This window comes from Phascolarctos cinereus, unplaced genomic scaffold (assembly GCF_003287225.1).
Source record: "Phascolarctos cinereus isolate Bilbo 61053 unplaced genomic scaffold, phaCin_HiC Scaffold_3;HRSCAF=262, whole genome shotgun sequence".
NCBI lineage: Eukaryota > Metazoa > Chordata > Mammalia > Diprotodontia > Phascolarctidae > Phascolarctos > Phascolarctos cinereus.
The window spans coordinates 46644978-46709274 of NW_027555736.1; the positions used below are offsets into that span (position 1 = coordinate 46644978).

The 64297-nt window shown below is 43.9% G+C and overlaps 1 protein-coding gene across 1 annotated transcript; it reads left to right on the plus strand.

Annotated features, from left to right (window-relative positions):
• The first annotated feature begins 8668 nt into the window (after positions 1 to 8668).
• On the plus strand, positions 8669 to 55922 carry LOXL1 (lysyl oxidase like 1). The gene is made up of 7 exons (XM_020994612.2): positions 8669 to 10503; positions 39211 to 39319; positions 46867 to 47004; positions 48077 to 48233; positions 49271 to 49366; positions 51799 to 51914; positions 55596 to 55922. The coding sequence occupies exons 1-7, from the start codon at positions 9261 to 9263 to the stop codon at positions 55600 to 55602; spliced, it is 1866 nt and encodes a 621-aa protein (XP_020850271.1). The 5' UTR covers positions 8669 to 9260; the 3' UTR covers positions 55603 to 55922.
• Positions 55923 to 64297: the final 8375 nt, after the last annotated feature.

A 64297-nucleotide genomic window follows, 5' to 3' on the forward strand; every position in this document is an offset into this window, starting at 1 on the left:
TTCCAACCAAAGCAACCCCACACTGCAAACAAACTGGCCCTGGTGGTGACTCAGGGCAGCAGGAGACATTGGCCTCTGGCCTGTGGTCCATCTATGGGGTCAGGCAAAGACTATGCCTCACCCAGATGTGGAAAGAGGCAGAAAAGGCTGGTCTCTTAACCAGCCAGAAGGAGTGGAAGAGAGAAGGAGAGAGAGAGGAAGGAGATAGCCTCAAACTGAAAGAAGAAAAAAGGAGGGGAAGGGGAAGGGGAAAGAGGAGAGGAAAACTCAGAGGAGAAGAGAAGAAAAGAGGGGAAAGAAGATGAGGTGAAGAAAGGAGACCAGGCAAGAGGAGAGAAGAGAGGAGAGGAGGGGAGGGAAGAAAAAGGAAGGGAGAGAGGGAGGGAGGAAAGGAAAAGAAAGGGAAGAGAAGGGAAAGGGAGAGGAGGGGAAAGAAGAGGAGGGGAGGGGAGGGGAAAAGAGAGGAGGGGAGAGGAAACCCTCAAGAGGTTCAAGTCTGATGAGAGGACACAGTCCTGTCCTTGTGGAGTCCATAATCTGATAACCAAGAAACATGTCACCAAGTGCAACATGAATTAAAACTACATGTAGGCAAATGCATACATGGTCATATATGGGCATCTAGGTTGGTGCAGTTGATAGAGCACCAGGCCTGGAGTCAGGAATACTCATCTTCCCAATTCATCCAGCCTCACACATTTGTTAGCTGTGTGACCCTGGACAAATCACTTAACTCTGTTTGCCTCAGTTTCCTCATCTGTAAAATGAGCTGGAGAAGTTAATGGCAAGTCACTCCAATATCTCTGCCAAGAAAAGCCCAATGGGGTCACAGAGTCAGACACAACCGAAACAACTACAAGTATGTACATGCACACACTCATATACCCATGCATGCACATACACTCACACGCACATGCACTTCCACAGGCACACACACACACTAATGCACACTGGTAAGAGGCCAGGATGGAGTAACATTATGAGAGAAGAGTCTTCCTCAAAGAAGGCTTTTGTTTTTTGGTGAGGCAATCGGGGTTAAGTGAGTTGCCCAGGGTCACACAGCCAGTAAGTGATGTGTCTGAGGTCAAATTTGAACTCAGGTCCTCCTGACTCCAAGGCCAGAGCTCTAGCCACTGTGCCACCTAGCTGCCCCTAAAGAGGGCATTTTTTGAGGAGAAAATGGGCTGTTTTAGTAGAGACACCCTTGACTCCTTGACTTTAGAGTCCAAAGGACTAAGGTTTGAGCCCTTGTTCCATTACTTATATTACCTGTGTGACCTTGGAACAGTCACTCATCTTTCTGGGTAGCCTTAATTCCTCAGTTGTAAAATAAGGTGAAGACAAATCCCTTCAGCTCCAAATCAATTCAATTTTAACAAATGTTTCTGAGACATTTCCCGTATGACAAGCATTGTCCTAGGCTCAAAGAAACAAGTCTGTGCCCTCAAACAGCTTACATTTTATCACGGGGATGTGGCATGTCCACAGAAAAATGCACATTTGGGCATGATAGGGGCAAAGGAGAGGCCCAAAGGGCTTTAGGAAAATTTGAAGAAGAGAATACTTTGCCCGGAGATAAGGGTTTGTGCATGTGGTGGCATTGGACCTGAGTCTTAAGGGAAGAGAAAGATTCTGCAAGGCAGATGAGAAGATGGATTCTCCTACTGGGTGACAGCCTATGTGAATTCATGAAGACAGGCAATGGCACATTGTATTTGTGGATCAGTCCATTGTCCAAAGTGGTCAGAACTGAAAGCACATGAACAAGAATCATGTGAAGTAAAGCTGGAAAGGCCAGTTGGAGTCAGCTGAAGTCAGCCTTAAAAGTCAAGAATTTGCAGTTCACCCTTAAGGCAATAGGTAGTCACTGTGCTTAGGAAGCCAAGGATTTTAAGTGTCCTCAATTTAGACTCTGATGAAGGAGAGAGGATAGAGTAAATGAAAGATACCATAAAATGGCTTGCAAGTTGAGTACCGGATTAGCTGACTGGAGCAGAAAGGTTTGATGGTTCCAAGTGAAGTCCGTTTTCATTTGGGTAGGCAGGGAGTGGGCCCCCACAGCCCATAAGCTGAAGGCCATATAGACAAAAGAAGGAATATTGGGAAATGATTGTTTCTCCTGGCCCTTGGCCAGGTTGCCAAAGGTTCCAACCACAGCCAGTGCCCCAGGGAAAGCGACAGCATCATATCTAACAAAGTCTGACTTCACTCTGGAGGAGTGGATCAAGAAGGAAGAAAAGGAATGGGCAAAAGGAGGGAAAACTGGAGGCCAGGTCTGTTACTAACTAGTGGTACATGTGGGGGCAAGTCACTTGATACCTCACTGGGTCTCCTGTGTAAAACAAGGGACTTGCTCCCCAAAGAACTTCTTCCTTCCCATTCTACAATCAATAGCTACAAGGCCAAGTATCTAGTCTTACCCTTAGGCTCAAAAATCCATTTCCCCAGCACAGGACTTCTGCACATGTTGGGAGAGGGGAGGGGGGTTTCAAGACAGCAGTCCCAATCAAAAAGATCGCGTAATTAATGGGTGGCAAGATGGGGAGGGAGTCAGATTTTGGTGATCTTCCTGTAGCTGAAGGCGTATCATGTTAGGGATTCGATTTCTTGGGAGGACAGAAGGAGGAGCAACAGTAGAGTATGTGAAGAAGCAATTTAATCTTGGAAAAAAGTGGGGGGACTTACTAAAAATTAAAGCTGTCCAGAAGTAGAATGGGCCAATTTGGGAGATGGAAGAGTTGCCCTTCATTGACATTCTTCCAGCAAAGTCTGGGTGATTATTTCTCAGTAATGTACTCCATCAATGACTATCATTTATTAAGGACTTAATTGGTGCCGGGCACAGGGCTGTGGGGGAGACTTTTGTTCAAAGATGGATCGAACCACGTAATCTCTTTGGTCCCTCCCTTCCAACCCTGAGAGAAGCACAGGGAGGAAATGCTGAGAGAGACAGAGAGACAGACACAGAGACACAGACTGAGACAGTGACACAGAGAGACAGACAGACAGACAAAGAGACAGAGACAGACAGCGATAGAGAGAAGGGAGGGAGAGGGAGTAGGAGTCAGCATTCTGTAGAATGTTAGGGCTAGAAAGATTCCAAGTTAGATCCAGTCCACTCATCACATTGTAGACCATAGGAAACATAGGTCACAAAACATAGTAAGAGGCTTCTGGCTACTTCTCTCCAAGGTGAGAGGATGAGTAAAGATGAAGGTATTCGTGAAGGTCTGCCCTCAATTCTCAGGGGATGACTAGGACTGAGAGGGAAGCCTGACCAAGCCTAAGGTGCCTCTCCTAAGATCAAAGAAAGTTAACACTGGGTCTTTAGAGAGTATCTTGCCCAATCCCCTCATTTTACACAGTAGGAAACTGAGGCTTAGAGAGTTCACCAAATTTTACCACATTAATAACAGCTAAGCTGGGGCTAGACCTCAGATCTTTGACTCCCAGGCCAGCATACCAGCTTCCTAATTAAATCCAGAGCAGAGTTTATATAATCAGGGTAATAGCTAACATTTATGTGGGGCTTTAAGGTTTTTAAAGTGCTTTACATATATTATTACATTTGATCCTCAAAACAACCCTGGGGGCTAGGTACCAAGATTACCCTCATTTTAAAAATGAGAAAACTGAGGCAGACAAAGGTTAAGTGACTTGCCCAGGGTCAGGAAAATAGTCTGAGGCTGGATCTGAACTCGGGTCTTCTTGACTCCAGGTCCAGCACTCTATCCACTTGAACAACCTAATTGTCTCTAGGTGTAGAATGCAGAAAACTCAGCTTTAAGACTCACTTTCATTCAGACTGCTTTTTAAACCCTTTAGGAGAAAAGGCCGACAGCACTGTTGGGTTATTTCGGATTAAATACTGTGCTGACTCTTAATCCAGATGTAGGGAGCTGGCCAGTGCCCCTCTCTGGGCAGACATTTCCCATCACAGATCCCCACGTCCTGGGTTTCCATTTGCCTTAGTGCCCAAAGTGGGATTCATGTCTTCCCCTGCTCTCTGGCCCATGATCCCCACACTGACAAGTATATCTCTCACCAATCACCCTTTAGTCTCATCTTTCAGCCACCACAAACATCCACCCTCCTCTTCCCCACAGCAGAAACAGCTGTGGACCTCTATTGTTCCCTTCTCTGGTCCTTTCTCTCAGGCCCTCCTCTTCCTCCTCCTCCTCTTTTCCCTCTCCTGTGTGTAACCTATCTGGCTCTAAAGAACCAAAAGAGACTGCCCCTTCTTGGAGGGTTCAAGGCCATGCCTTGAGGGTGTTGTGTTCAGCAATGCCAGATCCTCAAAGGAGAAAATAAAAGTTTGACTCTCACAATCCCAACTCCAAATAAACCTCAGTAATCTTCACAGTCAATCCTCAACTCCTCTGTGCCCTAGGCTATACCAATCCTCTCCCTGCTTCCTCAGAGTTCTGCTGTGAGGAGGGGCAGTATGAGAGAGAGAGAGAGAGAGAGAGAGAGAGAGAGAGAGAGAGAGAGAGAGAGAGAGAGAGGATGTGGCCATGTAATTTGGCATCAAAAGAATTTCACTAATGGCCAATGGAATGAGAATACTTTGTCATCTCTTTCCATCTCCCCCCTTCCAATTAAAAACTCAAGGAAAGAACAAATGAAACATCCATGCAGACATTTCATGCTACGTCCAAAGTGAGAATGAAACCCAATTAGAACAGTGGGCTGAAACCGTGGGATTGTAAAAATAACTCTTGGACCTTGGATTCTCCCAAGGCCTGCCCACTCTGACTGACTGCCCTAAGGAAATATCTCAATGACTATGGCAGCAGCTGACAAGCACTCGGAGAAGTCTGTGTACTGGACATGAAGCTGAGGAGCCAGCACTGAAAGAATTTCCCTAAATGTTGGCTGTGCTCCCCCTGCCTTAGCCCCCCGGGGAGGGGAGGATGGAAGGTGAGAAGAGGGCTGAGGAGCTCCAGCCATGTCCCTCCTGGAAGCTCTGGGCAGGAAAACCAAGCACTCCCCTGGAGAGAGCTTGAGCTCCAGGGCTGGCGTGCAGAACTAACCTCCTCTGTCTCCCTCAGGGAGAGTCGGGCATGGTTCTGAGCATCCCAGGGACAGCCCAAACTTTGGACTTATTTGAGAGGCAAAGGGAGGAGTCCCAGGGGCCTACCACCCCCTGGAAACTTGGCTTAGTGGGCTGGCATGTCTGGTTCCCTTGACTGAACAGGAGATCAAATTCGCCCCTAGTGGCAGAGCAATGTAGTTTAGGAGTACAGTCAACTGGCCAAGGGCCCCGAGGAAGCCTCCTTCCTCCAGTTTTCAGGACTGCCCCTGCCTTCAAGGTTTCCAGAAGACATTTCAGATCCATAATGTACTTTTGTACCTCGAAGTTTTTGCCTGAAGGTCATCCCATATGTGACAGAATCTAGGAACAACAGTGGCTGCAACCACAACAATATGGTAGAGGCCATTTCAGAACTCACCTAGGTTGGGGCAGCTAGGTGGTGCGGTAGCTAGAGCAGCGGCCTGGAAGTCAGGAGGACCTGAGTTCAAATCCGGCCTCAGACACATAGCACTCATTATCCGTGTGACTCTGGGCAAGTCGCGTAACCCCAATCACCTCACTTTAAAAAAAAAGTTGCTAAAGAAGTTACCTAAGTCATATCAAAAGCCCTCCTGAGACTTTACAGCAATTCATGACAGAAGGGTTTTTGTCCCTCTGACAAGGCAGGTTGCAACCTCTCTATAATTTCACAGGATTGGAGCCTGAGAACTAGAAGGACTTCAAAGGTCCCTAAGTCCACCCCCTCATTTTACTGATGAAGATCTGAGGCCCAGAGAGTAACCTGTCTAAAATCACACAGGGAATAACAAGAAGAAGAGTCAACATCTGAATCCAGGACTTCTGACTACTGAGCAGTGTTCTTTACTACCCTTTCTTTCCAATATGTAGTCTCAGAGGGTTGCCTGAGGCTCAGAGAGAGATCAGATGACCTGACCCATGGTTAGACCGCTAATAAGTATCAAAGGTGGGATCTGAACACAGGTTTCCCTGACTCCAAGTCCATCATTCTACCTAGTAAGCATTCTGCCTCCCTTTTAGAGTCTACATTCTTGATTCTTAAAGGGATAATTAAAAATCCAAGCTTTTAGTTTCCCTTCCTTCTCCTTCCATTTCCCTATTGTTGTTCAGTCCTGGCCAATCCTTTGTGACCTCACTTTATGATTTTCTTGACAAAGATACTGGATTTGCTATTTCCTTCTCCAGCTCATTTTACAGTTGAAGAAACTGAGGCAAACAGTGTTAAGTGACTTGCTCAAGGTCACACAACTAGTAAGGATTTGAACTCAGGTCTTCTAACTCCAGGCCAGTGATCCATCCACTGTGCTGCCTAGCTGCCCGCCCCCCACCCCAGTTTCCTATGCTTTCCACTATTTTCTTATCTAGAGGATAGAGTGGAGGAATAATTCTCAGAATCCCAGGTTATCTGGGCTGGAAGGGACCATAACCCAACGTTCTAACTTTACAGAAGAAGAAAATGAATGAGAGAGAGAGAGAGAGAGAGAGAGAGAGAGAGAGAGAGAGAGAGAGAGAGAGAGAGAGAGAGAGAGAGAGAGAGAGAGAGAGAGAGAGAATGACCTGCCCATGACCACATAGCAAATTAGGGTCAGAATCTTGTCTAGCGCTGCAACCTTCTGACTCCTGGTCTAACAATGAACACGTTCCTGGCTCTAACCCTGCCCCTTTCTCACCACCTAGAATACCACACCTCTCCTTCCACCCTCCCACTGCCCAGAGTGAAAGACTGGAGGTGAAATGACCAAGATGAGGTTTGGAGATGACTTTTAGGTCTCAAAGGGAATGGAATCTATTCTGGGCAAGGCACAGATCTCCCTTGGAGACCCCTGGGGCAGACAGTAAAGAGAGAGACATCTTCCCAGTGCTGTTCTCTAGCAAAGGTACCAGGCTACTATGTGGCTAATGTGCTTCTACAGGCCAGATGTCTGAGTATCCAGGGCAAAGGTTATCACAGCAAAGAGGAGGAGGTGATAAAGAATACTGGATTGGGGATCAGGAGATATGGACTCCCAGCTCTACTACACATTTGATGAGTGAGCTTGGGCCTTGAAAATTGTCTGGGCCTCAGTTTCCTTCTCTGTAAAAGGAAAGTTTTGAACTAGATGATCTTTGAAAGGAAGGAGAAAAGGAAAGAGGGAGGGGAGAAGAGAAGAGAAGAGAAGAGAAGAGAAGAGAAGAGAAGAGAAGAGAAGAGAAGAGAAGAGAAGAGAAGAGAAGAGAAGAGAAGAGAAGAGAGAAAGAGAAGAGAAAGAGGAGAAGAGAAGAGAAGAAGAAGAGAAGGAAGAGAAAGAAGGGAAGGGAAGAGAAGGGAAGAGAAGGGAAGGGAAGGGAAGGGAAGGGAAGGGAAGGGAAGGGAAGGGAAGGGAAGGGAAGGGAAGGGAAGGGAAGGGAAGGGAAGGGAAGGGAAGGGAAGGAAGGGAAGGGAAGGGAAGGGAAGGGAAGGGAAAAGAAGTGAAGGAAAGAAAAAAGCAAAGATGCTGGGGGTGCTGCCTGGAGCATCAAGGAATAGAATATTTGGCTTAAAGTCCAGAAAAGGTGGGTTCATATTCCACCTCTGACACTTTCCAGCTGTTCAAGCACTTAACTTTTCTGAGTTTAGGTTTTCTTTTTGCAAAATGAGGGGGCTGGGCTAGATGACCTCTGAGGTTCCCTCCAGCTTGGAATGGAGGATTGCTTGTTTGCTGCTGAAATCATTGGGTGGGGCCAGAAAGAGTGGGAAACCAGAGTCTGGAGTCAGGGATTCTAGGACCCTAGCTTAAATGGTGGAGAGCTCCTCAGGATCTGGTAGCAGGGATTACAGAAGGAAGCCTGAGATGATTCATCCAGACCAATCCCTTCATTTTCAAAGAAGGAAAGGGAGATGCAGAAAGGGAGATGACTTTCCCAAGGCCACACAGCTAGTAAGAAGCAAAACAGGACTTCCAGTCCAAGTCTTCTTATTTGAAATCTGGTGACCTTTCCAACAAACCAAGTTACTCAAGCTCCCACAGCTCTACAATGCAAATAAGGACTGAAAAACACCTTCCTGGAATTGGAGTAAGGAGACCTGAGTTCCAATCTCAACTAAGCACAGTGCTTGGGACCTGGTGAGTGCTTAATAAATGTGTTTTCATTCATTTAGTCATTCAGCCCTTCCACTAGCTATTTGTGTGCAACCTGCAACATGTAACACCCCCTCTCCAGGGCTCGTTTCTTCCTCCGTGCAAAGAACTTGGACTGCATGCCCCAAAGGTCCTTTCCAGGCCTCAGTCAATGATCCTAGCCTTCTGCCTTTTAAAGCCAATGTTCTTTTAACTATGGGGTACAGGGTAAAGTCCCCTCAGGCTGGAAAACAAGCGAAGGGGCCAAGCAGCCCATCTGCCTTTGGGGGGCAGTTGCCCTAGAGAATCCTCTTGGCTGGGACCGAGCTGAACAAGAGATTCGCTCCTTTCCTCTCATTCCCAGGTTCCCTCCCTTGTCCTCAGTTTTCACTGGGACTGCTTCCTTCTTTCTTCATCAAAGAGGAAGGCGGCCCCCCAGCTTGGCTTGCACAGCGGAGAGCAAGGGCCAGGCGCCTCGGGGGCTGGCCGCATAGCTGAAACCCGACGGGCAATAGGGCCCAGCGGTGGAGCCTCGAAAAGGAGCAAGCTGCTCTGAAACTTCCAAACTTTTCACAGCTTGTTGCTTATTCATTCAGAGTGGGAAAGAGCCAGCCCGGCTGGCCCCAGACCCAAGGAGAGAGAGAGTGAGGGAAGGCGGGAGAGAGAGAAGGAGGGAGGAGGGAGTCGGCCAGTCCCCCCCCCCCAATCCCGCACGGGAGCCATGTAAAGCCCCTCCCGGTGGTGGTCCTGTCCTTGGGGCCAGACCTGTAGGGAGTGACTCCAACTCCAGCACAGCTCCGCACGGTGCCCTGTCCTGCCTTGCCCCAGACGGAGCCCCTGGGCTCGGCCAGCGTCGCCTCCAGCCGCCCACCGCTGCCTCTCCGCTCCCGGTCTCGCCTCGCCTGGCCTCACCATGCTGCTGTCCGGGGAACCCTCCCGCTCTGAACTGGCCTGGGATAGACAGCGCTAGAACCTCGAGGAGGAAAGAAGCTGCCCACAGCGCCTCGGGGAAGGGAGGGATAGACACGTCGGGAGGTTGGGGCCTGGGGAGAAGGGGCGTCTCTACTGTTTGTGACCCGTGCTGCTAGTCCAGTCCCCGGGGAGGCAGAAGACGAGGAGGCGCAGAGACCATGGCCCGCGTCTCCTGGGAGCTCTGGGCGCTCCTGGGCTGCGGGGTCTTCCTCCTGACCCGCGGACAGCAGCAGCCTCAGCAGCAGAGCTCCGACGCCGGGCCCTGGAGGCAGATGATCCGGTGGGAAAACAACGGACGGGTGTACAGCCTCCTGAACTCGGGCTCCGAGTACCTGCCCGCGGGCTCTGTGGACAACGACGGCAGCGCCCAGGTGCTTCTGGCCGGAGCCCAGCAGACGACCAGCCGGAGAAGCCCGGGACGCCCCATCCGCAGGCAGGCCCCTTCACTGCCCGTGAGGGTTGGCTCGGACACCATCCGAGGGCAGGCCCGGCACCCTTTCGGCTTCGGCCAGGTGCCAGAAAACTGGAGGGAAGTGGCCGTCGGGGACAGCACGGGGATGGCCAGAGCCCGCACCTCCGTCTCCCGGCAACGACAGGCGAGCTCCGCCTCCTCCTCCGTCTCGTCGGGCTCAGTCTCAGCCTCAGCCTCTGCCTTCGCCCAGACCACCTACCGGCAGCCATCTTATCCGGCGCAGTTCCCCTACCCCCAGCCCCCTTTTGTCAGTCAGTACGAGACGTACGAGCATGCACCCAGGGTCTATGATGAGAGCTACGTGTATTACCGGAGCGCCGGAGGCGGGCCTGGAGCCGGGGCAGCTGCAGTGGCCTCGGCTGGAGTCATCTACCCCTTCCAGCCCCGGCTGAGGTATGAGGAATACGGGGAGGAGCAGACCCCGTATCAGCCTCAGGGCTTCTATCCAGCCCAGGAGATGCCCCTCATGCCAATGCCCCAGCCCCAGCCCCAGCCTTCCGACGGGCTGGACAGGAGGTATTCCCACAGTCTGTATCATGAGGGGACCACAAACTTTGATCAAGCTTACCAAGACACTTACAACTCGGTCCCAGGCCAGGTGGTGCCGGGCCAAGTGGCAGCTGCTCCTGACACCCCGCAGGTGAACGGGGGCTCCTCCCCAGGCTTGGGACCAGGCTATGTGACTGATCCCCGCCTGGGTTGGCAATCACCCTATGCCAATGTGCCCCCAGAAACTTACATCCCACCGAGAGTGGTGGAACCTCAGCCTCCATTCCGGGTCCTGGAGCCTTATGGGAGTGCCCCGAGGCCTGAATCCTACTTGCCCATCAGGAGCTCCGAAGCTCCCCCATTAGGTGGGGACAGACAGGGCACTCAGCAAGGCCGGGTCAGCGTGGGCAGTGTGTATAGGCCCAACCAGAATGGACGAGGTGAGTACTGAGCACCTCCTGAAGGGACCATGGTTTAAAGGAATGGACTGGGAGTTCCTTTTAATGGCGTCCTGTATGACACTGCCAAGAACGCAGTCCTGAAGGCAGAAAAGCTGGGTCCAAATCTTGATTATTACCATGTAGTAGACAGAGGTACTTGGCCAAGTCAATATATCTTAGTTTCCTGATCTGTAAAATGGGGATATCACTTGCCTTGCCTACTTCATAAGTTTCAAACTAGATAGCCCATATAAAGTGTTATCTAAATATAAGTTATTGTCTACCAACTCTAACCAATCACAAGCATTTATTGAGCACCTACTGTGTACCAGACACTGTTAGGAGCTTGAGAGACAGACAAACCTGAAACAGTTCCTGCCCCCAAGAACCTTACATTCCACCTGGGGAAACAATGGGTAGATATGCAATACACACACACACACACACAAGCATATATGCAAGTATTCTTTAAATATATGTAACTATATATATATATATATATATAAAACTACATATATTTAAAGAATCCTAGGGGGATCAGGAAAAGTCTCATACAATCACTAATCACTGGTTCTCACTCTATTCTGCTTGATTCTCCTTGGACTCCCCTCCCCTCCCCAAGTCCCTCTCTTTTGGTCATCTTTAATCCATGTTGTCCTCGTGTCCCCACTCCACTACCTGACCTCTTCTGTGCTCAAATCCAAGCCCAGGGAAGGGAGAGGGAAAGGAAATGGAAAGAACATTGCTTCTGGAATCAGAGGACCTGGGTTCTAATTCTGTCTCTGACGCTTACTGCTTGTGCGACCTGGGAATTATCATTTGCTATCCTTGTCCTTTATCTACAAAATGAGGGGGTTGGGCCAGACGGCCTCTGAGGTCCCTTCTACCTCTAAAACTGTGAAAGTATTATAAGGGTTCACCTCCACCCCCAGCACAAAGCTTGGTAGTAAAGGCAAGCAAAGATGCAAGGCCATCTTGACAACTCCCTCCCCCCCACCCACACACACACACATAGGGAGATGGGGGAAGCTTTTCAAAAAATGTGACCTCACTTTTCAGGACTATTGCATTAATTCAGCAAGCACTTATTAGGCTCATATCATATTTTCCTGAATCTCAGTTTCCTCCTCTGTAAGAAGGAGTGAGGGGGATAGCTAGGTGGTGCAGTGGATAGAGCACTGGTCTTGGAATCAGGAGGACCTGAGTTGAAATCCGGCCTCAGAACAAATGCTTGACACTTACTTAGCTGTGTGACCCTGGGCAAGTCACTTAACCCCAATTACCTAAAGAAAAATTTTTTAAAAATGTAAAAAGGAGTTATACAATCCCTCTAGTGCCAATGACCCTTTGTACCAGGTGCTATGATAGACACTGGGGCACAAATACAAAACAATATCACTTGCTCTTGGGCTGACATTATATATTGGGGGCTGGGTGTGTTTAACACATACACAGATAAGAAAATACAAGGTCTAGATAACATGATTTTGGGACTGGCAAGCACTAACAAAAGGAAGGTCAGAAGGGGGCTCATGTAGAAAATAGTTCCTAAGTAGAACTTTGAAGAGATCTGGAGATTCTGAGAGGAGATGAAAGTTCTGTTTGCACCCTAGGAAAACTGGGGACAAGATGAGCAGCTAGTCAGTTATGGAAGTCCCTGAAGGCTTAAAGTCTATCAGTCTACTTTCCAGTGCCCATCTGTCCCTTCAGTCCTTTGATGATTGCACCTGTGGCCACTGCTCCTAGGGGTGTGGGAGCTGCCCATCTCTATTCAGTCAGAACCCTCTATTCAGGCAGTCCCACGTCTTTTAAGGTAATTGGTCAGTACCTTTAACCAATATACACAAACCTCTTCTCTAACCACTTATCCAATCCAATTGAATATGGTTGCCATGGAAACAGCTACGATGATGGGTCTCCTAGGTAACAGCAGACCTTGATAAGCCTCAAGGTCTCCCTTGGTAGGCAGATCCCTGAGGGATTTGTCCCATAAATCCCTGCTTCTATGTAATTTTAACTAACCAAACCATTCACCCTAGTTCTTGTTGTATTCTAATGGAGATCTCTCCTATGTTCCTCCTTCCATGGAGCTGAAGTCACTTCATGGCTCATTGTGCAGGTAAGGTATAGAGGTGCTGTCTTGATCAGCGGTTACCAACTCTGCTGCCAGCACAAGGCAGCCTGAATCTTGAAAGTTGGCTATGAGTCATAGATTGTATACCTTTTCAAATGCATGGAAGGAGCTTAGCAGAGGAACCATGTAGTGACTCCTTCCGTAAAGTGAAGAATTACTCTGTAAAGTATTTAATTCTCCTTCCCTTCCCACTAATTCTTTCGTTTGGTCAATTCAGAGTCTTTTATATTTTTTTGTATTTCATCACCTATATTTCCCACTATAGCCCTCCCTCCTTCCAAAGGGCCATATAACAAAGCCTTCTCTCCATTTTCCAGAACCATCCTTCATAACAAAGAAAAAAGAAGAAGGGGGAAAATTCAGCCAAACTAGCCAACACATAAAAAAGTCTGACACTACACGAAGTGTTCTATACCCACAGTCCCTGAGGACCTTTGCAAAGAAAATGTTCCTCATATATCTTCTTTGGGGCCAAGTTTGAGCATGATAATTTCACAACATTCAGTTTCAATCACTTTGTTCTGAAAAGAACTTGTGTTCTTACAGTTATTGTAAGTGTCATTTTCCTGATTCTTCTTACTTCATTTTGGATCAGTTCAGATGAGTCTTCAATACTTTTCCACATTCATCATTTCTTACCATGCAGTAATATTTCATTATATTCATGTACTACAACCTGTTTAATCACATCTCAATTGAGGGAGATCTACTTTGTTTCCAGATGTTTTTTAGTTGGTTGGTTTTTGCTACTACCAAAGGTGCTGCTACAAATATTTTGGTGGACAGGGGGCCTTTCTTTTTGTTAGTGACCTCCTTGGTATATATTCCTAGTAGTGAGCTCCATATCAAAGGGAAAGGACATTTTAGCCACATTTTTTGCACAATTCCAAACTGCTTTCCAGAATGATTGGATGAATTTGTAATTCTACACCATTAGGTATTGGTAGCGTCTATAGGTTTTTCTTAAAGCAAGTCTTACCTATCTATCAGGTTTTTCTAAAGTAAGTCTAACCTATAATCAAATAAGAGTAATAATAATAGTTGGCATTTATATAATGCTTTAAAGTTTGCAGAATGTTTAATATTTTATCTCATTTGGTCCTTCAACAACCCTGTGAGGCAGTTGCTATTATTATTGCCATTTTACAGAGAAGTAAATAGAAGCTAAGCTAATTAAGTGACTTGTCTAGGGTCACACAGCTACTAAGTGTCTGAGGCAGAATTTGAACTCAGCTCATCCTGACTCCAGGACCATTCCTCTATGAACTATGCCACCTAGTTGCCTGGGTATTCAATTTGTAATTCTAAAGCTGTGGGTCCTTGGGTATATGTCAACTTTAGTTTCTTCAGTTGTAAAATGGGGATGTTAGTCACATTATCTGCTTCGTAAAGTTGTTGAATCAAGCCAGAGGACCCATGTAGAGTACTACATAAATGCAAGCTAAAATATGCAAAACCTAAGCAACGCAAGGTTGTGTTGCATGTGAGGGACATAATGAATGTTCTTAATTTCATAGATTCCTCCATTGTCCCCCTCTCCCATTCTTTCCTCTTCATAAGGCTTTCCCTCTATCTCTGTGCACAGTTTTGCCCTTGGGCAGTCAGGAATCTCCCCTGGGTCATGGACTAAAGGACCCCATGGAAGCAGACAGTTTATTTAATGGGACTGAACAGGGAGATATGAGAGGGAGCAGCCCATATTGTTGTCCCTCTGCTACCTGCTCCCTCCTCACCCCATCCCCACTCCCAGAGATGCTGTGATAATGGAAAATTCCAGCCTTGGTGAGGGCATACCAGGTCTTGTATTGAAGCTTATACCGAAGAGCAGACACCACCTCCCTTTCCCCCCAACACACACACACACACACACACACACACACACACACACACACACACACAGAGTTTTATGCAAGCAGTTCTGGACAGAAATGTGGATTTTAAGAACTTCATTTCTTTCTAGCCCATTATCCAGGGTTCAAAGGCTAAGCTGAGCAATACACATACATGTATGGATATGTGCTTATATGTATTACCAGTTCACAAAATTAATATTCATGAATATTGCCCCACACCCTACACAACAAGGACTCATCTGCACCTGTTTGGTTTCATAGGATCCAGTACCAACTTTTCTCTTTTCCTTTGGGTTCTCTGTCTTTCACTCTCTTCTCTTCATCTCATTTCTCTTTGTTTTTATGTGGCTGTGATTCATCCCTCACTCTCTCTAAATTGCTACTGATTTCTTTCCTCCCCTTCTGGACTACTTGTCACCTAGGAGGTAGATTCAGCTAGATAGAGAGTAATTTCTACCACAGAGTACTTTACTTTGACTTTGATGAGAAGCCACCACTATAACTCACAGAACAAAAGGGATTTTAACAGCAACCAATTAAAGAGCTTTCTCCTGCATAATCTTCAGTGACACTTTGTCAACATTAGTCCAAATATGCTATTATCATTCTTCTTGCATAGATGGAGAAACTGAGGCCTAGAGAAAGAAAGTGATTGGACTTTTGCCACATATAAGGAAAGGGAGGCAAGGAGGAAGAAAGGGCTAATAAGTATTTATTAAGCACCTACTATGTGCCAAGCATCATGCTAAGAACTTTACAAATATTATGTCATTTTATCCTTATAACAACCCTGTAATGGTTATTATCCTTATTTTACAGATGAAGAAACTGAGGCAGGCAAAGATTAAGTGACTTGGCCAGGGTCATATAGCTACTAAATGAATGAGGCTAGATCTGAAATCAGGTCATCCTGACTCCAGGACCAGGTCTCCATTCACTATATCACTTAGTTTATAGCACTAACTCGTAGAATCCCATTTGGCCATACATCCAATTCATCACTTAGAGAGTAGTCTTCCTCACATGCAGCTCTGATTTGTCACTCCCAAGTTTAAAATCCTCCCATGGTGATGGGAAAATCATCTGTATAAACATTACTATATTAGGTCTCCACCCCCTTGGACTGAGGGAAAGGTCAGTAATCCAAGCAAACAGACAATAGGAATCTCATGGGGTTATGTAGGCAGAGTACCAAAGCTCAACCAAGTGGCAGTGACCCTTCATCCCTGATTGGCTGAGGGTATGACACATAATTAAACACACCAATCTGCTAAAGGCTAAGGTCCAGAAGCAAGATAAAGGCAGGGTTAGCCAAGAGTTCTGGAAACAGAGAGGGAAATGATTTTCCCTTCTCCAAGATGGCACCACACCTTTTAGAAAGGCACAGTAGATTAGATAAGCAACATTAAAGCTAGCCAATGGGTCTGCTGCTCAGAGTGCTTTTATACACTCTAGATCAGGGGTGGGGAACCCACAGCCTCAAGGCCACATGTGGGCTTCTAGGTCCTTCCCCACCCCTGCTCTAGATATTTTGAACATTTTATATATTATATTGATTATATCATAAATAAATATCATTGTTCTCTAAAACTTGTCAGTGGATAAAAGGCAACCACTTTGAGGGGTGGAGGATTTATGACCAGAATGCAGAGCCAACATTGGCCTTATGACTTTCCAAGGTTCAGTAACAGCAGGCATGATGTAATGAATGAGGTACCATAACTTAAAGACAGGATTTCTTCTTTTGGATTGGGTCAAAAGGAAATCCACTTCTACATACATCCATACACCCACCCCCAGAATGAAGAATTATAGCAGAGTTTTAGCCCATGTCTTCATAGGCTTCTTACTGCCTACTTGGGAAAAGTCTAAATTTCTTCCCCATCTCACCACTTTGTGTTCATACCATTTATTGGGTCCTAATCTCATACTGCAACATGACAGAGACCTTGCTCTTTGGGGAAGGATTGTGTCTTTGCTTTCTCTTGTGTCTTCCACAGCCTCTTAGATATAGTTGGTACCCAATAAATACCTCAATATGTGAATGAATGAGTATATGAGAGAGTGAGTGAATGTATGAAGTGAATGAATGAAAAAGTAGAGCTGAAAAAAAAGAGCCTATTAAATCACTGGACTCTCCATTGGGTTCTCCAGACCAGCAAATTCATTAGCTTTGGGAGATTGACCTGACTTCTCCATTGAGAGCATCATGAGTGGGAAATGCTTTATTGTCTCTCTTTGGTGGAGGCTTCATTACTGACATTCTCTACCCCCAGCAAGAAGGAACCTTTGGCTAGGCACCTTGATAATGCAGAGGATTTATATAGCCACCTCTATGGGCTCAGAGCACCACAAACTTCCCCAGCATTTCACTGAACCAAAGCCCCTTAGAGCTGGAAGGACCCTTAGAGATTAGGCCAATTTGATGGAGGATAGGAGACAGACCTGAAGTGATTTGGCCAAGGTCACCATGAGTTGGTGGCAAAGCCAGGACAAAGGAAGATCTCAGGAACTTTGTCTCCCATTCCCACTCTTCATCATTATAATCAACTGCTTTCCCTTTGAGAAGGGACAGGGGTTGGCCCCCTTCTCAATGTCCACTCTCATTTAATAGGAGAATCTCAGCTGCAGAAAGGGAAGGCAGTGTACCCAAGGTCACACAGATTGCCAACAGAGGTAGAGTCAGAACTCACCTTTCTTGAACTGAAAGATTGAGGTATTTTATTAAAAAAAAACAAAAATCTCATGCCTCCACCCTTTGAATATTAGAGCTCTAAAAACCATATCCTTCCCACCACTTCCCTTGGTCCGGAAACTGCACCTGGAAGTTCTCAAGCCCCAAACCTCAGCAAAGGTGGGCAGAGCTAATTCCCACTGTGTTGTGCATACCCTCCCTCCTCTCCAACTCCCCCACCCACACACAGACAACCATAGCATCATGGGGGTATCTTGTGTTCTGCCTCCTCTCCAGACCCCACAGCTTTGATCTGGAGGGACCAAGGCGCAAGGCTGAATGTCCATTCCTGAGCCCACCCGCTAGTGGGGCCACTTCCCCATGCCTCCTACCTCCACATGTCTCTGATTAGATTTATTTTCCCTTTATGTGCTTGAGTCACCTAGCAACTGCTCAGCCCAGCATTTTTGTCTTCGTCTCCCAGAGGGATTGCTCAGCTCAGCGTGGGCGGTGTGGGGCTTAAGCTGTTTCTCCAGAACTGTTCTCTGCATACCAAAGGTTCACACTGAAATGAGGGGACTGGGGGGGGGGGTGCAGATCCCAGAATACCTACCCACTCCCCCATTGTCCAGGAGTGGGGCTGCCACTCCAAGCATCCTAGCATCATAGAAAGGACCTTGGGGACTGGCCTGTGGAGGTTGCAATTTGCCTAAGGTCACCCAGATAATAAGCATCAGAGGTGGAATCTGAACCCACATCCTCTTACTCTAGAAACAAGGGTCTTTGTTCTCTGCCTTACTCCCCCTCCCATAAAGGATCTGAGGGGCACTTCATTTCAAAGCAGCTTCCAGATTCAATGAGACTGTTCTGACCCCTCCCCCATACCCCTCACCACCCCCTTGCTGGTAGCACCTTTCCTCTGATGTTGCTCCCCACTTACTCTGTATCTATCTTATGCACCTAGTTGTTTGTATAATGTCTCCCCAATTATAATGGAGGCTCCTTAAGGGGGAAGATCCTGGTTATGCCTTTTTCTGTATCCTCAGCACTTAGCACAGTGTCTCACACATAGTAAGTGTTCAATAAATGTTTGTTGACTGACTGAATGTTACCTCTCCGAGCCTCCGTTTGCTCTTCCGAAAAGTGGAGATGATAATACTAGTTCTTCTGCCTACCTCACAAGGGAAACAATTTGTTAAAAACTTCAAAGTGAATCTCAGTTGTCAGTATTAGTCCTTTTCAGCCAGGGCAACTGAGATGAACAAGAATGACAAGGCAATGTGGCTGAATGAGAAGGACTTGGCTGGAAGGTCAGCACCCTGGCCAGCCACTAGGTAATGGGACTTCAAATTCATTTAGCTTTGACTTCATTTAATCTTTCTGGCCTTTAGTTTTTCCATGTGGAACACCAAAATAACATTCACTATTCTACCGACCTCACTGAGCCATTGGTCAAGGGAGATAGATAATGAACAGGAAAGTGCTTTGAAAAGTTCAAAGTGCCATATTACTATAAAGGATTATCATCATTCATTATCTACTTCTAAGGGTTATTATTCTTATTAATTAATTGTCTAGTGATTGTAAGGAAAGTGCTTTATCACTGACAATGCTGATTCTGCCCTTCAAGGCTCTCCACAATCTGATTTCAACCTACCTTTCCAGTCTTATCTCATAATACCTCCCTTCCTATAAATTCAACTTTACCAAGCATTTATTAAACACCTACTATGTGCAAGAGATCTTGCTGGACACTGAAAAGGCAAAGACAAAAATGAAGCAGTACTTACCCTCGAGGAGTTTTGGTTACAGTTGGGGGAGGAGAATGAGCTACACCTTGGGTAAAGATAAGTACTTGGAGTTCATTTGAGAAGGTAGAGAATAGTCAAGAGGGCTCAGGGAAGGTTCTCAGAGGAGGTGATCCCTGAGAATTTCTCCTGGCCAACTGCATTCACCTCTGCCCCTCAGACCCATTCCTATTTATAGCCTCCCTCCCCCAGTTCTGGCTTTTGAAGTCAACCTCTTCATAAAATTAATGCCCACTCTACTCTCACCTCTTTCATTAAGTCTTTCATGATCCTCCCTACAGAAAGGGTCTCCTTCCTTTCACTTATTGGAGCACTGCAACTGGTCTTCTTCTTTCCACTTAGCTCAGTTTTACTTGGGTCATAGTTATTTGTATAGCTGTCCTTTCTGCCACTACCTTCTCCTCCTCTTACCATTACTACTACTACTACTACTACTACTACTACTACTACTACTACTACTACTACTACTACTACTGCTACTACTGCTACTACTACTACTACTACTGCTACTACTACTACTACTACTACTACTACTACTACTACTATTACTGCTACTACTGCTACTACTGCTACTACTACTACTACTACTGCTACTACTACTACTACTACTACTACTACTACTACTACTACTACTGCTACTATTACTGCTGCTGCTGCTGCTGCATTGTTATATTGTAATATTCTTGAGGGCAAAGTTATGTCTATCTTTGTATCTTCCCATGCCAAGCACAGAGAATTGGATTCATGCAAATACATTTTGGTTGGTATTGAAAACTTTCCTCACACCAACACTTGAGTCTGTGTCTTAGAGAACTTAGGTGACTTGCCTAGGGTCACACAGCTGATAAGTGTCCAAGATTGGGTGTTATTTATTTTTTTACAAACCAAGGTCCTTCTGGACATTTTTTTTACTCTTTTCCTACCAAACTCCCCTTAAAAGTGCGTTCAAAAGGGCCTCTTTTATGCTCAAGCCACCTATGCCACCCCTCCCCCCCTCTCTCAGTAAAGGACCTCACTTTCCACTTTATGGAGAAAATTGAAGCCATCTGTCAGCACTACCTTTTCTCCTCACTTCTGCAGCTGAAAGCTCTTCAGCTCTTGTCCTATTCTCTTCTCTTGGCTCTAGTCTCAGAGCACACATGTATATATGTACACACACATATATGGACACAGTCAAGGGAAGGGGTGATCAGTCTCCTTGCCAATGTGAGACCTTCTACCTGAGCTCTTGATTCCAACCCTACATATCTCCTCCAGAAACACATCTCTTTGATTATCCCCTTCCCTCTTTATAGTCCATGATCTCTATCCACTAGTTCCTTCCGGATTGCTTACAGATATTCCCACATATCTCCATTCTTAAAAACCCTCCATTTGGCCCTGCCATCTCCTCAAGCTTTACCCTTTACGTGTACCCCCTTTACCTGTCAGTACTCTTGCCTCCACATCCCACCTTCTACTTATTTTAATTAGTTCTTTATAATCTGGATTTCATCTCCACCTCTTAATTAAAACTGTTCTAAGGTTACTAGTGGCCTCCTGACGCTTCAACCTGGTGGCATTTTTTTTCAGTCCTCATCCTTTTTGACCTCTCTTTTTGCCACCACTGACCACTCCCTCCTCTAAAACACTCTTTCTTGATTTTTGTGACCCTACCCTCTCTTGGTTCTCCTCCTAAACTGTGCAACCATTTCTTCTCAGTCCTCTCTGCTGGTGGATCACTTCTCTGCCTCCTTTGTGTGAATGTAACCCAGGGCTCAAGATTGAGCCCTCTTCTCTTCTCCTTTGCCTATGGTCATTTATCTAATAAGTGTCTTGAGGATGGTAATACCTACTATGCAGATATCTCCTTAAATTCCATATCCAGCCTTCATCTGTCTCCTGAGCTGAAATGGTGTGGTCTCCATACTAACTGAACATGTCTACACAGATAACTCATAGGCACCTCAAAATCAACACATCCAAAACAGAACTCATTACCCACTCTGCCTCTAAAGAAAAACCACCTGAATTTCCCATTTCTCTCAAGGATACCCCCATTTTTCTATTCACCCCAGTTTGAAGATTCAGAGTCATCTTCACCTTTTCATTTCCCCTTATCCAGTTAGTTGTCAAGTACTGTAGATTTACCCTCCACAGCCTCTCTCATATCCATCCCCTTCTATCCACATGTGCAGCCACCTCCTATTTATTCCTTTGGGAATACAACTTGAGAAGGCCACTCAGTCCCTAGGTCTCTGCTGATGTCAGCTATGTGGCCAGCCCTATGCTAGCCCAGAGAGGGAGACAGAGAAGGATGTCAAACATCAGAAAACCCTCCATAACTGGGTGATCACATGAGATGATAATTGACCCCATGAGAGTGTATGAGATCACCAAGCAACCTCTCTGGGCCTCAAACTCTCCATCTTTAAAATGGAGATCAAATAATTGGAGATGGTGGCTGTTAGCCTAGACAATCTAGGTGAGCAAATTACACTCCAGCCTGCTACTTGTATTTATATGGCCCAAGCTAAGAATGTTTTTTCCCCCACATTTTTAAACAATAAAATTTCATTTCAAAATGTAAAAAACATTATTAGCTCACAGCCCCCAACTATCATAGTTGGATGACCCTTGCACTAGATTACTCCTTCTCAAGTAACCTCTACTTCACAGAATGTTAAAACTAGAAAAGGTGGAGGATGTGTTTTCACCTAGTTCAGCTCTCTTATTTTAAGAGAGAAAGAAAACAGAGACTTTCCAAAGTGGAATAGATTGCCAAGGTCATTCAGCTATTAAAGTAGTAGAGCCTAAGTCTTCTGATGTCTTTTTCAAATAAGCAGCATGGCATAAGCATGGCATAATGGGTAGAGTGAGGAACCTGGACTCAGGAAGACCTGGGTTCAAATTCTGCTGCAGACAGCTATGGGACTCTGGACAAGTCACTTAATTTGGTTAAGTATAGCAAGGTATTATGGTGGATAGATTGTTCTTGTGGTCGGGAAGACCTGAGTTCACTTTCTTTTTTTTTTTTAATTTTTAGGCAATTGGGGTTAAGTGACTTGCCCAAGGTCACACAGCTGGTGTCAAGTGTTTGGTCTGAGGCAAGATTTGAACTCAAGTCCTCTTGACTTCAGGGCTAGTGCTCTATCCATTGCGCCACCTAGCTGCCCCTGGGAAGACCTGAGTTCAAAACCTACCTCAGATACTTACTTAGTTGTGTGACCCCCGGCAAGCCATTAACTGAGTTTCCTCATTAGTAAAATGAGGATAATAATAGCACCCTACCTCACAGCATTAATGTGAGGACCAAATGAGGTAATATATGTTGAGAGCTTTGCAAACCTTAAAGCGCCATATACATGCTAACTATTATTATTGTTATTAAGGGTTAGTAAGTAATAATAATATGTAGATATTATTGTTATTTATTCCTTCATTTCTTAGTGTGTAAAATGAGATGTGATAATCTCTGGGGCTCCTTCCAAATCCAACCCATGATCTTTACTATGTCCAGGGCCCTTCCCAGAAGAACGTGATTCCCAGTATGTCTTATGTTAAAGCTAAAGACAGTGAGAGCCCTTTGCTGTCTGGGACAGGTCCAAATGTCCCACTCCCCTCCTCCTCCCCCAAGCCCTGAGAGCCAGGCTCTTTGAAGCCTCAGCCTTCCTCAGTCTGCTTTTGAATTTGCCTCTTCAGCCTGACCACTCGCTGGCTCAGCACTTCCTCCCCCCGTCCCACAAAGCGAGTGCCAGAAACCAAAGAGGCCTGGAGTAGCTTCCAGGAGGAGGCTGCATACTGGTGATCACTTTGAGCTGGGCTAAGTCTCTGCCCAGGTTCCAAGTTTCCTCAAGCTAATGAACATCTGGGGAAGTCTGGTCCCCCACCCCCAGCCCTCTTCTCCATTCTTCCCGCCTCTTGGTGATCACTCACCATATGGCCCTGGGTGACATGAGCTCTTGTCTCTGGTTGTCTTTTTTCCCCTAAAACACTCCCTTCTGACCAAATCTCTGTGTACTCTAGTACTTTGTGGACACTGTTCATAGCTCTACCTGAGCCAAGAATGAGTAGGAAAATCCTCTGGGAGCAGCAGGCAAGGGAAAGAGAGAGGGAGGGAGGGAAGGAGGGACAGACATCAAGGTTCCAAAGCCTCATCCCGACAGGGTGGGTGCCAGCTACCCACACCTGCTTCCAGTTACAGAGCCTGCCAGGGCTGAATGTGCCCTCGGCTGTCTGGAAAGGCCTTTGGAGAGGAAAGGACAAAGGGAGGCAGGAAGGAAACCAGAAACCTAACCACTTCTCATCCCAGCAGAGGACGGGGAAGCTGGCCAAGACTGCTGGCTAACATTCCTCCCTTCTCCCCATTGGACTCTGCCTCCACCCTCATCCCTCCCAGTCTTTCCTTCTTTTCTTGGCCTGTCTCCACCAGCAGACCATGAATCAGGTCAGCCAATCAGCAAGCATTTATTAAGGGCCTACTATGTGCTGGGCACTCTGCTAGCCACTAGAGATATATAGAGTAAAAAATGAAATAGTCCCTTCCATAGGAGAGCCAGCTCTTAACAGAGGATACAATATCTTCACAAAATCAACTAATCAATAAGTATTTATTAAGTTGTTGTTGAATCATTCAGTGGTATCCGACCCTTCATGACTCAATGGACCATACTGTCCATAGGATTTTCTTGGCAAAGATACTGGAATGGTTTGCCATTTATTTCTCCAGTGGATTAAGACAAACAGAAGTTAAATGACTTGACCAAAGTCAAACAGCTAGTAAGTGTTTGAGGCTGGATTTGAACTCAGGCCTTCCTGATTCCAAGCTCAGCAATCTATCCACTGAGCTACCTAGCTGTCCACTATCTGTCAGGCATTGTGCTAAGCACTGCAGATACAAAGATGAAAATTAAATTATTCCTACCCTCAGAGAGCTTATATTCTATCAGAAGAAACAACACAAATGACTATTTCACAAATTAAAGATGAGCTAACTTTTTTTTTTGGTGGGGGAGATAAGGGAGTATTATAGAGGGCCCCATGTAGAAGGTGGCACTTCAGCTGATTTTTCGAAGGAAGCTAGGAATTCTAAGGCAGAGGTGGGGAAGAAGTATACTCCAGGCAGAGGGGACAGTCTGTGCCAGGGTACAGAGATGGGGATGGAATGGCATGTTTGAGAAACAGCAAAAAGGCCATTTTTGCAAGATAGTAAAGTGCATGAAGAGGCAGCTGGGTGGCATGGTAGCTAGAGCATTGAGCTTAGAATCAGGAAGACATCTTCCTGAATTCAAATATGGCCTCAGACTTTTCCTAGATGTGTGACCCTGGGCGAGTCACTTAATCCTGTTTGCCTCAGTTTCCTCATCTGTCAAATTAACTGCAGAAGGAAATGGCAAACCATTCCAGTATCTCTGCCAGAAAAACCCCAAATGGGGTCACAAAGAGTTGGGCATAACCCCAAAATGACTGAACAACAACATAGCAGATGAAGGAGGTAGTGAGAAAGGTCCTTTTCACCCAGATCCATGTTCATATAAATAGATAGGAAACATCCTCACTTAGGACTGATTTTTTTTTTCTCCTTCCTGATTGGGACTGCAAAGATTGGGAATTCATGAACCATAAGATAGGTGTTTGCCACTAAAGTTACATGGAATGATCTGGGCACAAATACTGTTTTTTAGAATCACAGAAAGAGATGTAGCATATCTATATTTAACAGGCAAGTCCTTTCAGATTAATTCCATCCTCCACTCTGTCCCTTCAAAATCAGGAGGAGGAGGAGAAGAGAAAGAGGAGTAAGAGAAGGAGGAGGAGAAAAAAAGAAGAAAAGAAGAAGAGGAAGAAGAAGAAAAAGAAGAAAAAGGAGGAGGAGGCGGAGGAGGAGGAGGAGGAGGAGGAGGAGGAGAGATGAAACTCGAGCTATAATTTGGGGTAGTGTAGACACAAAATGTACTCAATCCATTATCAAGTATTCAGGGAGCATCTACTAAGTATTAGGCTTTGCCATGAGGGATATAAAAATGAATAAACTATGACCCCAACACTCTTTAGGAGGCCACTCACATGTAGGAAAAAATAGCATTTATACAATTAAGGTTTGCAAACCCAGCTCTGTGCCTTTTGCTTCCAAGCCTGGGGAACCCGCAGCCTCGAGGCCACATGTGGCCATCTAGGTCCTTGGATGCAGCCTTTTGACTGAGTCTGAGTTTTACAGAACAAATCCTTTTATTAAGGAGATTTGTTCTGTGAAGGTCCCATTCTCCTTCCAACTTTCAATAACTTTCCCATATCTCTCCATCTATCAGAATCCAGTATGCCCTTCTTGTACATGCTGCCAAAAGTCCCTCCTTCTCCAGGAAGCTTTACCTGATTGTCCCAATAGGAAGTAACCTCTCCTTTTTTTCCTGGACTCCTCAACACTTAGCCTAGACCAGTCTTGTGCTAGACACTGTACTGAATAAATGCTTGTTGATTGAGTTGGGTGACTTTCAGGACTCTAGGTGGTTTTCATAGAAATGGTTCCACAGAGCTCTTATCTCTGAGCCATCATCCATTTGTGACCAATAGCCCTCATCCAGTAATGATAACCAGTGTTTTATATATAGTTCTTTTAAGGTTTACAAAGCACTAGCATATGTTATCTCTGTTGATCCTCATAACAACTCTGTGTGATAGGTGCTATTATTATCCCCATTATTACAGAAGAAGAAACTGAGATTAAGAGGTACAGGGTAACACAGCCAGTAAGCGTCTGAGGCTGGATTCAAACTCCTTACTTTCTGACTCCAAGTCCCACACTTTTTCTATTGTGCCACCTGAATGGTAGTGTCAGTCATCTGAAGGATAACTGGCCTGAATTGTGATGGCAATAGTGAAGGGAATGGTGGGACCTATGTCCAAAGGACAGAGGTAAACTGCGACTGGAACCTCATTTATATTAGCCTCCAACCGGCTGAGATCTCCAGCCTGGTAGCTGATATTGAACAGGCCTCACTGTACCTTTCATTAAAGTGTAAAGGTCTCCATTTTCTTCTTCTTGGTGTGACTATTGGTGACCTAAACATCTGCTGATCATATACTGACCTCAGTCCTCTTAAACATTTACTGACCACCATTTTCCCAGTACCCAGGCTTGAAACTTTGGAGTCATCTTTGACCATTCCTTCTCCCTCGCCCCTTACATTTGGTCAGATCTACCTTAGCAACATTTCTTATACCTACTACCTTCTTTAAACCCCCTATACCACCCTAGTTCAAGGCTCTCCATCTTTAGTCTGGCCTGTTATAGGGACCTTTGTTTGTTTTTTAAGTTGGTCTCTCTATGTTACCCAGACTGGAAGTGTGGAGGCTTACAGACCCAGTCCTACTCTGATCAGCCCAAAAAATTAGACCTTCTTTGTTTTCAGACATGGGTCTCATCCCTCCTTAGGCATCCTGTTGCCTGCCACCCCCACTCTCCACATTCCCAAGTGCTCATAATATTAATGTTGAATTTAACACAGATAGTAGGTTTAATGCAGCTCAAAACTCCCAAGTCTCAAGAGATCTCCAACTTCAGCCTCCCAGGCATATAATAGCCTCTTAATTGGTCTCCTTGACTAAACTCTCTCCCCTCCTTAATCCATCTTTCACACAGACAAGTGCTACAGAAATACTAGATATTATTATTCTCTTCCTTCATGACTCACTCCATTTTCTCTGTGAAGCCTTCCCTAATAACCTGAGCATTTCTCTCTCTCTCTGTCTCCCTCTGCCTCTTTGTCTCTGTGTCTCTCTGTCTCTCTCTGTCTCTGTCTCTCTCTATATATAAATATATATCTCCCCCACCCCCCTAAAATTTTTTGGAGTGTTTTTTCTGGACCCCTCTTGGCCTCTGTTGCATTCTCTCCAATTATGCTTATCTTAAACATCTTCTAGATTGTAAGCTTCTTGAAGACAGAGACTGTAGGATTCTTTTCATCTTCACATCCTCCATGCCTGGCCTGGTGCCTTGTGTAACAGTGTTTAATAAATGTTTATTTAATTTGTTGGATTGACTAACAACTAGGACCCAGACAATTGCATCTGCCGTGGAATTTGGCCAAAACATTCCTTCCTTTCATCAGCAGCCTTGCCAGATGCAGATTCTACCCTGCCCCTGTTATGGTCCAGCATCAACAAGGAAGGAGAAACTGAACATCCTGCAGTCTTTTCTGCTCACAACATTGCTAGGTGTTTTTATGGAGCAGCAGTGACATGCTAGGCCAGTCTAATCCAATGATTATTAGATGGTGATCGGTTCTAGGATAGAACTGCCGTTCCAGGCCCTGGGAGTGGGAGGGTGGGGGATGGTCATTTCTGATTCAACTTTATTCAAGATGGTTGTCAGAGAAGTCATCCCTCTCCCCTTGCTTACAAATTCAGTTTGAAAAAAAAATTCAGTGAGTATGCTTTAAAGCCCTACCATATGTTTAGTACTAAATCGTTAGGGACACAAAGATAAATTTAATACATTGCCTCCCTTCATGGGTGCTTACAATCTAATAGGGAAAATACAGTATGTGTTGTGATACATAGAGAGATATCTCTAAAATAAAATAAAACATGATTGCTTAAGAAAAATCAAAATAGGGCTATGGGAAGGAGATATCATTGATCAGGAAGATCAAGAAAAACTCCCTGAAGTCTGTATAGCATTTAAGAGAACAGCTGTGGTACAGTAGAAAGAACATTAGACTTAGAAATAAAAGACCTCGGAGGCAGCTAGGTGGCATAGTGGATAGAGCACCAGACCTGGATTCAGGAGGACCCAAATTCAAATCTGGCCTCAGAGACATAACACTTACTAGCTGTGTGACCCTGGGCAAGTCACTTAACCCTGTTTGCCTCATTTTCCTCATCTTTAAAATGAGTTAGAGAAGGAAATGGCCAACCACTCCAGTATCCTTCCAAAGAAAGCCATAGATGGGTCACAGGGTTAGACATGACTGAAATGACTGAATAACAGCAATAGAGAAATAATAGTTGCACCTCCTGCCTTGCAGAAATGGCTTCACGGATCAAATGGGAAGACATGCAAAACACTATAGAAATACAAAGCATTTGAGCAGTTATCTGCCCTTATTTTGCCCAGAAGAATGTAAACTTCTTGACAGGAGGGACCATTTTCTTTGTAGCTCCATCATGGAGCCCAGTGGCTGGCACCTGATACCCTAAATCACTGTTGGTTGAATTGAAGTTATTCAGTCATGAGACATCCGGTGTCATGTTCAGTTCTGGCCTCCAAATTTTAGGAAGGACATTGATGATGTGGAGAGTGTTCAGAGGAAGGTAGCCAGGACCTCAAGAGGCCTGGGGAGCATTAATACAAGGATTAATAGAAGAAACTGCCACTGGTCAGCTGTAGAAAAGTTATGGAGGACATGATTGTTGTCTTCAAGTGTCTGGAGGACTGACAGGTGCAAGAGGGATTAGACTTTTTCTTCTTGGCCCCAAAGGCCAGGACGAGGACAAATAGACCATGCATTATGGGGAAGGGCCCAGATCATCCAGCCTTCGTTCTCCAGACTTAGCCACCATGCCCAAGCAGCTTCCTCACTCTGTTCCTGACAGCTCCCCTTCCTGTCGGTGATTCGTCCTGGAGCTGCCATTTTGGGGAAGGGCCCCACACCAGCCATCCCTGTATCTCTGGATTTGGCCACCATGCTCTAACCCTCTTCTTCCACACCTCATAATTTCTCCCACCTCCTCACTCTTCAGCTCCCCTTTTATGTGTTGCCTTCCCCTACTAGAATGTAAGTTCTCTGAGGGCAGGGGCTGTCTTTCTTTTTTGCTTGTATTTGTATCCCCAGCACTTCGCAGAGTGCCTTACACATAGTAAGTGCTTAATAAATGCTTGTTTCAAAAGTCCCAAGTAAGAAAAAAAATACTAAAAATGATGGCTGACCCAAAATGGAATGCATTGCCTCAAGAGATGGTAGGTTCCCCCTCACAGTGGTCTTTCAGAAATATCTGGATGACCACTCGTTGTGAGGGAGATTCTAAATTAGGTCCGGGTTGGTCTTGATGGTTTCAGAGGTGCTTTCTAGCTCTGAGAATCTATGACTCTGTGATTCAGGCTGAGAACTGGACACAAGAAAACAGAGAGTACATGCTTGGTATTGGGAACAGCTTAAGCAAAGCCACAAAGGTGGGAAAATGGGGGTGGGGCATGTATGGGGAACGATGAACAGTCTGGTTTGGCTAGAGCATAGAGTACGTGGAAAGGAAGAACTCTGGAGTCTTCGAGAAGCAGCCAAAATGATTCTCAAGTCCGAGAATTTTTAGAGTTGGAAGGGACCTCCTTAAGTAAATATTTCTGGAATGATTGATGGATTGCCTTTTGCCTCTTCGCAGTCTTCAATCCTGGGCTCAATTTGAACAACTGGAATAGTTCATCCTCCCACTTTGCTTTTCATGAATGATCCAGCCTTCCAAGGGGAAGGGCCTTAAGGAGACTGGATTAACCAAGTCCTTAAAAGAATAGTCCAAGAAGAAACCCAGTAATATTCGGCAAGCCACCTCCAAAAGAACATGGTGTGTGTTTATTTGCGCGTGAAGCTGGAAGTCAGGAGACCTGGAATCTAGTCCTGATTTCCACAAATGGAACGAGAAGGAATCAGTTGCAACAGGAACAATTTAGGTCAGGCAATAGAGAGAAAGACATTTCCATTTGCTGAAGCAATACCCAGGGACATTATGGTTTCTCTCCCTTGAGATGTTTGGGAAGAGGACAGGTAGCTATGTCTTAAGGGTGATTTCATTACTGCCCTGTCTCAAGACACAGGAATAGGGATGTATTAAATGGCTGCCAAGGGTCTTTCAATCAAGTATTTTTTAAAAGTCCTTTCTATGTAACCCAGCTCTGTGCTAGGTACTGTAGGGGAGGCAAGAATCAAATAGCTGTCCATTGGTCCTCTCCTAGAGATAAAACCCAGAGAGATGAATAGAATTACAGGTTAATAATTAGATATAGAGATATAGGAATTGAGTGGAAGAGCAAAGACTAAAGCTCAATCTGCTGATCAGAGAAGACAAAGATGTCACCTTGTAACAGCTTGCCATCAAAATGGCAGAAGTTTTTATAACAAACTGAAGGCGATGGTGCACACTTTTCTGGAAACCCTGAAACAATGCTGGAAAGATAGAGGGAAAAATGCACTTTTTCTTCAACAAACCTGTGATTTCATGATCACAGATATAAAGCTAAACTATAAATTTAGAGATGGCCTTAAGAGGAAATGGAGGCACAGAAGAGTTAAGTGACTTGACCAGGGTGGCACAGCCAGTAAGTCTATGAGACAGAATTTGAACCCAGGTCCTCCCCACTCCACTCTTCCACACTGCCACTCATGGGTACGGATTCTCCTTTCAGCAATGCTAGGCATAACCCATCTCCACCTTTTCTTCCTATCCAATTCTTGTCCGTCTTTCCATAAATCCTCCCTAATATTTGTCCTTCGTGCCCAGGAAAGCCATTGCCTCTGATTCTTTTCATACTTTTTGAGTATGTCAGTGTTTTCAGTATATCAGAGTTAATTTAGAGTATTGGCAGAAATTGGGTGTTCGAAGCCCATTGATAGAAAGAGTGAGAAAAGCTCAGTTCTTCCGTGGGCCCACCATTGGTTCACTGTGTGACCTTGGACAAGGCTTAATCTCTCTGTACCTCAATTTCCTCATCTGTAAAATGATAGGACAGAACACTTACAGTAGAAAGAAGGCTTGATTATGTGTGGTATTGGTTCTAATACCAACTCAGGTATTTATTAGCCACTGGCCTTAGGCAGGTCATTCAAGTCACTCTTTGGGCCCTAGATTCCCACAAGTGTAAATCAAGTGGGTTGGATCCGACACTTTTAAGGTTTCTTTCTTCCTCTAAATCTTACAGTAATGTTACTGGATTTCCTCCTAGCTTTGACATCCTATGCTTCTCTGCCTTAGAGGGAGAGCCCTATGGGCTTATCTTCTGCTCTTCTGCTCTTCTGCTCTCAAATGACTAGGACTTGGCCTTTCCAAAGGAAAGATCGCAGTGAGTCCCAGGTTGGGGAGCAGAAAAGTACATGGGGCCTGTGTGTGCACACACACCCCTCAGCTATTGGCTTAATTTCCTTACTATTCTTATTGGAGTCCAGAGGTCTTCTAAGGTCAGAGACATGAGTCAGTGCTAACAGTGAGAGCCAAAAGCTGAGAGTTAGCTTCTAGGGCTCAGTGTAGATCTCTCTTCAGCTCCTCAGAGAGTTAAGGCAATATCTCAGTAGTGGCTGATTACAAATAATCTAATTCCTGAAAGGGGACTCCAGGCCATGACCACCTATTCCCAGAGGATGCCCTTTTCACCCAGGACCCTGGAAATTAGCTGAGAAGCAACAAATGGTATGTTCCAGGGTTCTGACTATCCGCTGTGTTCCTTTCCCTCCCAGCTGGCAGAGTTGGAATTCCTGTACAACCTCTGTCCTCAGTTCTCGACTTTGCATCCCTGTTGAAAATGCTTTCTTATATCACTTCTCTGGAAAAAAAAAAAGCTTGCCATTTTGGAGAGACAAGATCCTGGTAATGTAGTCAAGAAACATTTGCTACACACCAGGTAGTGCAGTGGATAGAGCGCTGGGCCTAGATTCAGGAAGATTCCTCTTCCTGAGTTCAAATCAGGCCCCAGACACTTACAAGCTGTGTGACCCTGGGCAAGTCGCTTAACCCTGTTTGCCTCAGTTTCCTCATCTGTAAAAAGAGCTGGTGGAGGAAATGGCAAACCACTCCACTCACTTTGACAAGAAAATCCCAAAATGGGGTCACGAAGAGTGAGACACACGACTGAAACAACTGAACAACAACAAATGTGCCAGGCACTGTGCTAAGAGCTGGAGGATACAATGGAAGACAAAAGCAATTCTTGCTCTCAAGGACCTTACAATCTAATGGGAGAGAAACACACCAGAGAGCTGGTGGAATGACAGAGAGGGAAGACACCCTATGCCAATGTCTTCAATTTACACATAAGGTAAATGAGGCCAAGAGGGTGCCAAGGACTCAGCAAATTAGTGGCAGAGTTAAGACTAGAACCCAGGCTTCCGTCCTTCCAGTCCAAGGCTCTTGCCCTTCCATCATGCTGCCTTCCCAGACCTGAGTTTTAGAACAAAGGATGACAGTCCTTTACCTGGATGAGCAAATGGTTGATAGGTACCAGCCTTGGTTTCCTCCATCTATCATCTATCAACAAAGTTCCCTGTCTAAAGATCTCTCCCCTCCCCAGCTGCTCCCTTCAGGGCTTTCTTGTTTTAGGACCAGCGCTGCCTGATACGGGATCCTCTGAGAATATACCTTCTCCCCTCCACGGGGAGGCTCCTCACTCAGTGCCTCCCATCTAAAGGTGAAAGAGTTTGTCAGACACATTCCTCCCTGATGGAGAAAGTAGCAGCAGGAGGGACCTGGGAGCCTCACTGGGAAAGAATTGCTGGAAATGGAGAGAAAGCAAGCATTCTGACACAAACCCAGCCTTGTTCACACTTTTGCCATAAGCCAGGATCATAGGACCAGAGATCCAGAGCTGGGAGGGACTTTAAGAATCATCCTGTCCTACTATCTCATTTTACAGATGAGGAAACTGAGGCTCAGAGAAGGTTGAGCCAGGTTTGAACCCAGGTCCTCTGATGAGTACAGTTTTAGTTCCTTTTCTATGGTTCTATGCTGCCTGCCTTGGGAAAGTTCTTCCTTATTAAAAAGACTCCCCCACCACACCCTTCCAACACAAAGTCCCACCCTGTGGGCTCCTCTCTGGGCCTTCAGGCCCCTGAGTATTACGTCACTACAGATGACCCAGTGAGGCTGCCGGAAATGAGAGCCATACTGCTGACAAGTAGAAATTCCTCCTGGGAAAACAGTCCAAGAGAAAAGAGAAGCATTGTTCTTTCTACACACACACACACACACACACACACACACACACACACACACACACACGCCTGAACTTAGGGAAGGGGCTGGGCTCACCTTTGCCTTAAACCTCTGCTCCCAGAGGTCCTTTGTTCCAAGCAGGAAACTGAGGCTGCCCAGTAGATGGGAAAACCTCAGCCAGAGCACAGGACTTTGTCTTTAACTATCTCCCATCTATTTGTATTAACTTTGTATTTGTGCTGTATGTGTTGTATGTCTACTTCTTGTCTCTGTGACTTGGAATGTAAGCTCATTGTAAGTAGGAATCATTTCATTCTTTATCCTGGTATTTCCAGTGCCTGGCACGTAGTAGGTGTTTAATAAACCAATACTTCTTGTTTGATTGACTGATGGGCTAAGGACAGCCAAGTCCTTAATCTATTCCCCAAGGGAGGTGGTGGGACACTACCTTAAAGCACTATATAAATGCTAGCTCTTATTATTATTAATTATTCCAGTAGTGTTTGTGGAGAACTCACTGGACACACTGTCCCGTACTAGACGTGGTGGGAAAAACAGGGAGGCAGAAAGAAACACATTCACAGTGTTTCAGCCCAGCTCTGCTACAAATTTACTTTGTAATTTCTGACAATTCACTTCCTCTTTGTACGCCTTATTATTGTCACTTGTAGAATAAGGCAGCAGAGTCTGGCTAGATGTTCTCTGAGGCAACTTCTAGCTCCCAGGTTCCGTGACTTGTGTTCCAGGTGCTCTAGATCCTGATTTTCAGGGTCTGGGAGGAGAGAGCATGAAAATGGCTTGCAGACAGTTCCCATGCATCACACAAGTGAGGCTTTTAGTGAATGGAGGGAGGGACATATTGCTACACCATTCATAGGCCATCTATACAGCAAGCACTGCCCCTGAGCATCCATCGGTGTGGTCTGGACTCTGAAGTGTATCTCCAGCATGGGCTATGCCCATACTCTTTTACCCAGAGACCTTTGGTATGACAGCATGTGTGATATGACCAGAGGAGTTAAGGAGAATGCTGCTGCTATTGTCCCTGGTACTGCTACTACTACTATTAACAACAACAACAACGTCAATAATAATGTCTTTGGGGTAATTGGACCCATGATATCATCATTGTAGGGAGCTTCAGGGGAGGAAACCCTCTCTATTAAAACAAATCAGCCCCTGCTCCAACATTTGCATTCTTACAGAGTGCCTGAGGCAAAACTTAAATCCAGGTCTTCTTGACTCTGAACCCAGCTCTATCCATTAAGCTATACCTACTACCACACCACCACACCACCACCACCACTACTACTACTAGTACTACCACCACCACCAACACTACGACTAGTACTACTGCTACTACTAATACCACTACCACCATCACCACCACCACTACTACCACTACTACTATTGCCACCACCACCACCACCACTACTACTACTACTACTACTACTACTACAACTGATGTATATTCAGCAATTTTAGGTTTGTAAAGTTCCTTTACACATTACCTCATTTAACCCTCACAAGGCAGCATAATCTATAGAAAAGCAGGAAAGCACAGAAGACAGAAGACCAGCCTAAAAAGTCAGGAAAACCTGGTTTCAAATCCTACCTTTGGCGCATCACTCTAAGAAGATGAATTACAGAGGGGTTGCCAGGTCGCCTCAGTGGAGTAATTTTCTACACTGGGAGCTCCCAAATAAATGGAATCACTGGTCTGTCCTACTCCCACCACCTCCCCACACAACATTGTTAAAGTAGCTACTTTAGCTATTATTAGTCACATTCTGCAAAGCAGGATATTGACACTCAGAGAAGTTATGGGACTTGCTCATAGTGAAAGAGCTACTGGGTGCTTAGTCTGTGTGTGGGAAGGGTGAGCTTTGGGGATTAGTCTACGGCTGAGGCAGAACAAGAAGCCAGTGGACTTACAGGGGAATTGTATCTGAAACTGTGGTTGTTCATAGCATTAAACAAGATAACAATAACAATCATAATAACTAGCTTTATATAGTACTTTAAGATTTGCAAAACCGCTCTGCAAATATTTTCTCATTTTATCTTTACAACAACCGTGGGAGATAAGTACAATTATCTCCCCATATCTCTCTATGGGATATCCCCATATCCTCATTTACATATAAGTCTACATTCCTATATGGGAGTATATAGACACATAGGTGTGTGTCTATATGTTCCCATATAGGAACATGTATGTTTATACATGATTATATGAGTATACATGTGCACATATACATATGTTCCTATATACAAATGCATATGTACACATACATAGCGCTGTTCCTACATGTATGTATTATATTAGGAGCACATATGTGTTCATATGCAAGAGTATGTATATATACGTATGTTGCTATATATTAACACACATGTACACAAATACGTATGTACACACATGTATTGTGTGTGTATATAAGTATGGTTTTCTAAAGTTACTCTATTTCAATTTAATTGACTTCTTTAGTAATCTTATATATTTTATTTTATGAAATAAAAACCATGATTCTGCAAGGGGTTCTGTGGGCTTCTCCAGACTGCCAAGAGGGTCCATGACCCAGAAAAGGGTGAGAACATCCATTGTAAGTTGCTACTTGAGAAGGCCCAGGCACAGGACGGGGAAGAGGTAGATGAGCTTGCTACGGGGAAGGGTCCTCAGAGAACGAAGGATTTCACTCTGTGTGGAAAAAAGAGTGTTGGCTCATGGATGGGGCTTCAAAACTGTCTCAGGCCTGTGCTCTGCTTGGGCCTTCAGGGAGGAGAGAATTCACCAGGCCCCCGGTAAGGTCACTGATGATCTGTGAGCAGAGGCCCCAAGGAGGGAAATGATCCGTCCCAGGTCCCTTCTTGGAAATGCTGCTTCCCCTCCTGGCAAGAAGGTCATTGGAGTCTGGGGCCCCTGAGGAAATGAGGCAATCATTCCAGAGGCCTTGGGTAATCTGGATGCCGTCAGCCAAGGCTCCCTGTAGCCCTCCTCCCTTATTGCCCCCCACCAAGATTAACTCATGCTCCCATTTCTAGAGGGTGAAGTCGTGCTGGCTGCCTTTGGGAGAGGCCCCTGAGTGAGTCAGTGAAGGTGGAGTGGGGGATGAGGGAGGCGGGGAGAGGACACTCTGGCAAGGGTCTGAAAACCAAAGCCTCAATTTACCTTCCTTGTCAACCTGAATCAAACAGCTGATAAAAGGGCTCCCAGGGAGCCAGAGGGGAGGTATGGCAAGGAGGAAGAAACCATGATTCCCGAAGGCCTGCTCCCTCACAGAACCATGGAATGTGAAAGCCTAGCTAGCCCTAACCCCTTACTTTATAGGCGGGGAAACTGAGGCCCAGAGAGTGAAAGTGACTGGCCTGAGCTCGCCCAGCAAATCAGTATCAGAACCAGAAATAATATTTGAATTTCCTGACCCTCAATCCAGTGGACTTTCCCCTATATTCCATTGTCTCTCTGAATGGTACAGTAAGAACCCTAACTCTGGGTCGGAGGTTTTTTGTTGTTCAGTTGTTTTCACTCACTCTCTGTGACCACATTTGGGGTTTTCTTGGCAGAGACACTGGAGTGGTTTGATATTTCCTTCTCTAGCTCATTTTATAGATGAGGAAACTGAGGCAAACAGGGTTAAGTGACTTGCCCAGGATCATACAACTAGTAAGTCTATGAAACTGGACTTGAACTCAGGGCTACCTGACTCCAAATGCAGTAAGTGCTTTTTCCACTGCCCCTCCTAAACTCTAATATTTATATAGCACTTTAAGGCTTGTAGTATCTGATCCTCACAACGATTCTGGGAGAGAAATGCTATTTTTACTTCCATTTTACAGGTGAGGAAACTGAGCTGGAGAGAACTCTCAGTTGGGCTGGGGGTTGGGGAGATGGCTCACACAGGAAAGAGAGCAGTATTCGGGCAAGGTTGAGACAGAGGGTAGACAGTAAGGGTCTGGGGCAGCTAGAGGAGAAGGACCTTAGTGAGGGCTGGGGCAGTTGATGAAGTTTCCTAGAGGAGATGTAGGCCAGGGATGGGGAACCTGCAGCCTTGAGGGATTTGCTCTGGGTAGTTTAGATTTGGTCAAAGGGCCTCACTTGAGGACCTAGAGGGCCACACATGGCCTTGAAGCCACAGTTCCCCCGCTCCTGAGCGAGGCCTTGAAGGCTGAGGAGAATAAGTCCAGGTAAGAAAGAAGGAGGAATGACCAGCATCTAGGGTCCCTCCCTCTCAGCTAGCCAGTGAGGATAGAAGCAGGTATGATTGGGGGGCATAAAGAGGCTGGGGGAGGGGCAAAAGGTGGGAATGGGATGGATCCAGGGCTTGGCCAGAAGCACAAAAAAGAGGCCTTTCTGTTATGAGCTAAAATGAAGGAAACATTGTCCTAGCCAAAGCAAACTCAATAAAGGTCAGGCGAAGTGCCCGGTCTAAGAATCCTGCAGGGTCAGCAGCCCGGGGACAAAGGATTTTCCATGCTCCCTCCTCTGTCCATCCCCTCCTGGGAATTTCCTGGTGCTCCAGATGGGCCAGATGGGTTCACTTCCTGCCCAGTGGTGACTCTCCAGGAGCATATGAAGACCTCACCCCTCCTTAGCCCCAGAATCCCTGGGCACCACAACCCCGTCAGTGTCTCCCATGCTCCTTTCCCCTCTATTCCTCCCCTCCCTCCCAAGCAAACTTCCTGAACCTCAGATCTAGAACGGGAAGGAGCCTCATTCCACAGAAGGGGAAACCAAGGCCTATGGAGGTTCTGCTGTAGGATTATAAAATCACAGATTGGCAACTAGGTGGCACACTGGATAGAGCCTTAGCCCTGGAGTTAGGAAGCTATGGGCTCAAATGAAGCCTCAGACACTCACTGAGCCAGTCACTTAAACTCTGTCTGCCTCAGTTTCCTCATGTATTAAATGGGGAAAACCCTGCTTCACAGACTCCAAATGGGAAGTCATCCCTCCCTAAGTGAGGACCACCTGAAAGCAGGGCAGAGGCAGAGGCAAAGGAGGGGTCTGCTGCTCCTCCTCAGGTCTTCAAGTTCGGGCATCCCCGAACCATCAAAGGAAAATGTTCTCCCTGGGAGGAGAGGCACTGAGAAATCTCAGAACTGTGGTTTGGCCCTCTCTGATCTTATCACAATAAAATTTATATTGTCATCATCTGTGTATATGTCGTAACACACTATAGATTCTAAGGTTCTTGAAGGTGGGGGCTAGAGTCTACCCCCAATAAGATTATAGATTGGAAGCTGGAAGGGAACATTAAGGCCATCTGATCCAATGTATGCATTATACAGGTGAGGAAACTCGGGAGTAGAGAGGTAAGCATGGAGGAGAAGTGGATGGAGTGCCAGGCCTAGAGTCAGGAAGACACGACTTCAAATCCAGCCTCAGACACTTACTAGTGTGTGACCCTGGGCAAGTCACTTCACCTCGTTTGCCTCTGTAAAGTGTGCTGGAGAAGGAAATGGCCAACCACTCCAGTGTCTTTGCCAAGAAGACCCCAAATAGGGTCATGAAGAGTCAGATGTGACTGAACAACACCAAAAGTTCCGGGCCCTGTGCTAAGCACTCAGGGTACAAAAAAAGGCACAGCCTGATGAGGGGGACAACATGCAAAAAATGCATAAGATCAAGACATGCAGCAGATAAATTTGAGATAATTGATAGAGAGAAGACATTAGATTAAGGAGGACCAGAAAATGCTTCTCACAGAGCACGGGATGTAAGCTGGGATTTGATGGAGTCAGGGAGGAAGAACATTCCAGGCACGGAGTCCAGCCAATGAAAATGCCCAGAGCCTGGAGATGGAGAACTTTCTGTGTTTGGTGCAAGGAGCCACCAGGAGGCCAGCATCACGGGATGGCAGAGAACGTGGAAGGGAGGAAGGTCCACAAAGACCTTTGAAGAAAGGTACAAAGGGGCCGGGTTAGGCAGGGCTTTAAAAGCCAAACAGGATTTTATATTTTATCCAGGAAGCAACAGAGAGCCACTAGAGTTAATCGAATGACATGATCAGACCTGAGTTTTAGGAAGATCCGTCTGACAGCTGTAAGGAACTCCTCTTGTGAGAACTCCCTACACTGATGCACATTGGTACCACGTCTGTCACTTAGAGTCTTGGAGAATTGCCTGGGGCCACCAAGAGGTCCCGCGGCTAATGAGTATGTGATTTGCATGTAAGGGGCATTTAAAATGGGTATGCAAAATAAAATTGAAAAGAATGGAGCTAAACCAAGTCAAAGTGCCTGGAATCTGCCTGGGGACGGCCGTGATAGACAGGCCTCTCGAGGACTGCGGGGATGTTGTTAACCGGAGCCGTTGCTGACTTTGGGTTCTCTGCCTCTCTCTTCCAGGTCTCCCTGACTTGGTGCCTGATCCCAACTATGTACAGGCCTCTACCTACGTCCAGAGGGCCCATCTCTATTCCCTGCGCTGTGCAGCAGAGGAGAAGTGTCTCGCCAGGTAAGGAGCACATGGCCACCAAGGCAGAGCTGAAGGCCCAGTGGAGGGCGGTGCCAGGGACTCATCTCAAGTCCCAACTCCACTAGTAACTCGCCGTGTAGCCTTGCATACATCACGTAACTTGCGTGGGCCCAATTTCTCCACTGTGTAAAACCTTCATTCCTGATTCCCCTCTCCCTGAAAAGTGGGGAAGTTGTGCTTTCAAAGTGTTCACTCACCGCCCCAGACTCAGGGTCTTAGCCAGCCAGAACCGAATTACTACAGAATGACAGAAATTCTCCCCCCCCCCCCGAGGGTAGGGGCTGAGAACTGTCCTTTTCAGAGTCATCATTCCTCCACTAGGTTTTCCCTCTGTCAGTCATCCATTTCGTAGCTATCTCTTCTAGAGAAAGAGGCAAGTACTCTGAAAATTCCCATGGCAACACATTCCCTAAAGATGGAGGATATGATTGTGGGATGGTTTTGTTGACATTGATTCTGGCAGGCCCCAAGGAGTACAGGGATTGGAGAGTGAATGGGGTGCAATTCTACTCATCAGTGGGAGAAGATAGAAATATCTTAGCTGTATTTTAAGTTGTGTGTAGTTGATTCATTCACTGTCTTATGTTTTGACCAAAGTCATCAAAAAAAAAAACCTCAAACCTGTCTATAATCATTGCCTCCACTTTCCTAACACTCACCTTTCAATCCCTTGCCATTGGGCTCCCACCCTCATCACTCAACCAAAATTGCCTTCTCCGAGATAATGATAACACTAATCTCCCTTATCAAAATCTATGGTATGCAGCCAGAATGAATCTTAGAAGAAATTTTTTTAGCTTTAATTAACAAAAAGAAAAATAAAGATTAAATTAATTGTCTATACTTAAAAACATTATAAACAAAACACAGTAATACTCCAAAGGTATAAAAAAGATGTGTAAGAGCAATAATGAATAGGATAGACAAAGAAAATCACTTTAATCAATGGAACTAAGAGTTTAAAAAAATAATGTTGACATTTTAGAAAACAATCTCACCAAAATAAAAAAGATAACATTATTCACCAAGGTAAAAATAAAAATAGATCATAAAAATGCAAAGGAAATTAATAACATCATTAAGGAATTTTGCACACAAATTGGAGATCTTAAGTGAAATGAGTAACTGTTTGCAAAAAATATTGTTAAAATCCACATGAGGAAACAGATAAACAAACATGTTTCAAAGGAACAAATCAGACAAATCATCAGTGAATTACCTTGCAAAAAATTACAAAGTGAAGAGGTATTTTCAGAGGAATTTTTCCAAACCTCCAAAACACAAACAATTCCTCTGCTACATAGAATGTTGCTAAATTTACAGAAAGATTGACTGGTGCCCAGTTCATTTTATGAGGCAAATATGGTCTTGAGTCTAAACTTTAAAGCCAAAACTTAAAAGGAAAAGTGCAGGCCAAAAAAGAAGTCTAGGCCAAACTCATTAATGAATATGGATGTGAAAATTCCAAATAAAATTATTAGCAAACAGAAAATACCACCACATCTTAAAAAGTCTTCATTCTATCCAAGTGAAATTTATGCCAACAATGTAAAAATAGCTCAATATTAGAAAAACTAGGAGCTATTAAAAAGAAAATATTTTAAAATCATAACAATGGATTCATAAAATTCTTTCAATGAAATACAGTATCTATTCATGATCGTTAAAAAGACTATAAAAAAGAGTAAAATTATTGTCCCTCAGCATATTTACCTAAACTCAGAGGCAGCGTTATATGCAATGAAGAATCATCAGAAGCATTTTTTACTAAAAATAGGGGTACCCATTGTATCCATTTCTATTTAACAGTTTTAGAGATGCTAGAAATTACAATAATAAATTAAAGAGATTAACATAGAAAATGGTATCAAAATACCATTATTCCCGAGGACATGAATGCTTACATGGAAAATCTATCACCAATTGCAACCACAAAATGTATTAAGATAATGCATGAATTCAATAAGGTTGCAGTATACAAGATAAGTCCATGAAAATGTTTGTTTTGTCATATATTATCATTCAAGAATGAGAGCTGCTGGGTGGCAAAGTAGACAGAGAACTGGACAGGGAACCAGGAAGACCCGTCTTCATGAGATTGAATCTGGCCTCAGACACTTACTGGCTGTATGACGCGGGGCAGGTCATTTAACCCTATTTGTCTCAGTTCCTCATTTATAAAATGAGCTGGAGAAGGAAATGGCAAACCGCTCCAGTATCTTTGCCAAGAAAACCCCAAATGGGGTCATGAAGAGGCAGACATGACTGAACACCACCACCACCATTCCAGAATATGAATATATTATTTTAAGCAAAGCCCCAATTTACAGTAATAGCTATACATCTACATTTATATGTCTAGAAATTCACTTACCTAGACATACACATTTTTATAAAAATATTTTTTAAATGTATTGGAAAATAAAAGGAGATCTGAATAATAGGAGTGAAATTCAGTGTTCATAAATGGGTCTAATGTAATAAAAAGATTATCCTAAAGTAGTTTGTAGATTATACGTCATACCAACCAAAATCCCGATGTGTTTTTGGTAGAGCATGGTACAGTGATGTGTTATGGTGCAAAGTGCAATGAATTTAGAGTTTGAAAACCTGGGTTTGAATTCTAGCTGTGGTGCTTACTACTTTTATGATGGTAGGCAAGTTCTTTCTGTACCTTAATTTCCTGAGGGGATTATACTAGAAAATCTTTAAAAGCCCTTCCAGTTCTAAATGCCATGATCTTATGACATTTATTTGGAAAAACTAACAAATAAGAATATTAAACTTGAGAAAAGGAAAAAAAACACCTTTCACTTGAGAAAGGAAAAAATACTATAAAACAATTTTTTATCAAAACTCTCTAGTTTTAAGGAAAAATACAGACTGGGGAATAGAAGAGAAATACTAGAACTAGAATCAAATATATTAAAATGATTGGTGTTTGATGAACCTATATACAATAGAGCTAGGGAAATGATTGATTACTTAATAAATATTTGGAAAATGGACTGGTAATAAAAGGTATTGAGATCCTCACCTCATAAAGTATTCCATAACAAATTCCAGCTGGGTCATAGGATGAAGCATAAGAAAACAAATTTTGAACAGCTGGAAGAAAAGGGAGGTTTTTTTTTTTAGTTACAGAAGGAGAGCAGATACATTTTTTAATGTTAAATAGAAAAAAAGTTTTGGGAATTTAAGGAGTACATTTTTTAAAAAGTTGAGAAAAAAACAGTATGATCAAAAGAAAAATTGGCAGACTGGATAGGATATTTGTAATAAACATAAGACAAAAATTTTAGATATAAAATTTATATGATACTGATTAAAGTAACTCAATAGCAATACCTAATTACCATTTGATAAAATGGCAAAGGATTTGAGCAGATTATTGACAAAAGAGGCTCAATATATTGTAAGGGATCATTTTTAGAAAAAAGTTCAACCTCCTTATTTATCAAAGAAAAATGAAACAACTTTGAAGTTGGGGGAGGTGGAATAAGCAACAATTTGTTGTTGTAGTTGTGGAGTAAAAGGTAAATCCATGCATTGCTAGTGAAATTACAGATTGGCAGAATCTTTTTTAGAGGAAAATCTGGAAGTATGCAACATGAATCACCAAAACAATTATATTCTTTGCCCAGGATCCCATTACTGTGACTATACTCTGTATCATCACAAAGATATATCTGTTCATGTATGCATACACATTTAATTGGAATTTCTTTAACTTACAAAAGCTTCAGTTGGCCTCACTTTTGCAAGAAGCTTTTCTTAGTCTTCCTCAATTTTAGTGCTTTCCCTCTGTTGATTACCTCCAATTTGTCCTACCTATATCTTGTTTCTACATGGTTACTTGCATGTTATCTCCTCTATTAGACTATGAGCTCCTTGAGGGCCTTTCTTTGCATCCTTGCTGCTTAGCCCAGCACCTGGCACATCTTAGGTGCTTAATAAGTCTTTGTTGACTTGACTTGAACAAATTAAATTTCAATGGTTGGCAACTGGCTGAAGAAAATGTTATGTTAGTGTAAAGTAATACTACATTATATGTATCAAAAATTTAAAGAATATGAAGAAATTTAGAAAGGTTTTTGAGGTCATGCAGATTGAAGAAATCAGAACCATTCTACAACTATATGAAAAAAAATAAAGGATACAGAAATACTGAGATGAATGGCCAGAGAGCAAAAGTGGATATGGAGGGAGTCACCAATAAGCTATTATGGGCATATAGGAACATATATGTTAATGTTTATATGTAAATAGTTATAGAGTTGTATTGAGTTCAATATTACAAGCATTTATAAGTATGTCTTATGTGCCAGGCACTGAAATAGGCACTGGAAATAGGAACTGAATCTCTGATTTCATTGCTATAGGGACTTCCAAATGAGGAAACTTTCTCTATCAATAAAGGTCAGCAACTCTCTGCAGCATATAATCTTAGAGAGTAGAGCATTGAGAGGTTAAATGACTTGTCTGGGGTCATACAGCCAATATGTGTCCACAGCAGAGAGTTTGGGTTTTGCTGACTTTGTGCCCAACTCCCTGTTCACTAAGCCAGTCTGGCTCTCCAGTACCAAAGATACAAGACAAAAACAAGAACAGTCTCTCCCCTCAAAAAGCTTACATTCCAACATTCGCAAGGTTTTGTTGGTATTTAAAGTTAAGGTAAATGCATAATAAGTTATTTTTAAATGAAGAGTAAGGAAACTCAAAATTACTTTATCACTGACATAATGATTATCAATTTGCATTGCTTCTTTTGCCAATCATATTGGGGAAATCTGTATTATATTTGTTAATGATTGTCAGTTCCTTAGTAAAATTAAATATTTGCTTTAAAACACTCACAAAAGAACAACTCATGGTGAGCTGACATTGCTTACAAGTTTAGATAGATTAACTAGATTTGCAGCTCAGTGGAGTGCCACAGACATGATGCCTCAATTTCTGGAAGTTTTTGACAGATTCTGTCATGGTACCTTTGTGTATACAATGGACAGGTGCAGGCTAAGGGATTATTTAACCAGTTATAAATCTACATAATTGCACTATCAGATCTAAATGGTGATGGTTAATATATAATTAGATTAATAGATTAATAAAGATTATTGTCTACCTGAAAGTGGGGAAGTGCCTGTGAGGGAGAGGAAAAGTTGCTAGCAAAGTGAAGAGATCCCAAAGTCTAGAAACATGGACTGAATCTAATAAAATGAAATGCAATAAGGATAATTTCAAAATCCTATTGCTCATTTCAGAAAGGCAACTGCACAAGGACAGAACTGGGGGACATGACCAGACAACAATTTCTACAAAAAGAACCCAACTATTTCATTTTATTTTTTCGGTGACACAATTGGGGTTAAGTGACTTGCCCAGAGTCACACAGCTAGTAAGTGTCAAATGTCTGAGGCCAGATTGGAGCTCAGGTCCTCCTGACTCCAAGGCCAGAGCTCTATACACTGTGCCACCTAGCTGCCCCTCCAACTATTTTAATGGACTGTGAAGCTATGAGTCAACAACACACATGGTAGCTGTAAGAACTCATTCAATCTTAGGGTACATTAACAGAAGGATAGGGTCCAGACAAAGGGAATTTAAGACCCTACTATGCTGTCCCAAGGTCAGACTACATTTGGATAGCTGTTTCTAGTTAGGTACACCACATTTTAAAAAGGCTATGTCCAACTGAAGCACTTCAAATGAAGGGTCGTTTTGATAGGGAGGGGGAGACTGGGAACCATGCCATATGAAAATCCATTCGAGGAAGTGGGGATCTTTAGTCTAGAGAGAAAAATACTTAGGGGGACATGATAGCTTTCTTCAAGTATTTTTTTTTCCTTTTTGGTGAGGCAATCAGGATTATGTGACTAGCCCAGGGTCACACAGCTAGTAAGTGTCAAATGTCTGAGGCTGGATTTGCACTCAGGTCCTCCTGACTCCAAGGCCAGAGCTCTGTCCACTGCGCCACCTAGTTGCCCCTTTTCTTCAAGTTTTAGAAGAATTACCAGATGGAAAAGAAATTTAACTTGTTTTTTCTTGGCCCCAGAGGGCAGAGCTAGGACCAGTTAGCGGAAGTAACAACATAGCAGAGTTTAATTCAATAAAAGAAATCTAAAGATATCTATGGATATCTTGGACTTGGTATCCTCAGCTGCTGGCTCTGGAGGGTTTCATGTTTGTATGTCTCTGATGTTCATCGTTCTCTCCCACTGCTGTTCTCTCCCACTACGTCCTTGCATATCTGTTCTGATACTCCCATTAGACAAGGGACTCGCTGAAAGCTCTGCTACCTTCAGTGGCTCCATGGCCTTCTAAGTAAAACTCTTTCCTTCAAAGTCCTTTACAAGCTGGTTCCAGCCAACTGTATTACAGATACACACATTGTTGGGGCTAGAAGTGACTTTAAGACTCATATTGTACAACCTTTACATTTTACAGATAAGGAAACTGAGTCTTAGAGAGACTAAGTGACTTTCCTAAATTTACATAGGTGGTAAGTAGCAGAGCCAGAATGCGAACCTTGGTCTTCTGACTCTAAATTATTGTACCGCTACACCATGTTGCCTCATATGGTGCAGAATTAGGAAGGAATGTGGTGATCTGGACCTCATTTTGCAGACCAGAGAACTCAGGCCCAAAGAAGCCTGTGTTCAAGGTAACACAGGTCCACTGCAGGATGTGTACCCCAATCCTCTGACTCCAAATCCAGTTTTCTTGCCATTCCTACTTCTTTGGCAATGGTAGTTATAGTCGTAGTGGTGGTGAGAGCATACTAAAAGTTGTCCTCACTTCATCCAAATGGACTATTGGCCATCCTCTATTCTTGTGATGATCTTTTCAATCTATGGACCTTTGTTCATGCCAGCCCCCATGACTGGAATGGATTCCCTACCATTAGAATCTTTGCCTTTCTTTAAGGACAAGTCAGGAGCCACATCCTCCATGAAGCATTCTCTGATCCCCCCAACACCTCCTGCATGAGGCAGTATGGTACAGTGCAAAGAGCACTCACTCTGTCATCAGATGCCCTGGGTTCAATTCCAGCCCCTGAAGCTTACCAGCCATATGACCATAGGCAAGTCAGCCTCACAGGACCTCATCTGGAAAAGAAGAGTGTTGGACTAGCTGCCTTCTTATGTCCCCTTCAGCTCTAGATTTGTGATCCCATGGTCTTTCTCCTTAAGTTTCTCATTGCACGTTGCATGTCACTCTCCTTTGCACCTATCACATTCTGCCTCATGTTATGTTTATCTGTGTACATGTCTTATCTTTTGTTAGATTCTAAGTTCCATGAGTCACATCATCTGTCTCCTCAGCCCATAGCTTAGTGCCATGTGCACAGGCATTTAATGAATATTTAAACTGAATTGAAGATGGAGCTATTTCTTCCAACAGCCAGTCCCCTAATATTTTTCATAAATAGCAGTCACTCTTTCTCCAAATCATTGGCTTGGTCAAGGTGATGGTGGTTACAGTGATAATTGCCATGACATTCTTCCCTGTCCTTTCCCCTCCAGCACTGCCTATAGTCCTGAGGCTACTGACTATGATGTGCGTGTCTTGCTGAGGTTTCCCCAGCGAGTGAAGAACCAGGGCACAGCTGACTTTCTGCCCAACCGGCCCCGCCACACTTGGGAATGGCACAGTTGTCACCAGTAAGTAATGGTTCCCAGAAGCAACAGGAAGGGATTAGGGAATGGTAGGCAGATGGCATAAGGACAGATACCTTCAGACGTCCTGTCAGCCATTGGAGGGGTCTTTTCCTGCCTTTATTGTCCTATGTACCTGTTTGTTATTTAGATTCAGAAAAAATATCTGTAGTTCATGGATATGGGTGTGGATACTTCAACTATAATGTAGAGTAACTGCCTTTGTCATGTGATGTGAAGAGTCTTCCCCACTGTCCAAAAATATGTCTTCCAATGACTTGAAATTCCACCTTCAGAGATTCAGAGCTTTGTATAAAGTTGACTCTCAATGTTTTATACTGGCTTGGAGGCATGGAGTGAAAGTTCTGACAGGTGCTACCAAGTTAGAAGGGCTTTAAGCATGGGCCAAGACTATGGCTGTTGTCTGAGGACCATTCTAGCTAAGTACAGAAAATGCTCTCCATCAGAAGGTTGACCATCAGGTGATGAATTTTTTGGCCATAACACCCCATAAATTTTAACTGTTAAGGTAAGGAGGGGTTGTGACATGCCTAGGAGAAGGTATTTCCATACCTGTGAAATCATGGACCTTTTGAAGAAAGAAGGTATTCAAGTTCTCTGTGAAAATTTAAACTGTGAATCAAAGGAAAGGGACAAAATATGTACATACTTCAATATCAAAAGAAAGGGTATGAGCTTAGGACAGAGTGGAGCAGAACCAGATGTGGGTCCCAGCGATATTGAGGGGATTGAGAGAAGTAACTGGTCACTGGGTTTGGGTGGAGATGTATGAAAGTCCTATTGAGAAAGACTTAATTCCCAGACTCACCCCAAAGGGCAGGCAGGACATGCACCTCTGTCCCATCAGGCCATCTTCTGGTAAAGGCAGGTAAGAGGATGGGTAAGGGGGGAAGTGAAGCAGCCTAAAACGGCATGAAGGGGAAAGACCCATGGACCACAGATGCTGGGGATTCTACAGAAATACTTGGGCCTCCATTCAGCACCTTGGCCAGCACTATGGCCTCCTGAGTGAGCCACCTCTGAGCACAGCCAAGCTGAGCTCCTCTGTTCTTTGCAGGCATTACCATAGCATGGATGAATTTAGCCACTATGACCTGCTGGATGCTACCACAGGCAGAAAAGTGGCCGAAGGTCACAAAGCCAGCTTCTGCCTAGAAGACACCACATGCGATTTTGGCAACCTCAAACGCTATGCCTGCACTTCTCACACACAGGTCAGTGAGGGGAAGAGTGGGAAGGCAATAGAAGTGTGAAGAGAGCCCTACCCAATAGGAAAAGCTAATGGAAGGTCTATAGGTCCTTTCTGGGTGAGACATTGTGTTTAGTGGATAGACTATGAGCCTGGGCCTATCTCTGACATGCACTAGCTAGCTGGGTGACCATAGGCAAGTCTACACAACACAGTAACAACCAGAAATCAAGAACACTCATTGCATCAGTGTCTTTATTGAGAATCCACTGTATACTCAACAATATAGGATTGGCTGATGGATTGACTAAGGTAGGACTATAAGGGGTGAAGAGGAGGACAGAGAAGGGTTGATCTGGGAATCTTCCAAATGCTTTAGGAATTTAATGAGGTCCTTGAGACTAGTAAGATTGATGTGGGCAGAGATAAAAATCCTAAACAATTCATTGGATTAACTAATGAGTGTTCAGAAAATCCTGTTCTTTTCACTGTTACTGTCCTTTTGTCCAGGGAGATAATGTTGAGCATGAAGACCTGACTTTTTTTTTGTTGATTTTTCAGATTCCTGCAGGGTTCTCTTAGAGTTCTACCTCTGCCCACCCCTTTGTTGTCAGCCCCCTCATCACACCCCTCTCCCAGCCCTGCTCTGAGAGGTGACTTGAAATCTGAGAGGCCATTGAAAGAAGACTCATAAATCCTGAGTTCTGGTCCCAGTTCTGTGACTAACTTGGGCAAATGACTCAATCACTCTAGACCTTGGTTTCTTTCTCTTTAAAATGAAGAAAGTCAGGCTAGATTATCTCTAAATCCCTCCCAGATCTGCTATGTTCCATGGTACTCCAATTCTGTATTTCAAGGAGTAGACCCACAGTATCAAGAAGCAAGGCTTGAAATAAAAGATGACTCAATCTCCCACCAACCACTAAGCCTGAACAGCAGTTTGGGGTGGGGGGGGGGGCAATAGCAAAAGGGTTTGGGGAAAGAGCACAATGTGGGAGGTGAGTAGCCTAAAGGAAGGGCTGAGTTGTGAATTCTGTTCTCCATCCTCTCCTTCCTTCTCAGGGCCTGAGTCCAGGGTGCTATGATACATACAATGCTGACATTGACTGCCAGTGGATTGACATCACTGATGTGCAGCCTGGCAACTACATCCTCAAGGTAGGTTTCCATGGCAACCATGGGGAGGCACCAACCATAGGGAATGAAAACAAGGAACATTTTCCTCAGATACATGGGTCTTGCCTCTGTGTCTACACACATCTGGGTGTAAAATAAAAGAAGCAGTCTTTTATTCAAGTTTTTTTCATATCTCATCTACAAATGCTTAGGATTAAGCAGCTAAAGCATTGTGTTGGAGTGGAGGGCGTGTTGGGAAGACAGAATTTAAGGATTTTAGCATCATGAATGCAGGTTCCCCAAAAGATCACAATAAAGCCTTTGGCAAGGACATCCCAGTGGGCAGTGTTATTGACCTTAAAAATACAGTAGGGCATCTGGAGGCCAGAAAGAATGAAAGAGGTGACCTGAACTATGCCGCTTCCTCAGGTAAGGTGGTTTTGAACCATCCCTGAGGCATCTCTGCTTTCCTCAGAGAGGAGATACAATATACGCTGTTGTAAGCAGCACATCCCAGAGTCCCCAGACTTTGGGTCAAAGCACGCTCCTCAACTAACTGAAGCCCTCATTTCTAAGTGGGAGCAGAAAAGGTGTTTCCTATTATTCTGAATATATGCCTAGAGAATAGGACCTTATGCTATACAGCTCAGAGCCCAAACTGAGTGTTCTGCGGAAGGGAAGGAAGTCAGCTCCTCTATTCAGGTCCATTAAAATCCTATTCATGGAATTTGGAATCATTATTCTATGGAACTTTGTCACTGTTCATAAATATAGGGTTTATTGAGCTAATGAGCCATGCAAATGAAATTGCAAGGTTATATGTTTAAATAGATGAGTGTATCATGATAACAGGAGAGGTAGCATATATTACAGGAAGCATATATTATAGGCCTCAGAATCGATAGTCAGTACTGACCCATCACTCACTAACTTTGTGTCCTTGGATAAGTTGCTTTACCCCTATGAGTTTCTTTTCCTTATCTATAAAATGGGCATAATACTCATCTTACTCACCAGACTGGTGTAAAGATCAGATGAAGTAATGGAGGTAATGCTCTTTGTAAATTCAAGTCATTGAAATATGCCTTGTTACTGTAACAAACCATTCTTCTTAATGATAACTAAGGTGTATATAGTACTTTAAGGCTGGGAAAGCCCCTTACCTACATTGTCTTCAGCATCACAACAACAGCACCATTTGAAAGTGGAGGAATCTGAAGCTCACAAGGATGAAGTGACCTGCCCATGGTCCCCCAGCCAGTAAATGTTGGAGGCACGATATAAACTCAGCTTCTTCTCTGACTCCAAATCCCGCACACTTTCCATCATCCCACACTGCTCTGTTTGCATACAAACCACTAATGTACTAATGACAACCTACCCTTAGCTATTCATTAAAGCAGGCTCAGGGGAATCTCTGCTTGGCAACATTTTGGGGTTTTTTGTTTTTGTTTTTTTCCCACTTAATAGTATTTTATTTTTTTCCAATTACATACAAAGATAGCTTTCAACATTCACTTTTACAAGATTTTGAGTTTCAATTTTTTTTCTCCCTCCCAACCCTCCCCAAGACAGCATACAATCTGATATAAGCTACACATTTACGATCATATTAAACATATTTCCACATTAGTCAACAACATTTTGTTAATGGCTAGAGGTGTACTTTTTAAAAAAAAAAATCATTCAACCAACACATTTTGTCAGTCATTCAACAAGCATTTATTAAGTGCCTACTATGTTCCAGGCACTGGGCTAAGCACAGAAATACAAAGAAAGGCAAAAGACAGACCCTGCTCTGAAAGTCTAATGAGAGAGAAAACATATAAATAAAAGATCTATACAAGATGAACTGAACATAATCAGCAGAGGGAAGGCACTAACATTAAGGGAGATTTAAAAAAACATTTACTATGTGCTGTATACTGTGGGGATGCAAGGATAAGTAAACTATGATTTTTGCCCTTAAAAGCTTGTAATCTAGCACTTAGGAGTTCTAGAATCACATTTACTTTTAAATATCTCACAAATAAGTCTTGCAATTCAGATCTCTCTCTCAGATACTCACATGCACACAGAGAGAGAGAGAGAATAAAAAACAACAGTGTCCCCAAAATTAAAGCTTGATAGTATAGCAATATCTCTGTCACAGATGAATAGTGGCAGTGCTTGGAACCCATTATCTACAAATGAATTATGTTTATTTTACATTCCTGTTTGGGTAGCAGCATGTTCTATTTGTCAGAAATTGTCTCTTTTAGAATCATAGACATAGAAGGGGACTAAATGGGTTATTAGTCAACCCCCATTGTCTTCGGGAAGGCCTCAGATTTTTCTAGGAAAGGGAGGGGAAAGAGTAATTTTGTCACCTGTCCTTTGTACTCTTTCTTTCAACATTACCTATCTGAGGAGCCAAGTGAAATCATTACTTCTGACCAAGTGCTCATCTCCTTCCATCCCCCTCTGCCTCATAGGTGCAGGTGAACCCAAAGTACATCGTGCTGGAGTCTGACTTCACCAACAACGTCGTTAGATGCAACATCCACTACACTGGACGCTATGTCGCCACCACGAACTGCAAAATTGCCCAGTAAGAGGTCCCACAAGTCCTCACAGGCAACCCCTTCCATGCCTTCCCTCATCCTGCCCTCATCTATACTTTGGGCAGAGAAAGGTTGGGGGAGCTTGAAGATGGTAGACCAGTGAGCCAAATGGAGAAGGAGGGGAAAGTATGGAGGTGGGGAAGTAGCAGAGAGAGAATAGGTTGGGTTTTTTTTTTTCTGATTTGAGGGCTTTGAAAATAATTAAACCAAATGTGCTGCCAGACTTATCTGACCAGCTCTACAGAAATGGGTCATGAGGATGATTAAGCCGAAATGTGTTCAACTGATAGAACTACAGCTGTAGAAATTCACTTGAGACCCCAATCCTGACTTTCCCTAAGGAGTGTCCAGTTAGTAAGGGAAGTTAGAATAAATTGAATACATACTTCAGTGTGATTGTGGAAACCACTTATCTTGAGCACACATATGGCATCCTCTGGCTGCTTTAGATAACACTGTGGTCCTTTATGTCTGAAGATATTATTCCCAGTTCACCACTAATAGGATGAGGGCCCTGAGCTCTGTCTCTTGCAGTGAGGATGGACTTTACTGAGCCATCCACAATCACATCCCTGGTTCCCCTAATGACTACCTATATACGTTTTGGAGACAATTAAACAATTGGGTCATCAGTATATAGTCAGGTTGGAGGTCAGTGTGTAGCTGGGGTTAGAGAATTGGAAGTTGGTCTGTGGGCATAATTAGGGAGCTAGTCTGTGAGTGAGGTTAGAGGTCAGCCTGTGACCAGTATTAGAGATCCATCTGTGGCCAGTCAATCTGTGACCAACCCTAAAGAGCTGGTCGGTTACCAAAGTTAGGAACTATTCTGTGACTAGAGTTAGGGAGCATTCTGGGGCATGTTAGGGGGTTTGTGGTCAAAATTAGGTTTAAAGAGCAGTCTGTAAGCAGGGTCAGTGATGTACCAGGGGGAGGGATTTAGACTGCATCTAAGGAGTCCTGAGACCAAACACTGATAACTGACCCACCAAGCGTTCAAAATCACAATTATCTTGGCTTTATTTGCACTGTACCTTAACCACCAAGGTAACTGGTCATAGACCAACCCAGTACATATAACAGAAACTCCACCCCCTTGCACTAATATTCTGATAAAGTCCTCCAACAGTTGGCATTAAATTGCAGTTCATCCAAGTCAGCTTGAAGTGAATTAAACATACCCTTCCTCATTTAAATACAGTTTATCTAGATTGGGGGTAGGGAAGTGGGAAGTTCTCCAGTTTCCTCATCATAGTCTCACTTCGCCTGGGCAGAGCCAAGCAAGCAAGTTAGGGGCAGTCTGGGAAAGGGCATCAGCAGCAACTGAGAGATCGGTTATGGAGGCCCGCATTGATCTTCCTTCATCTGCTGAAAGAGCAAAAAAGCAACACGTCCTTCCCACAGAAGAGGCACCTGCACTCTAGAAAGTCCAGTCAAGAAAAGAGTGGGAGAATTAGGGGGACAGAGGAGCCCATCCTGTTCTCCTTGGGGCCTCTGGGACAGGTTTCCTCCTTGTAGACTCCATCACTTTGTGGAAATCCACATCATTCTCTCTTCCAAACATTTTACATAAGTGTTTGGAAAGGGCTGCATAGTTCAATGAAACAAGTCTATTAATATTTCTCTGGGACTCCAACCACACTCTAGAGGAGCCAGGACAAACAGGAATCTAGGAATGAAGTTTTCCCAGAAAGGCCATGAGACATCTCTTGGTTTTGACAACATTTTTTGAAAAAGAAAAGAGAGACACTCTTTAAAAATGGACTTTAAAGAAAGAAGGCAGAAAAAAAGAATTTCCAGACAGTTATGGTCAGGGAAGGAAAAATGATCCAGGGTGGAGATGAATGTTGTTTAGGTGGTTTTGTGGGGTTCTTTCAATGAAACCTCTAATGGATAGAGAGCTTGTTCCAAGAACCTCTCTGATCTCGTCCAGAGATAGTTTCAACCTGGGCCAGGGAACTGGTCTGAGTTGGTCTGGAGTTATTCTCTGAGCTGGTGCTGAGGTGTTCTCTGAGCTTAAAGAAAAGGAGGCAGAGCAAATATCATGATGACCATTTGACAAGTGGGGTGGTGTCCCCATCACCACAACCTCCAGTTCCCTCTGCCTCCCCAGTCCTCTGTGTCACCAAGAGAGGCTCAGGCTTACTTTGGAAGGAGGAAGAGTGAGGAATGTGACTTAGTACATCCCCTAGGATCAACATGTCAATCCAACAAAGAGACTAAGTTATTTGCCCAAAGACACGCATTGAGTTAGTGGTTAATCTAGGACTAGGACCTGGCTCTTCAGACCCCCTATTCCAGTTTTCTGCCCATGATGCCATAAAGTCTACCATGAGAAAAGAATTGTTCTAGACATTTCCCTTCAATTATTTGATATTTTGAAAGACCTTTGTTGGTACAATTTAAAAGAAAGAGTAACACAACCTTCTCCATGCTTTAGTACAGCAGGGGTAGCCACTGCCCCCCACCGGAGTGGCCTTCATGAGTTGTCTCAGCACTGCCCCTCCCTCAAAAAAAGCCCATCACCCTTGGTGGCTAACATTGTTATCATGAATACACTTGCTTTTGGTCATTGGATGATAGACTCACAGTCCATCACCATGGAGTCATACATAGGGCACTGGACTTCGGTTCAAACTCTACCTCGGACATTCACTAGCTGGGTGACCTTGAATATAACCTCTCTGAGGTTCCTGTTTCGTCATCAGCAAAATTAACAGACTCATTGAGTCCCTTTCAGTGCCAAATCTGATCTAATCAGTAATTATAAGAATTTGTCCTATGCTGGCATAACCTTAAAAAAACCAGGGACAGATCTGTGCCAAAGTGTGGCAGGAGGACCTTAATGAAAACAGGAGCTTCCCTCTTTAACTAAATCTTTCCTTGGTCTGTAAACTCCAAATATTAGACAGTTAGGTGATACAGTACAGGATCTAGAGTCAGAAAAACCTGGGTTCAAATCCTGCCTCAGATATTTACTAGCTATGTGACCCTGGACAAGGCACTCAGTGTCTGCCTGCCTCAGTTTTCTCCTCTGTAAAAATGGGAATAATAATAACACCTACCTACATGGTTGTAAGAATAAAAGGCGATAATCTTTGTAAAGTGCTTTTAAAAACTTAAAGCTCTATATAATGTTAACTATTATAATTATTATTATTATAACCCAAGGCCAGACTGATGTGAAGAGTGGGGTGGACAAGGGAGACATCTTGAAGGAAGTGGGATTTGAGCTACAGACTGGGAGAGGAAGAAGAGAGAGACTTCTGGGCAAAAGAATTCTGTGAACAACCATTTGGGAAGGAAGGAAGCATGGTCAAGATGGTGGAGGGAGAAAATATATACATAGAGAGGATAAGCTGAGGACTTCCTGGAGAGGGCCTTGAATGCCAGACTAAGAAGTTTATGTTATCCATGGTGGGAAGCTACTGGAACCTTTCTTAAAAGCCTAAATTCCAAGGTAGAATTAGGTATAATGTCTGGTGAATGCATCCAGACATTCCTGGCCCTGGAGTTAGGAAGTGGGATGGAGAGGGGAGCCGGACAGTCCCTCACCCTTTAGGGAGGGCCGAATTGCAGCTGGAGAGCAGGGGAAGCCAAACAAAATGAGGGGAAGTGGTGGAAATCTATCCCAAGACTGCTGATTGATATATTTGCCTTTCTTCTCTTAGATCTTGACCTGCTCAGGATTCACTGATATCACCCCACCCAAGCCGCCCTTCTTCAAACATGGTCTGGCTCTTTCTGGGCCTCGTGAGCCCAGCCAAAACCCCCATAGGCTCTGTGGACCCTGGCCAGGAAGGAAGGGGAGCCTGGCGTCATGGAACAAACTGGATGACAAGAGACTCTAGGTCTTATTTTTATCCTTAACTCCCCCCCAAACTCTGTTGTGTTGGTTGTTGGGGTTTTAATTTTTTTTATTATTATTATTATTTTGGCCACAATGCTGAGTGAAGATGGCTGATGATTTAAATTGAATAAAACAAGATTTTCTACTCTGTTGATCTCTATGTAATCTGGCTAGGACAGGAGTCTAGGCAAGTTGCCAGCAGGCTAGACTACTATAACAAGTTTCTGGGGCTTAAACCACTGTTACTCACAGGATTTAGAGCCAAAAGGAGACCCTTCATTACAAATAAGGAAACTGAGTCCAAAAGAAAATAAGTGATTTGCCTAAGGTCACATAGGTGGAGCAAGGATTTGCACTCAGCTCCTCCAGTCTCTAAATTAGGGTTCCTACCATCTCTATATTCTCTTTTTTGTCAAACAGAAAGACTCAAAAAGTAGAGGGCCACCCCCACCCCATCAGGATCACAGAGCAAATAACTAGTAATCTTCTAGGACGATCTTAGCACGGATGCTCAACACTGACATTGTCTAGGTATCCATACCAAGGAGCTAGGATCCCTTCACATCGAGAGGTTCAGATTCTTCTTGAAACATCATCCCTCACTCTGGGAACAAAAATCTTGGCTCCACTGCTTACTAGCTGTGTGACTCTGGATAAGCTGCTTAAATTCTGTGAGCCTTAGCTTTCCCATCTGTAAAACGAGGAGGCCGGGTTGTAGTGAGGAAAACATTTTGTGAACCTTAAAACAGAAAATTAAACTATTATTAATATCTAAAGGAGCCACTTATCTGTGATAAAAGAATCATAGATTTGGTCCAACTTCCTGGTTTTATAGGCGAGGAAACTGAGACATTCATCTACCTCAGAGGCTTTGTACAGAGTGCAGCTAGAAACTGAAGAGGTAGCTAGGAATAGGGAGAGAGAATAAGTCACACAGCAAATAGTAGAGTCAGGACTGAAATTTAGGGCTCTGACTTCAAATCAAGTACTCGTTCTACTATACAATGATGAGAATAAGTTCTCACAAGGTCAATCTATGTGCTTGGAAAGGAACATTAATAATTACAGTTTAGTGCCAAACCCAAAATATGCCACTACCTCAATCCAAGTCTGTGCTCCAAGCAAAGGGATGTTGGTTAGGGATGTAAACCAGGAGGCAAAATTTGTATTAGAGAATGAATTCAATTCAAAAAAATTTGTTTCACCACTAGGGGCACTGTTGACCAGCTGCCTGAACCTGTTCAGAAATAAGGACCAGGTGCCCTCAAAGCAACCCTCACCCCCAGGAATTGTGTGCTGTGGGATAACCTTGGTCTTTCTGTCTCTCAAAAGAGCTGGTTACCTCTCTCCTCCTTTTACACTCCTTTGTGGTTGTTAATACTCCCATCATTAGGCTACGAGTGAACGTCGCCTATCAGACTCCTAAGCTTTGGGTGTCCCCACCCATTAGGAAAACTCTGCCCTTTGTCCAATACTTGCTGCATTTCAATGGAAATTTTCCACAAAAGCACAGTATAGTGAGAAGAGTTCTTTAATCATACTAGCAGAAAGGAATTAAATTAGTGTATCAAGTACTCACCATGGACTCAGCCCCTAAGCCCCTCTAGACCAGGCAGCCTTTTTGTCTGCAGCAGAGCCAGAACTTGGGAATTTAAAGAAATACAGTTGAGGAGCTGAGAGTCGAACCACTTCCACATTTCACCTCTATGGAGAAGAATAGACTAAGCCTTGTGGGCAGACTAGGTGCTGGCACTTCTGGCTAGATCTAGAATGATTCTCCCTCATTCATCACTGCTGGCTCCTCACTTTGCTCACTGCTCCAGCCCCTGATCACTTGGCTCTCATGATGCCTTCCCCTCCTTACTCAGCTCCATGTACATTTCTCATGTATCCACTTAGATTAGCTTATTCCCTCATGTCTTTCACTATTCAAGTCCCACCTCAGGAGAGTGTCTGAAAGGCAATAAGTTGACTGGCCATATACCAACTGTCATTTTTATCTCTCCATCCTTTTTCTTTCTCCAAAGTCCAATCCATCTTTCCTAGTACTTCTATTCGCTAGGGTACTGATTCTCCCATGTGAGAAGGATAGGACACATAAGCACCTTGTGTCTCAGCCCCCAAGTTGACTACGGTATTCTAGTTGAGGTAAAAGATATGATGGTACATCAGGTTTAGCTGATGATGAATATGAAAGGGCTTGAAAGGTTTGAAGCAAAGTGCAGACCTGACATACTAATGAAGGTCCCTGAATCTCGGTCCAGGGCCCATAGGCTGGCTGACTGGATACCATGTGGGTCTAGTGTTGCTTATCACCAGGTTTGAGCTTAGGTGCTGAACTTTCTAGCCACATCAATTCTTAAAGACCATCCCCCAAGTTAAAAATGAATTTTGCTTGACATCAGTGTCAGAAGTATGCACATGGATCAAATAATACAACTGTAGGGGACTGAAGTGTCTAAAGAAGGTTACCATAATCCTGTAAGGGCTCAGGAATCAATGGCAATGAAAATTCTTTTTTTTTTTTTAGTGTTTTTTTTTTTAGGCAATTGGGGTTAAGTGACTCGCCCAGGGTCACACAGCTAGTAAGTGTCAAGTGTTTGGTCTGAGGTCAGATTTGAACTCAGGTCCTCCTGACTTAAGGGCCGGTGCTCTATCCACTGTGCCACTTAGCTGCCCCGCAATGAAAATTTCTAAGCAAGGGCAAGATACCATCCATGACATCCCCAATAGGGGCCCACCATATTTAATGCCTTTGTTAGCTACTTCATACATCCCCGACCAGTGAAAGTTCTCTGATAAGAAGCTGATCATGTTGTCTGGAGCCAGGACCCAGGGAGCAGCTCCTGCTGAGAGTGGAGTTAATCCTCCTTCCAAAGAATCCCAGTCTTAAGCAGCAGAGCCTGAGAAACACAGGTCATGGCACGCAAAGCTAGAGGGGGCTGGGTGACAGTATGATTGGAATGTGGTCCCCAAGCCAACCTGTTAGTTAGCACATTCCACCTGGACTTAACTCTTTCAGGGGACACAGGATAGCAGGAGCAGCTGCGCCCCAGCCCTCCCTGGACAGAACAGACTCTGTGGAGAGGGCCTGGTACAAGGGATTGGAATTTATCACACTTGCATCCACTTTCAAGACTTTCTACAGTAAAAGAGACTGAAGAGGTGTCTGGGAGCAGGAGGACTCCTCATTCTCAGCTTTCCAAACCCACCTCATAGCCATTTCATGCACCAATCTACATGCCCATGAGGGCCTCTGAACCACCAAGAAGAGAAGTAAGAGAGGGAGAGGGGAGGAAACAGAGGGTGAAGGAAGAGCCAGAATACCTTAGAAAGTATAATGTTAGGGCTAGAATACACTGTAGAGCGCAGAATTATAGAATTTTGAGTCTGAAGAAACTTTAGAGATCATTTGATCCAATACCCTCATTCATTTTTTCAAATAAGTTTTATTGATGCCTTTTTTTTACACAGCAATCATCCCTAGATAATATATGACTACCACCCAAATGAGCCCTTCCTTGTAACAAATAAAAACAATTAAGTAAAATCAACAGGCACTGTAACTGCCTTTAGGTATGCACCATTCTACACCCATATTCCTCTACCTCTCGATTGGAAGGAAGCCTCTCATTTTACAGAGAAAGAAGCAGAGCCCCAGAAAGGAAAGAAAACTGTCCAAGGCTTCACAAAGAGCCAGATTAATCTCCTGCTTCTGAGTCTAAGACTTTTTTCATTTTATCATGTTGCATCCAAATTGAGGGGAACAAGGAGAAGGTGACTTTTCAACCGGGAGATATGAAACAAGCCATACAAGGGGAGACATACAGGTGTGTCCTCAAGGGTTTGAGCTGCTGGGGGTGCAGAGGTAGGTTTCCATCAGTCTGGGTGGGGTTGGGAGGGAGAGAAAGTTTGGAAAGTTTTTTCTTACCTTGTGGATTCAGGGACACATTAATCAGGTATTCTCTTATTAAGGACACAGTTGGGACATTCAGGTCCCTAAAAGGAAAGGGGACATTCTTAGCAACTGAATAACAATAATGGACACTTAATGTTTCATTTCAAAGTTTGAAAAGCCCTTTCTTTTTTTAACTAGCCCCACAACAACCGTATTAGAGGTACCATAGGTATCATAATCTCCACCGTACAGAAAGAAAGTCAGACCCAGGGAACCTATGAAATGCCTTGTCCAGAGTTACAGAGCTAGAAGGTATCATGGAGGGGGCCTGAGCCCAGGTTTTCCTGCCTCCAAGTCCAGGACTGTCTCCTCCATGCCACAAAATATACACAAAGTGCTTCGTGAACCCTGTACATGATGGCTGATGATGGTGATTAGCAGGGTAACAAGCCACCAAGAGGAGGGAGCAAGTCTTTGTTATGAACCTGCTATATGCCAGATGCTGCTCAAAGTACTTCACAAATATGATTTCATTTAATCCCTCCCACCCACCCGGGAGATACGTGTTGTTTTTATCCCCATTTGTTGTAGAGGAAACAGAAGTAGAAAGAAGTTAAGTGACTTGCCCAGGGTCACACAGCTGATGTTAGAGGTCATGTTTGAACTCAAGTCTTTCTGACTCCAGGCCCAACATTTTATCCAGTAGGCCACTGAATTTATCATCATTGTTGTCATTGTCATCATCATCATCATCATCATCATTTCTATTATTATTATTATAAATCTAAGGCAGGCAAATGAGGTGATTTAAGGGTTCAGGGGAAATGCTACCTTGCCCAAAAGTATTATGTACACTCCTTTAGCCTTGCATAGTACTTGACCTTCTGACAAACTCAATGAAATGTTTCTCCTTTGGGGTCACCAATACTTCTCTAGGCACTTATACAACATCACAATTCCCCTTGGGAGGAGAAATTCACTCTGTCCTCCTTCTTCTCTGTTTTTTTGGGGGGCTAGGCAATGGGGTTAAGTAACTTGCCCAGGGTCACACAGCTAGTAAGTGTCAAGTGTCTGAGGTCGAATTTGAACTCGGGTTCTCCTGCCTCTAGGGTCAGTGCACTATCCACTGTACCACCTAGCTGCCCCTCCTTCTTCTCTGGAAAGTAACTTGTCAAATAAAAGCTCTCCAGAGTAAGAAGTGGACACGAGGTCTGGGATGGGGGGAGAAGGTGAGGATGGAATAAACATCCCCTTGCAAGTCCAAGAATGGCTCTCTCCTGCTGAACTACAGAATCAGAGGATTTCCTGATTTCTCACTTTCTGCCATTTGCGTAATCCTATGCCCTCTGGAATTCTACTCCTTCTGTCTTGCTACCTAGCTAGGGCACCAGAAAACAGTTTTCCCCGTAATTCAGCCCAATAGAAGAACTGGGTTATAAAGCCTTACTGAGCAGCCAAGGGGAAATGCTGACCTTGGGAAAAATATGTGACCTCTTTAGGCCTCCATTTCCTCATATACAAAATGAGAAAGTTGGATTAGATGACATCTAATGTCTCTTCTCGAAATTTATGAACTGGTCCCCTCCCCACTCAGAATTGGTGTAAGTAAAAAAGAAATGGAGAGATCCAGGGGGAAAAAATAAGAAGAAAAAATCAGATAGCTGATTTTTAAAGCTTTTAAATGGTAAAATTATACAAGAGCCATGGAGGATCTAGCCCTAGGCTCTAGGCATTAGGCTTTGCTAAACTATATTAGCTTCCTAGGAGTGTCAGCTCCCTTAACTAGTTTCATGGTGATGGATCTGGAGTCATAAATTCTCATGTTCAAATCTTATCTAGGACACTTACTAGCTGTGGAACCCTAGGCAATACACTTAATCTCTTCTTGCCTCAGTTTTCTAATCTGTAAAATGGAGATAATAGTAGCACCTACCTTGAAGAATTGTCATGAAGATCAACCGAGGTCATATTTGTAAAGCCTTAGCTGGAAAAAGATATTGAAGGTCATCTAATCTAATCCCCCTTATTTGACAAATAAGGAAACCAAGGCCCATCAAGGTGATGTGACTTTCACAGGGTCACATATAATTGGCAATTTAAAGACTAAAACCCCATGACTCCAAACTCAGTTCTCTTTCCAATGCATCATCACCTTATCTAGATTTTCGTAGGCCTAACTTTACAGCATACATTCCCTCTGCTAAGAATGCTCCTTCCTCCCATGATGATTTGACTTTCACCTACATGGGCATTTTGAATTGAGCTCCCTTTCAGCCAATCATGAGATTCGCTGATTGCTGCTAGGATTTGCTTTCTCCATGCATGTTGCTACTCTCATTAGATGGTGAGAACCAGCAGAGGAGAAATGGGTCAAGGAAAGGGCCCAAGGGATGAGAAGTGGTAGTTTTGTGGAAAGGAAGATAATGGCTCAGACCTGGACATGGCATCTGGAACTCCAGCTTCCCATCTAGCCCTTGCTGATAGGAGTGGAACAAGAAGAGGTTTCAGGAACTTAGCACCCTCACTAGCTTGTGCACTGAGATAGAAGAGCATGTGAATAGGCAAGAGAGTCTTCAGATTGTAAGTCTCAACACTGTGCCATGAGTCAAAACTGACTGCATGCTTCTGCTGTGTTGAAGACATAGAGAAATTAAATGGGAAATGGATGACTGCTTTCCTAAAGGCATAAGAGATAACAGCTATTTGTTAATAGGTCCGGAAAACATTTATTTTCTGACTCAATTCCTTATTATTTATCTTGCTGTCTTGTTTTAATTAAATGTGCTTTGCTTTTAATTGATGTGTTGTTTGGCATTGTCTGGCATAAAGATGTATTGGTAGGGATTTGAACCAAGCTTTTAAATTAAGTAATGACTAAAACATTCCTCTGAACCTAGGCATAGTCAAGAGTTGTGCCGAAGTTTTACAGAATCGTAGGGTTTGGATCTTGAAAAGACCTTAGAGTTCTTTTGAAAATTACTTATTGCTCTTTTCATGGTGGCAAAGAATTGGAAATCAAGGGGATGCCCATTAATTGGGGAATGGCTGAACAAGTTGTAACATACAATCGTGATGGAATGCTATTGTGAAATGATGAGCAAGATGCTCTCAGAAAAAACTGGACTTACATGACCTGAGGCAAAGAGAACTAGAACATTGTATACAGTAACAGCAATATTGTATGATGATCAACTGTGAATGACTTAGCTGTTGTCAGCAATGCCATGATACAAAACAGTTCCAGAGAATTCATGATGAAAAATATTATCCACCTTTAGAGAAAGAACTGATGGAGGCTGAATGCAGATCAATGCATACTTTTTTTAACTTTATTTTTCTTCAGTTTTTTTTGTCTGTGTTTTCTTTTGCAACATGACTAATATGGAAATATAATTGCATAATTTCACATGTATAATCAATATCAAATTATTTGCCTTCTCAAGGAGGGGGAAGGAAAGGGATGGAGAGAATTTGGAACTCAAACTTTCAAAAAATTAATGTTAACATTTTTACGTGTAATTGAGAAAAAATATATATAGAGAAAAATAAAATCACTTGCTGTTATCTGTTGGCCACTTACCTGCTGGGTAAACACTCTTCCTACATATTTGTGTTAATTCCTTATATATTTTGGTTATCAGATTTTTTTAAAAGATATATTTGAGATGTTATCCATTTCTACAAAGAAAATTCATCAGTATGGGCAAATGACCAAGAACTCAATTTTATACAATTGAACAAGATGTGTTAAATGCCTACTATGTGCATGTGCATTTGCAAAGCATAAGCTATACCATGCTTTGATGTTACAATGATAAAAAATAGCACAGTCCTTGTCTCCAAGGAACTTACATATTAGTGAGAGGAGAGGGAGGGCTAGATACAAAATGAACACAAATAAGTGTAATGAAAGATAGATTTGATAGAGGCAAGGAGTAGTTGCAGACAAAGTAGGATTCTTGCTCTTTCAATGTGGGGGAGTCTATTCCAGTAACACTTGCCTCCTTGCTGTTCCTCACAAGACACCCCATCTCCAGCCTCCAGGCATTGCCACTGGCTCTGCCTCATACCTGGAATGCTCTCCCTCCTCATCTCTGCCTCCTGGCTTTCCTGGCTTCCTTCAAGTCCCAGATAAAATCCCACCTTCTATAAGAGGTCTTTCCCAATCCTCCTTATTGCTGGTGCCTTCATTTTACTGATTATTTCCAGTTTATCCTGACTATATCTTGTGTGTAGACATTTGCTTGCATGTTGTCTCCTTCATTAGACTATTAGGTCCTCAAGGGCAGGCAGGGACTGACTTTCACCTTTCTTTGTATCCTTAGTGCTTGGCACAGTGCCTGGCACATAGTGGACACTTAATAAATTCTTGTTAACTGACTAGGACTGACTACTCCAAGGGTCCTCTTCACTGGATTTGGGACTAGGTAGGAACTCCCAGCTCTGTCCCTTCCACACCTCTCCCTGCATCTTCCTATATTATATTTCTCCATGTTCTGCTAATAGTTCCAAGGAGGGGGACTGGAGTACCATCAGGAGCATGCTGTAGCCAGCTTGCACTGGAGAGCTGATTGTTAAATTTTTTGGTGTGAGCACTTATACCTCAGAAATCAGCCAATGCTACA

Coding starts and splice junctions, on each gene's coding strand:
- LOXL1 (XM_020994612.2), top strand. CDS start 9,261: ATGGCCCGCGTCTCCTGGGAGCTCTGGGCGCTCCTGGGCTGCGGGGTC. Junction 47,005..48,076: donor GAATGGCACAGTTGTCACCA/GTAAGTAATGGT, acceptor TGTTCTTTGCAG/GCATTACCATAGCATGGATG. Junction 49,367..51,798: donor CTGGCAACTACATCCTCAAG/GTAGGTTTCCAT, acceptor TCTGCCTCATAG/GTGCAGGTGAACCCAAAGTA.